General features: G+C 36.0%; 1 protein-coding gene and 1 long non-coding RNA gene across 2 annotated transcripts; one reads left to right on the forward strand and one right to left on the reverse strand.

The window, feature by feature from the left end:
- Window positions 1-31,808: 31,808 nt before the first annotated feature.
- On the forward strand, window positions 31,809-32,672 carry LOC127839702 (sushi, von Willebrand factor type A, EGF and pentraxin domain-containing protein 1-like). Its single transcript, XM_052368085.1, has 3 exons — window positions 31,809-31,941; window positions 32,047-32,292; window positions 32,470-32,672. Exons 1-3 carry the CDS (start codon window positions 31,809-31,811, stop codon window positions 32,670-32,672), a joined length of 582 nt encoding a protein of 193 aa, XP_052224045.1.
- Window positions 32,673-34,514: 1,842 nt separating this feature from the next.
- Window positions 34,515-37,150, reverse strand: LOC127839174 (uncharacterized). Its single transcript, XR_008030197.1, has 3 exons — window positions 37,025-37,150; window positions 36,262-36,349; window positions 34,515-35,234 (listed from the first exon to the last, which is right to left on the reverse strand). It is a non-coding gene; the product is annotated as an uncharacterized LOC127839174 (long non-coding RNA).
- Between the last annotated feature and the right edge of the window lie 34,939 nt (window positions 37,151-72,089).

The following is a 72,089-nucleotide window of genomic DNA, read 5'->3' on the forward strand; positions in this document are numbered from 1 at the left end:
TCCCATTAAGTTAAATTGAATTCCAGTCATTAGTTGCTGAGAAATAGCCCGGACAAAAATTGTGCATGGACGGACAGACGAAGCAGCGACTATATGCTCCCCCCTTAAAAAATTTGGGGAGAGCATAATAAAAAAGTTGTGGCAATTTAAAGGTGGTACGCAAACTTTAAAATAGATTTATCAATTATATGCTTATTCTTAGTGAAAAAAAGGCCATAATTGTTACAAAATGCTTGATACAGTTATCTGCTTTTGTTTATACATTGGGGTCATGTTGGTTAAGAAGCAAAATACATGTATGAAAGCAATATGTCAATGGACATAGGAAATATATTCGAGGTGGTACGCAAACATTCCAATGCGCGCACCTACGTCGGGGTGAGTAGGATAGCTACACTATATATATTTCATATATAATAGTCGAGCTCAAAAGTAAATATACTATAAACAACAAGCTTACCTCAATCACAATTTTAATGCAATGCAGTTAAACAATAAAGTTACAATGATATGCCAGGGATTGAAACTAACTTTTTACTATTGTGTGCAACCATCTTTAGTATTTTGGTTGCCCAGATAAAGAATAACGAGCCCAGAAATATGAACATGTGAATATTATTATATTTTTTCAATAAAATAATAGATAATTATATAAATTTGCTGACAATACACATGTTCAATGCATGATGTATTATTATGAGCCTGAATTGAATCATGTCCTATTCCTATATAATGAATGTTATTTAACTAGTATTGATCCATGGTGATCAATTGTTTTTCAATTTTTATTGCACTGAATTGTTTTAAGATTAAAAAAAAAACAAGTTTACCAACTTTTGAAATTGAGTTGCCCAGGCCAAAATCTACTTGCCCCGGGCTCATGGGAAACCACTTATTTCCATCCCTGTATGCTCTTCATTTTCTGTTCTTCCATCCCATTCTCAAAATTAATTTTAAAGCACAATATTTTTTAATAACATTTGTATGAATTACTAACCATTATCACCCAAAACACAATTTTACAACGCTGTAATCGTGTCGTAGAGATTTAGTTTACTATTATCAGTGTTCTCTTTAAATACCGGCAGCCAGCGATTCTGCCGGTTACATTTACTCTTACATTTACATGACTGCTTCTTTTCCCAAATATATCAAGTAAATGTCATAAATGCTTTTGTTTTGCTGCATAGTTGCCGGCCATATAACTGGTACTCAATTTTCTGGAAAACACTGAATTATGCATGAAAAACACACAATACTTAAAATCTTAGATTCGTTTTTAAAATAAATTGACACTTCCAGCTTGTCGCCATTAAAATCCAAAGATTCAAATAATTTTCCACGAGGTACGTCAACAATTGCGTAATCAAATGAATGGAAAAAAAAAGTAAAGAAAGCCGGATTTTACATAAATTCCAGGTTGATAAACACAACAAGGTAAAGGTACCTTGTAGTCGGTGAGATATAATAATAATACAGTTAGTAAGGCTCGTACCCTGGGTACGGTAAATATACTAAAACGTACCCGGGAATTTTAACACTAAATCGGTTGTTGTCGGGTATTTTGTAAAAATTAATTATGTTTACATTTATGTCAATTTTCTGTTCAATGGCATTTATTTTATCAAAACTCATTGTTAAAATCAATGATGTGATTTAATTTTAAATCTTAAATTGTTTAAAGTCGCGTCATTGTATGACGTCGTCAAGTATAATATTTTCCGCGACATCGCACGCTCACTTTTAACCGTCATAGATTTTTTTTAAAGAAACATTTTTTGGTTTGCAAGGTCCGTTAAATGGGGAACACCATATTCAGTATTTATATTATGTTTTAACAATTAATTCATGCTGTGTAATAAATATTGAATAAGATATTTCGATATTGATTGAAAATGTTTCATATGTTATTTATGAAACCTCTTATTCTAATGAGTGTATGCTATTATATTATACTTTGAAAAGCATATCTGTTGTACTATAATCTTATTATTCAAATTAAATCGTTAATTTAACAATGCTTGTCGTCAGTGTTAGTCGTAAATGCTTGTGATCATTGTCGTCAATGTTAGTCGTCAATCCTTATCGTCATTATACATGAAGGAAATAAAAGCAGAAACAGAGACGTATTCTTGATTACTTGCTTATTCCTACGGCGTCCTCTCAACACTCAAACTAAAAAGCATGTTGATGCAGATTTTTTAAAAGAGAAGGTTGTTTAAGGTTAACAATTTTGTTTTAAGTTATCGGTAGCATGTTTAACGACATCGGATTTTTGGCGGATATACAACTCAGATACAATCTAATATTTGCGGGTATGTTTAAGTTTATTTACCGTACCCAGGGAACATGTAAGTAAAGTTAAGAGTACCCGGGGTACATGTACCGGTAAGTAGTACCCGAGCCGAGAATGACCAATCGAGCCTTCGTAAGTGATTGATGGTGTATGGGATAACATGCACTGAGGGTGTATATTTTTCATGAACAAGTCGATTGAAGGTGTTAGAGATGCATTGATCCATAACATTAAAAAGGGTAATTAACCAAGGGCTTATTAAAATTAAAACGATGATATTACATTGTACCAGCTGTTTATTGTTGAGTACTGTAAGCTTGCAATATTTTAAATAATGTAAACAACTTACCTTGTATTAAGTTGGCACATTGATGTCAGATGTAGAAACTTTTTATACTTATTTCTGTTAAGTTGCACTGGCTGAACCAAAAGAATTATGTAGTCGTTTCTGAATAATCACGAAACAACCTACTAATGCATATATGCTTGCCAGTTACTGAGTTTGTGCATTTCCATTCATTATATTATCGGCCTTGGCAAACAGCGTAGACCCAGAAGGCCAGATGAGACGCCGTGTGATGTCTGCTATTTCGTTACGCTGAAGATTTCCATATCCACGGGTGTTTTTGTGTCAAATGTTATGGTTTTTCAATAGATCGTATACTTATCTACAAAACAGCGAATTAGCGTTCACTTTACATCATCTATGTTATTTTGTTAATACTTTCTCGCGTTCTTTTCGAACTTGTATTGACAGCCATTGGTCGACGCCGTCTGCTATTTCCAACGATGAAGATTTCCATATCCACTGGCGTTTTTTTATGTCAAATGTTAGTGTTTTCCAATTGATCGTATACTTATCTACAAAACGGATAAGTAGCGTTCACTTTACATCGTTTGTGATGATGTTATTTTGTAAATACTTTTAAGCGTTCTTTCTGTCGAAGTCGGCCATTTTGACGTGTGTGAAAAAATACCGACATTCCCGCAATTACCAAAATCCCCAGGAATCCCGAGATCCCACGAAATCCCCATTAATATTGATTATTTATCGAAAAACTGCGTATTTTAATATAGATTGTTGCGAAATACACTGAAATCACTGATGAAACATTGTTTTTATCAAAGTTTGATTTCGGGGATTTCGGTAGGGATTTCGGTATATCCACATACCGCATTTTGTAATTCCGGTTTTGTCAAACTTGCGAAACTTTTTCGTGATTTAATCAAAAACTAGATTTTTCCCAGGTATAACGCCTACGCCAACAGGTAGATCGCATTCTGGTCCATTTACATGTCAAATTTCAGCAAAATTTACCGACCAGTTTTCAAGCGCCCCAAATCGCGACTATATGCGCCAGCTTAACGAAAGTTAGCCCCCTTTATCATTCGTTCGATTGAACGTCATCAATGATGACGTCCAATACATCACTCATTCCATATTTACAAAACCAAAATCATTTTTTCCATGTTGCCATGCAATTGTTTTCACCTTATGGACACAGACTGCCTTTCCGAAAAACTGGAAAAAAATCAGTGTGAATATTGTATTTATTTATGTTTTACAATGAAAATCCTATATTTTTGTTTGTTTGCTACATTGTTTCCATAGTAACAAAAACAAACAATTTTTATGTTTAAATTATTGTTTATTTTGTCAATTTTTCTATATAAGAAATAATTATAAATAATGATTACTTCATTTACTGAAACGTTTAGTATCCAAGTGTACTTTTAACCAACACTTTTCAATGCTGTTTTTTTCCATTCTGTTGTGCTTGAGGTTACATTATGCTTAAATACACATGAAACTGAATAAAAAAGGAAATTGTTCATGGAACACAAAAATTATTGAATGTTATTGTTGAACTAGTTACAAAACAGTGAAATTAATGGTGTGTTTGCCTTTAAACAAACACTTGATTGAAAATACAATTCATATATTTATTAAAGGTGTGATTGTGTGCTCTGGTGATTATTAACATGTAGATCGGTTACCATAGCAACACAAATGGTACATTTTAAATGTCCATAATGCTGTTGTCAGTTTATTGCGCTATAATTATGTATTTGACGAAAGCAAAGATTATTGTTTTAATAAAACAATGTGCTTGTTTTTTTAATGTTTTCGTTGTTTTTTTGTATTGAATGATAACTTTTAGTGACGGTAAAATGTAGGGTTGGTCACTTTAGAAGGTCATAAAATTAGATTTGAATGTGATAAATAAAAAATCTATATCATTTTTGTGAACTACAATGTTTAGAGAATTCAAAATTGCCAACAAGTCAAAATGTGATATTTTGAACACAAGACTGATTTTCCCAGCATTGGTCACATATACAAAATAAGCAAAATTCAATTCAAAATAAACGAACAAGCGAATACGCATAGATTCGGGTGTTCGTTTATTTGGAATTCCCTTTGCATATTTATTTAACGGGTTTCGAAATATGTGATACCTTATGTCATAGAAATTCTAAGAGCAGATATTTGCATGAGGTGAACAAAACAGACAAAAACAAAACTGAACTGAACCTAAAAGAAACGAGTCCAACGTTACGCGAACAACTAACCCAACGAGCATAACTCATTGACCTTTCAATGCGAAACATCCAAAATGTAGAACAAAAGATTCAAATATGAATCCGAATAATAGAACATCATATTTTTAAAAGATAAGTAATTTTCGCTAATATATGGTTTGTTAGTTTAGTTTTGCAATCCAATACTCAAACACTATAATTGCAAACACAAGAGTAATAATTTTAATGCATATTAGCATAAAACGTAATAGATCATCTAATTGCTTATTCATTTGATCGGACATAAATTAGGTAAACGGAATACTCGATGGAATATGATGCTTAAAGGGATCTTTTCACGCTTTGTTCATTGACAAAATTGAAAAAAGTTGTTTCAGATTCGTAAGTTTTCGTTTTAGTTATGATATTTGTGAGGAAACAGTAATACTGAACATTAACCATGCTCTAATATAGCCATTATATGCATCTTTTTGACGATTTTAAAACCTAAAAATTATAAAGCGTTGCAACGCGAAACGATTGAATAATTTGGAGAGTTCTGTTTTTGTCGTTAAATTTTGTGAAACTACGAAGATTGCTTATATAAGGTATAAAATACGACAAGAATGTGCACTCGGCGGAATAGCTCAGTAGGCTAAAGCATTTTTACTTCAGGACTCTGGCAGGACTCCAGGGGTCACTGGTTCGAAACCTGCTCCGGGCAATGTTCTTTTCCTTTTTTAATTTTTTTTCTTGATTTTCTACTGGAGCTTTTATGATCCAATGTTTACATTTATCAATATAAAGCATTTAATGAATAAGTTAAAAAAATGCCAAAATCTGTGAAAAGGCCCCTTTAAAATGTATATAAAAAGGGGTTTCCTTTCTATAATGGTACTTTTAAATGCTGAAATCAATATAGAAAGTTTTTTTACGAAAATTTTGATCCACTTGTGATTCGTTAAAATGTTTTATAAAAAGAATCATATTTTTAATGTTCAAATTTACGATTGCTTGGTTTAATTTCACTCATGAAATAATATGAGAATAATGATTTAGCGATGACTTAAGGGGAAATTGTAGAGAGTAAAAATTACTGGTGTTGAATTTCTGACAAGGTTGGATTCTTCTTTTTTATTACATTCCTTTAAACCCGGTGTTAATTGTATTGTAGACATTGCTTGAGTTTAATGCAAACACTATAATCAATAACTACTGACAATGTACGGAGCGGATCAATGTATGAAGCCTTTAAACAAGTTAAATCGGGCGAAACGGCCATGAAAGGCAGTGGTAAATATTTGCACAGTCGCCATGAAACGAATGTTTATTGACCCACATTAAGTCAATATCTGCTCCAACATGTACAAACCAATTGTACATATCTATACATATTCAAATACCTGCTGAAGATATGATCGATACCGTTTGCTATGTACAAATTTTATAAAGTTTTAAGAAATATTTAGGAACAAAATTGTTTAATAATGTTTCTTCACTAATTCAAATTTAAGGACTCTCATCCATCTTTATGCAAACGTTCATTTTTCCGCATAGCTCGCGGGAACGTACAAACACGGATCTTTAAAATGGACTTGACTCACGGCTCGGGGGCTTTGCAACACCAAATTACTCTGGGTTCCGAGGAAATATTGTTTGGTCTGTTTTAGACCATCAGTTTCGCGCGGTGATTGATCGCAAACTCAGAGATTTAGAAAAAAAAATTGTACCTAAAAATAAGACCCATATTTGATAAATTTCCAAAAATTCCCATGGGTGATACCGCCACCTCACCCGATGAAGAAAATGTGCATTTATTTTACCACGATGGTAATGTGTGCTTATATTAAAACCAATGAACTTGAAAAAAAAATGTCTATTACAAGTGTGTCTAATGCCAAAGTTATTAAACGACATGTAGAACTTCCATAGACATTTTAATATAAAATGCACCCTCCCGTAAGGTTTACTTTTCGTACAAGCAATTGAAGGTCCGAATATGTCGGTTTGAATCGTCATATTCACGACTGATGTAGTCTCGCCTGAGTGTTTGATTAGCGCTTTGTTGAATCGTTCGGTAGATCAATATTGATAAATAACAGCCTATGTTTAAACATGTATATTAAAATGAAACGAATACGTTAATGTAGGCAAACAAAAATTCCAACGTGCGAAGGTATTGATTGTGACGGGCTTTGCTGTGGATACGGGTGGATATGTGTATTAGCAACGCCCTCACCTGGTCTGGTTTATGACAATTAGCGTATTTATAGACTGGTTTACAATGAATTGCGGTATTGGTTTCATTGATCTATCCTTCAATAATTTAACCCGTTAAAGCAGCTTTCTCAATTCTTGTGCATTATTGGTCGACTCTTAAGATTCTAAATTATCAACAATTTTGTGACGCAATATTGTATTGGCAATTTAGCTTATCCGCATAAACTTGACCAAAGACTTGAAATAGTAGCTTTAATATTTTCGTTCGCCTCGAGATTGCCTTTTAATTTTTCATGATGCTAAAACATAATACCGGTAACCATTGGTCGCTAAGTTTAAATTATTATCAACATTACAAAACATGTGCATGATTTGTTTCCTAGATTGGACTGAGGCGAGAAGGCCACATGTGAACCGCGCCATGCAAAAATGGATCTTATGTCATATGCAACTAGCGTTGCTCCAGACCGGCCTGCGCTGACGCACAGTGTGATCAGAGGCTACGCATTCCGCAATATTGTCATGCAAATGAGTATTGTTCTGAGAAAACTGGGCAAAATACATGTGCGTCAAGTGTCGTCCCAGATTAGCATGTGCAGTCCGCACAGGCTAATCAGGGACGACACTTTCCGCATAAATTGGATTTTTGCTAAGGAGAGACTTCATTTAAACGAAAAATGTCATAAAAGCGGAAAGTGTTGTCCCTGATTAGCCTGTGCGGACGACACTTTACGCACATGCAGTATGCCCAGTTTTCTCAGAACGCGACGCATAGTGTCGTGGTCTCGTTAGCGGACAGGGTAGCTATTGACTACCCAGCCACTTGGGCAGGCGGTTAAGAGCTTCGCCGGCCATATATGACATATGGCATTAAACCCATTTTCGCATGACGAGGCTTATATGATAATGCATGTGCACACTTAGACATCTAATTCATTAAGCGATATAAAGCCTTGAAAGACATTCGATTATTGGTAACAGTATATTAAAATCGGTTTTAATGGGCTTTGGGACACTCCTTGTACACGTTCTATTTTTTTTGACGTACACATAGCTTTCTCTTTAGTTTAATAAGTTAACAAAATACTTTCATGGATCATGTCAGTTATTAATTTTATTAAAATAGAACAACATGTATAATATTTAAAATTTTCGATCAGAGACGGCCAAACAACCGTGAATTGATGCTGAAAATTTGCGAAAGATATATCTTTAAAATTCCCCTAATCGGTCAATGTATCAGAACTATTGTTTTTCTACCTCTCTATTGGTATGCCACATGCAAATGTGCATTCCAGTTATGCTATACAAACGATGTCTTATCAAAATATGTTTACCATGATGCACTCTTAAATGCGTTTTATTTAACCGAAATCGTTTTGATATTAGACACGTACTCCGAACAAATCTGTCCTTATCGACCTTTGTCTCTTATTCAGTACCTAATGTGCGCTATTTTAAAATTTAATTGCATGAAATTTCAACGAAATATATTCGTTGCTGATGCTTGTTGGACAACAACGTGCATCATCAGTGCTAAGTATTGCCGCTGTAATAACTACGTGCATCAGAGGTAAGTATGGCAGCGCGATTAGCCAATATGGTCAGACGGCGGTGCGGTATGTGCGGCTGCTGGAACAGCCAGTGTGCGCCACATTACCTTTACGTGGCTGTTGAGGTCATTAGGGTCGCGCTGATCCAAGTTGGCCATCTTGTAGATTTTAAATAGTCCAAGGACTTAAACGCAGTCAAAAAATAAACGACTTGAAGCCGAAATCCGAAATGCCAAATTTATATATTTGATTGAAAGGAAATCTTGATTGGTTTGTTTTGCCTAGGAACAATTGTGTTGTTGTTTTTTTGTTCATTATTCGTAGACTAAAGGGGTCTGCCCAAGTGAAACGGCATTCATTTTAAGAAACAAAGGACACGACAATGTAGTTATATGGTATTTGTAATTAGAACACACATGGTCAGGTAATCACATACATTTAATTGTTGGTGTCAATGATTTTCATTTCGTTTTGTTATTTTCAATTGTAAATATAAATACGAGTTTGGCTAAAACCTGGGTAATAAAAAGAATCAAACAATGTGCCCTCTTTATTTTTAAATAAAGGTAGCGCACCCCTAATGGACACATATCCAAATATAATCTAATTAATTATTTTCTTTATCAGCATCATTTACTGAACTTCATGCAAATTTGTAGGTAGGCTTTCCGTGCTTTTAAAAAAATATACCACCCCCACGCTCGGCTTTTAGCCACTTTATTTTCACCCCTTGTGTATATAAAAGTTCCATAATTCATTCAAATTGCCAAATATGGGCATGCAGTTGGTGTGTACAGATGCAGTTAAGGTGTTTAAAGTTTAAACAAGATGAAATAAGTTTTCTTTTACAGACATTTATTTTTTACCAATGTTTGACGATGCTGGAACAGCATCGTCTAAGGTATGATAACCATAAAAAAATTCTTCACAATGGCGACCTATGTAAAAGACCGAGCCAGTCCGATTGAGATAACTCGATTTTTCAGTTACTTCCCTTGGGCATTCGCCACTGCGTAGGGGATTGCTCGTTGATTTTCATTGATAACATTCTCCTAGCAGAGTTGTCGTTCGTGTTTCAACATTCAACAATTGCCGCCCCCATGAGAGTCTCGATTCAAAACTTTCTTACTGCATAAAATGGCTTGTTTCGCTATTTAGAAGCTGTCATTTATGATATATTAATTATTTATTCACTAAATTTCCGCTAATGACAACAATGGATGGAATTCGAAGGATATATTCGATGTGAATGGATCACTTTCTACAACAATGGCTTCGCCCTTGAGAGACTTGATCACAATCGTGTCAAAATTTCTTACAGCTAAAATCGGCTTGTTTCGCTATTTAGTTATGCAACAATAAATGGAATTCGAAGGATATATTCAATGTGAAATGAAGCACTTTCTGGAACTCGACAGATTGACAAGGCAAAACTGGCATACTGATGATACTGGTTTTTTTAGATATCAATTTAAGTCACATTTTGCTTTATAAATTTTGTTCGAGCATTTTGCGACTTATTGAATGGCTATGATACCCGATATCAACAGCTCATATGTGATTTGCATATCACCAAGCTGTCCTGAAATACAACATTGATTACAAACTCTTTACTCAAATTACTGGTTTGTATGAATCCTTTCTTCTTTCTATTTAAGTAGTTGATATCATAGTCCAAATAATTAGACGAAATTTACGTTTAGTCCATGTATATCGACCTCATATTTATAGGAGTAGATTTTATGTTAAAGGGGCTTTTTCACAGATTTTAACCTGTTTTGAAGTTAGTCATTAAATGCTTTATATTGATAAATGTACACATTGGATCTTAAAAGCTCCAGTTAAAAATCCAAAATAAATTCTTTTAAAAAAAGTAGTCCGCCGCAGGGCTTGAACCAGTGACCCACTTAGTCCTGGGGTACAAACGCATTAGCCTGCTCGACTTTTCTGCCAAGTATAAATGGTTGACGTATTTTATACCTAATATAGGCAATCTTCGTAGTTTCACACAATTAAACAACAACAACATAACTCTCCAAATTATTCAATCGTTTCGCGTTGCAACGCTTTATAATTTTTAATAATTTTATAATGGCTATATTAGACCATGGTAAATGTTCAGTAATACTGTTTCCTAAAAATAACATAACTTGAACGAAAATTTGCAAATCCGATACATTTTGTTTTCAATTTGTGTCTATTTACCAAAACGTGAAAAGATCCCTTTAAAGTTAAATGAACTGTATCCCAGTAAAAGAGACATTAAGGCAATTGTGGCCAGTTAAGTTCCAGTTCAGCTTGCAGTTGCTTGAAAGCTGTTTGCTTAAGAGCGGTTTTCTGACAATGGCAAATAGTTTAATTGGATACTGATTAGACTGCCCTTTTCCTGTGACCTGGCTTATTAAATTCAGAAGCCTGGTCACAGTTTAACGTTAATGTTACCAATGTGTCGGACCAGGGCCTGGATTTTGATTTTGAAATCTAGGACATGCATGGTCAGAAGATTTCATTTAAGATTATACATTTTTTCAAACATATACAAATGCATACAAATATTTATAGTAAAATGCACTCAGTCAGAAGGCATTTGACTTCGGCTGGTGCCTTGGCATACCAGGTGTTTCGGTTGCAATAGTTTGATGGACTCACTACTTGGATGTGTAGTTACATTATTTACAGTATATCAAACAGTATTTAGCATGAACTTATGAATTTTTCAAACATAAATAATTATTGACGTAAAATGCTTGAAGGAATAATATTTAAGGTTTAAGAAGGCATTTTCTTTTTGTTTTAAAGGATATCTTTGAAAATTATATTTTTTATGAATTTTTTGGCAACAAGGGGTAACGCATTTTAAAAAAATGTAATTAATTTTCGACAAACAACTGGAGCCGTATTCACCAATGAACGTAAGTCTCAAATCGTAGACTCAGCTCAAGTTTCTGACTCAGACTCAAACTCAGGTTAACAAAACTTAATTCACGAAACATAACGATAAGTTTTAGACTCAGACTCAGTAATATAAGTCTCAAATGCTAAGTCTACAATGTTTAGACTTACGTAATACAATCGCGACGTAACGTTATACGCACGTAAAAAATCAAAATGGCCGCCGCACGAGGCCACTTGCGTTTTAATAATTATTTGAGAGTTGAAAGTGTTTATCGACCGAACGAATCCCTTGGAAATATTTCAGGACTTTGAATTATATAAACGTTTTCGTTTTACAAGACCGGGTATTCTTTTTATGTGTAATCTGTGTAATGAAGAGCTGATCCGGAGTACAATGCGTAGCCTGCCAGTTCCGGTAGCCCTGGCAGTATGTACCTACCTGAGGTACAGGGCCAGCGGCGGCCTGCAGCTCACCGTCGGTGATAGTACTGGCCTGTCACAGGCAACGGATAGCCATGTCTGTGCACAGGTCAGCGACATTCTGTCAGCGAAAGTCCCGGAATTCGTAAAATTTCCAGCTTTTGAAGACGCCGCCCTCGCAAAACGTGAACTTGGTGCCATCGCTGGTACGTGAGTGCAAATGAGATGTATGCTTTTGCTGTTCTTATGCATTATAGACAACTGTCAAATTCATAATTATCCGCGTTTGTTTGTTGTCATAGTGTAAATAATCTCCAAACTTAATCTACGTGAACATGCACTTATTTTATAGATAATACGTGTTGTTTAAATGTAATAACAATTTTTAAAATATCATTAACTATCATAATGAATTTATTTCTTATTAGTAATACCTATTTTAAATCGTAAACAAGATAATAATCTTGACTTACATTTTATTTCCATTACTATAACCGATCTATTTATAGATGTCCCAATTATTATCAGACTATTATCTTACAATATTTGCACACTTTAACCCAATTGCCATGACGCAGTTGGTAGCGCATTGGTTAAAGAAAATAAATTTTGCATTCTAGTCAGTGGTTCGAAATCACAAATAAGGCACATTTTTTTAAACATTGTAAATATAAAGAATACCGATTATTTGGATTATTGTTTCTAGCTCTTTAATGTAATGGGAAGTCATTAATTATTATGCCCCCCCCCCCTTTGCACAGGTATGTCGGTCGGTCGGTCCGTCCACCAGATGGTTTCCGGATGATAACTCAAGAACGCTTAGGCCTAGTTTTATGAAACTTCATAGGTACATTGTTCATGACTGGCAGATGACTCTCCTACTGATTTTCAGGTCACTAGGTCAAAGGTCAAGGTCACAGTGACTCAAAATAGTAAAATGGTTTCCAGATGATAACTCAAGAATGCTTACGCCTAGGATCATGAAACTTCATAGGTACATTGATCATAACTGGCAGATGACCCCTATTGATTTTCAGGTCACTAAGTCAAAGATCAAGGTCACAGTGATAAAAAAAGTATTCACACAATGGCTGCCACTACAACTGACAGCCCATATGGGGGGCATGAAATGTTTTACAAACAGCCCTTGTTTATAATGTTATTGGATACTTATGAATGCTACACAATTTAATTTAAAAAACAAGGCACTATAAATAATTTATCTTCGGTTATTATACACCCCGTTTATAAGTAAAAGGGGTAAACTGGAATCCATGTGAACCTCTGTCCGTCTATCTGTCTATGAATTAATTGAATTGCCATACATTGTATAAAATATATGTGTGAGGCAAATGCTGTATAATATGCATTTATTGACAGAATGGGCATGGTTTCAATGTGCTGTATTCTAAAAATAATAACAACAATCGACAGCTGTAAACATATTTTATTTTCACGTGACCTTTTTAGTTGCATTATCAATAATGATGATATTAAATCAATTGATAATCAATTTAAAACATGTCAGCATATAACATAACTTCTAACTGACTATTGGTAAAACTTCCATTTCATATAACAGACATACAGTCATAAATCACATAACATTTAAACAAAAATCCATGTATTTATTAATATAAGATAAGATAAGATAAGATAATCTTTTATTATAGTGACATGTGTTTACGTACAGGAGATTAACAGACATATATACAATGCATACAAGAACACCCGGCCTAATAGGCCTATAAGTCACCTTAACAACAGTGTAAAATATAACGTGATCATTATTATACAAATAGACAATGAAATATTTGAGCAACATACTTAGTTCAATGAATAAGTTAGCATCTTCTATATAATATATGTATAAGAACATAGCAAGAGTTCAATGATAATATGATATGTACAATTTTATCATAAGTAAGAAGACATATGCCTGAAAAATGTGTAATTCGTAGTTGATACTTAGAAGCCCATTTACATAGTTATATTATTTTAAAGTTTTAACTGACACAACATCATACAACAGATATTGTTACTTATATAAAATACTGCTTCTGATATAAAAAGCATTTACAACAAATTTCGCACACTTTCTTGGATGACATTTAACCAAGAGAACTAATTTATCTTTATTTGATTGACAGGTAGCATATTCTTCAGAGTTCAAAATGTTCCCAAATATAACTGATCTTGTGTTTTCATAAAGAGCACATTCAACAAGAAAATGAGTTTCATCTTCGACCAGTCCACTGTGACACAGCTTACACCGTCTTTGCTCGGGGGCTTCACCCACATACCTTCCGGTTTCGACCCTAAGTGGGAGAATTTCGGTTCTGAATTGCGCAAATAAGGCGCGTTCATTTCTTTTTAAGTTCAGTGTCAGATATTCTTCACAAACAAATTCAGTTTTGAAGGTTCTATATGTTCTTAACTTTGAAACACGTTCATAGTCTCTAGACCAAATTATTGAATAAAACTGAGTCATGCTTTCTTTAGCTAAATCCATTGGAATGGGGCGTTTACGGTTATAATAATCCGTAAGGTTAAGACTAGACATGACCGTTTTAAATTCACTACACCAGTTATTGTTATTTGATGAACTGTAATCCCTTTCAAATGCTCGTTTGGTTAATCTATATTCGTCAAGTTTTACAAGTCTATTCCAAAACCTAATCACTGCAAGCCATCTACGGTAAATGCTCGGTAACCACCCAATTTCACCTAGTAACGCTAATATAGGCGTAAATCTATGTACACCTAAAAAGTACCGTATTGCCCGGTGGTGAACATTTTCTGCTGATTGAAAGTGTTTAAATCCCCAAATGGATGCACAGTAATCCGATATAGGTATCACACACGAATTGTATAGTTTTTCATAGGTTTTAAAGCCAGCTTGTTTCATATTATGGATTTTATTTATAATAGACCCGAGAGCTCTCCCGGCACTTTTTGCGAGCATTTCACAATGAAAGCTATAATCACGCTTTTCGTGCATAACTACACCCAGATACTTATATTTGTCTACAATTTCCAGCACATTTAATCCAATTTTGAATTCAGTATCTGTTCGTTGTGAGCGCCCCTTTCTAAAATGCACGACTTTAGATTTTTCTGTATTAATGAGTACCCTCCATCGTTTACACCAGTCATGCATTTGGTTAAGCATAATCTGAAGATCGGCCTCCGAGTTGGCGATAAGGACTATATCATCGGCGTATAGTAACATCGATACAGAGCTTTCATCGATCTTGACCCCAAGGTCAAGGTTGTTTATTTCCGCTACTAGGTCATTCACGAAGACAGAGAAGAGCGTCGGCGATAAGTTGTCTCCCTGTTTCACGCCCTTGTCACACTGGAACCACTCTGTTAAACGACCATTAACCCGCACGCACGATACTGTTTGGCTATATATACTTTTTATAGAGTTATAGAGTTTTCCGTCAACTCCGTTTAGCAAAAGTTTGTACAAAAGCATCTCACGGTCGATAAAATCAAAACATTTGCGTAGATCTATAAATGCAGCGAATACAGAGTTATTGTCCCTTACAATACTGTCTAATGTGAAAACGTGATCCTCGCATGCGCGGCCGCTTCTGAATCCGTTTTGCTCTTCGGCAAGAAAGTCGTTATCGTCTAGATAATGTGTGAGCCTCTTGTTAATAAGTGAACTGTATAGTTTACTGACACAGGACAATAAGCTTACACCTCTATAGTTCATTGGTAGACGAGCGTCAGTGGTCGAGTCTTTTAAGATTGGACATATTATAGATTTCCGCCAAATAGTTGGTATAATGTTGGTATCCATGACCAATTGGAATAGTTGCTGTAGCACAACAATAATTTCAGGGAATTTCAGAACATCGTAGGGTATCTGATCGATTCCGCAAGCTGACCTTGACTTTGCCGCCATTACGATGTTTGTTATTTCTTCTAGTGTTATGTTACAGTTTAACTGTTCATTCTGCGTATATAGCGGATCTGCCAGATTTAGCTCCAGCAACTGTTTATGAGCTTTGTTACGATCGAAAAATTCTTCGTCAAATTCACTATTATCGGTGGTTTGGTATAAGTTCTCAAAATCCGACCTCCAGCGCTCGAACACCGAACCTTCATCACGACATACACGCCCGTAACTGTCTATTATTTCAATGGGAATGTCTTTATTTTTCCTTGGTCCAAGTTTATTAATTTTATTCCAAAAGTCTCTTGGGTTGTTTGTTGACATGTCTTCAATGTCGAGGGCGATTGCTTCCCGGTACTGCCGTTCCGCTGTTCTCAGTTCCTTGTCAAAAATATTTCTCGCTGTTATGTACTCCCTTCTCTTCGCAATTTTAACCGAACGAACCCCGTTGCACTTGGTATATAGTTTTTCTTTATCGCATAAATCACTCCATAATGCTGACAGGCGTTCTTCCAAAAAGGCTTTTTGTGTTTAAATCTTTTTCTGACGTGTTTTGAATCACAGAATTTCGGAACAGAGTTATTCATTTCAGTACTGATACATTAGCATAGCTTATCGTAAATAAAATCCACCTGATCTTGAGTTTCTCTGCACCTTTCAATACTTGAGATTATATCTAACAACGCAAGACGAGATAACTCACTCTTCATGAAGTCCACGGGAATCCGTTGCAGATTATAACGGGAACCGTTAATCCGTTCATGTTTGTTGTTAGTTTGACCTACATTTTCACCACTCAGTATGTTAAATTCCGTTATAAGTATGTTATGGTCTGGTAACCTTGACCTTTCGCCCAGTAATCCGTGAAGTCCGTGCGCGTCAACAATAGACTGTACCGTTACTGCTTCAAAGGTCTCAAAGAGGTGAAAGTTGTCTTGCGGAATGCACAAATAATCCACCACAGCTCGTCCCTTGCGAGACACTGATGTATAATTGTCCTTGCTCGTATCAAATCTTCCATTGAGGACACAGAACCTTGTATCATTTAAGAATTCAATAAATGCATGCCCATGTTGATTTATAGTTTTGTCAAGCACATTTCTTTGAGGGATCAAATCGGTCTCACTTAATATATCCGATAATGACCCAATTCTCGAATTAAAATCGGCCGCAATGATAATTGTGTCACTTTCACTGTTAATATAGATTTGGGCCAGCAAATGGGAAAAGAAACCTTGGGCGTCGCGACCACGAGTCGAGTTTTCTGGAGGCAGGTAACATGAAAACACTGTGAAATCATAGTTGTTTTGTTTATGTATAAGTTGCACGACTAATATTCCATCGTAAGATTTATCCACAACGTTTATATCGTATTCCGTTATAATCCAGTTTTTAACCAAAAGGCCAACGCCCCCTGACGGTTTCGGTGCGTTTCTATGAATGTTTACCCTGTTGAAACCAAACCACGTATATCCTTTTATATATATCCCATTTTGTTCTCCTAAATGAGTTTCTGACAGCGAGATAATATCCGAATCAAGTGCGATAATAATATTTTCTCTGAGTGCACAGTTTTCACGTGTCCATCCACAAATATTCAAATGAGACACTTTAATTGACCTGTAAGACCGGGGCGCTTCCTAATCTGTGCTATGTGCTGTTTCCATGTTATCCTGGTGTCGTGCACGCTGAATGATACGGCCGCTCGCATTAACTCGGAGCTCTTTCCCTTGCGGAAGCTGGCGAAGCACTGCTCTCGCGTTCATTTCTACGAGTCTTTCAACGCGAGACATGCAGCTTTTCAAGTAAATGTTAGTATACGCCTCGAGATCTTTCAGTACCATTTTGTTTCGCAAGACTAAGATTTTTTCATCTAAGTTCTGAAAGGCGATCTTTACTAGAGCGGGACGATTCGTGAATCTAGTTGGTAGTCTTGTAGCTCCTGTGACCAATACATTATTGGAAACACCAGCGCCCATTGCGTTTATAAGTTCTTCTGCTATTGCTAACAGATTTTCACCTTCATTGTACGGTATCCCACTGGCTGTAATCGTTAGATCCGGGTCATTTAATGTATTGATATTTCTCCGTTGACCGTGACCGATATCATGTGACGTGGATGTACCGTTACGTTGATCCGCCGTGTTCTCAAGTGTATCCATGCGTAATTGTAAAGACTGAATAGTTGTCACGACCTGATCAAGGCGGGAACTATCCCGCGCCATGTCTACCGATAATTCGTCTCTCAAGGCCCGTATTCGTGTATCAATTGCCTCTTTCATTTCTGAGCGTAGTTTATCGAACTTTGAGTCAAACGATTTCCTCATAGAATCTTGGTTCTTTTTATGTCAACGACAGTGTCCATAATAATTTTCAGTTTATCACTATCAGAAACATTCCACATATCGGTATTACTCTCAGCGCCCGATGCATGAGTGGTGGTCGATGATTCATGTGACGCCATTGTTTGACCAGTTTTTGTTGACTTCTTATTTCCTTTCATATCGGGAATTGCGATATTTTCTACAATGCACGTGTCAATACAGGTTTCAATACAGTTTTCACCCGAGTCACTCTCATATAATACTGCAAAAGAATTGCCAACTAGGTCACTTACATCATGTAAATCCGAGGTTACCGCCCCTGACGGGCCTCCTGTCTTTGTCTGCTTTTTGGGGTTCAAATTCAAATCCGATTCACTCCCACTACTGCCTCTACAATTACTATGATTCCTTTTCATGATGTTTATTCCATAATGTTACACATTTCTGCACTTTGTATCCAGTTTTTATGTCAATTTTAATCCAATAAACACACGTTTTATCAATATTTATCAGAGCTTAAAATTTGAACGTAAATTAATATTTAAATTTCTCCCAAAATATCTTAATTTTAAATGATTAACTTTCAGGTTTCCCAAGACTTTGGGATGTATTGATTGCACACACGTGCACATAAAAAAGCCTTATGATCACGTTGAAGACTTCATAGAGCGAAAAAGGTATACCCACAATCAATTTACAGGTATGGCTTAACAAATAATTTTGTGTAATGCTGAAACTTGATTAAATTGTTTTTATATGATACACGTTTATTGTTAACAAAAATAATTTATTAAACAACTACATGTTAATTTTAGCCGGTTGTCATTCGTAAACTAAGAAACATGTCAGCAGTTGTATATCAACTTAAATAGAAAAAAAATATAAAATATTTACATGTATTATTTAGTTAATTTATATAATGTGTTGAAACAATGTTATGCACGTTTCATATTCACAGGCTGTCTGTGATGCACACTACAAAATAACAAGTTTCAATGCCAACTGGCCAGGGCGGACACATGATGCCAGAATCTGGAGAAACTGCGAACTAAAAGATCAGTTTGAAAATGGTAGGTTGCCTAACATTCTACAAATACTAGTGAACACAATTTGTATTTTACAATGTATAAAAATTGTATGTGCATCAATGTATTTAAGCATATATTCAGCCATTGCTCATGCATAGACAAGCAGAAATAATTTTTACATTAACTTTATGATGATCAATAAATACATTTAAATATTCAAATCAAATTCACTACAATAAAATATATGATCTTTGTTTAATAAATTTCTTAAAGGTCAACACGCTGGAATAGTGATCTGCGACAGTGGATATGGCTGCTCAAGGCATCTTATGATCCCATATCTGCGACCAGTCAATGCAGCACAGGAACGGTTTAATCGTTCACTTTGTGGATGCTGAAAAAAGACTTAAAAGTGTAATTTTGATAAATGGACGTATTCTCATGTTATGACATTCAAATGTATATATCAATGCATATCGAATAATCTATTCATTAGCACTTAACTTTGGCATATATAATGCTAGTAATATTTCAAAGTATGCATGATAGTTTTGCATTCTAAATAGTAACATATAAGTTATACAGTGCTTGCTCTCTCAGATGCATAGGTATTGTCATCCCAGTTTTTAGAACTGGTATTCAATCAATGCAAGTTTCATACCTTTAAAGTGTCTTGTTAATACCTGTTATATTAGACAATCTATGCTTTTGAAAAAATAAGAATAAACATTCTGTGATTTTTGCAGTGCATTTACCTCCAATTACAGCTACCATAATATTAAGTTTCAAATTGACAACCTTTTTAGTGGTTAGGATTTGCTACTTACAAATTGAAATACATATTTAAACATATCCAAAACTTACACTCTTTTTGCTTTATGCCTCTACTTGACAGTACATGTGAAATCTGAAAAAACAACGAAAAATTATATTGTCACTTTAAAAATAAAAAAAAAATTAAATCAAGTGATGTTTTCAATGCAATACAATGGTCAACTAATGTTTATATACTATATTTAAGTTAATTTATAATAATCCCAGCGTTAATTTTCAAACAAAATGTTTCATGTAAATTTATTGCATGTTTTTTCCTTTGTTTTGTTTTATATAAGGGTAAAACTCTTTTATTTTGTATATTGTGTTCAATGTGATGTATACCTATGGTTTGCGTGTTCACTGTGATGTTAACATATGGTGTGCATATACATATATATTATAATCTATTTATTTACCATTGTGTTCTTCACTGCTGGCTGTTGTAGCACTCTCATTTCTTTGTTATGCATATGAAGAAGCTGCAAAAACAAAAAAGCAACAATTTATTCAAACAGTTAGCTTTGTAAAACACTTATGCACATACACCTATGCTCATTAATACTATTTTAACACATTACAATTACAAGTTTTGATGAATCTGTAACAACAGTTAATTCAAAGTTTTTTTAAAATGGAAAAATAAGTAATGTTATCAGGGCTTCCCTTGGCTCAAGTCAACAATTATTTTAGCCAAATTCGCCTTTCTATGGCAAAATTCTTTTATGTTTGGCTACTTTATTAGTTTTTATGAAGAAAAAGTTGTAGCCAGATAGAATTTTCTTTAGCCAAATAGGTAAATTTGTAGCCATTGGCTAATTTGGCGAATGGCAGAGTGAGCCCTGTGTTATCATTTGTCGATGAATATAACATTTATTGTAGCATTGTGTGTTATTTGCTGTTTATAAATAAGAACAAGAGGAATGTTTGTATTTAATCGCTGTTGTTGTGTTTTAAACTTGATTTAAAGTACCAACAATTTATAATACAAACAATTTTATTTAAGTGTGTGTATATTATTTAATGCACACATTTATATGCAATAAATGTTATGTATATTTATTGTTAGGTATATGGTGATTTGTTAATGTACCTTTCTGTTCCTGATTGCTCGTTGTTGTTTTTGCCCAAATCGACATCTGTGATGCAACAACTAAAAAAACATATATATGATCAATAAAACAATGTAATCATTTGATAATTATGTTCATTTGTGTTGTTACTTTATGTGTGGCATTTAATGACAATGTACTTTGTTGCAAAAATGTGGATTAATTATTTCAAAGGGTCTTTTACAGTTCAGTGAACATGTAACATAATACGGACTTCATATCACAAACTCAGAAGATATAAAGTGCTGCATACATGTAATAAATGATAAATTATGATAGCCAATGATACATCATTTCAATACAGTCATACACACAGTTATTGTAATACTAGTATATACAATATAAAAAATCTACTTGTTAAAGGCTTTGTAAATAAAATAAAAATAATAATTTTATATTAACAGACACAAAGACTCTCCTGTTCTTATGACCCCTCATTCACAGTCGGAAATTTTAATATTAAAAAAAAATGGTATGTCATGTGTATGAGTGTATAGCAAATTTAAAAGAAGTATTTATTAAACACATTGCATTTTATGTTTACGGTATTACCACCATGGCTGTTGATTAGTTAAATCTAAACGACAAATAGGGTAATAGTTATCGATGTAAACGTGTAGTAAATGTAGAGTTCATTTAGAAATGTGAAGATGGTTTACGGATACGAATAAAAAAAATGGTAACGAATCTAACAGGGTACGAAATGAGAACTTAAATATACCTTCAAAAATGGTACAGTTAACCGTTATAGCACAGAGTTTCTATTGTAATACTTCAATAACAATTCACGTGTGCACATTTTGGACACAGAGGACGTGCAACTGTACTATAAATCATAACATTTGAAACTAAAACAGATTCCCAAATAGCATCCAAAAACCGAAAGTAGCTATAATTTGTTGAGTGGTTATGCCCTTTATTTACATTATGCGGCGTTAGTAAAAAATGACATCGGTAGCAAATCCAATCGAATGCATTAAATCAAATATTAAAAATATAAGGCAGATACTAAAATAGCATACAACTTACAATGATATTCTGCTCGCCACCTCGTCCCATTAACTCAAGAACGCTTAGGCCTAGTATCATGAAGCTTCATAGGTACATTGATCATGACTCGCAGATGAAAATTAATAATGATGAAACTTGACCAGGATGTTTGTCTGGACAATATCTAGGTCAAGTTTGACATTTGGTATCTTTTGTTAAATAAATCAAAGCGGCGCAGTCGGTGGCATTGACAAACACATTGTGGTGAAAGGTCAAGGTCATCCTTTACGGTCTATGGTAAAAAATACAGATTAAATGGAAGTAATAAGCTTTAAAAAGGGAGAAAATTATTCAATATTGAACATAGCCACTTTATATATTTGGCATGCATGTGTATCTCATGGAGCTGCACATTTTGAGTGGTGAATCTACAGTCACAATAGTGGCTTTTAATTATTTGCTACTAAAAATAAAGATTTGTTACAGACAATTATTTTCAAGGGAAGTAATTTATATATATAATTATTAATCTCCTATTATATATATATATATATATATATATATATATATATATATATATATATATATATATATATATATATATATATATATATATATATACAGAGAGAGAGAGAGAGAGAGAGAGAGAGAGAGAGAGAGAGAGATTTATTATTTTGATTATTTATATTATAACCCAAATGATTGATTTGTCAAAGGTTTTTGTTAAAATGATATAATTATAATTTCTTTGATGTTCATTACATACCTGTGGACTTATGAAAAAGAAAAAAAACACTGGTTATGATTTTTTTTATGAAAAAGAAAAAAAAATTCTGGTTATGATCTCTTTTAAACCACAGGCCTTGGTTTCCAGTGATGTCTGACATGGTCATAATTGAGAGACCCTCCCCCTACCCCCCCCCCCGGTTGGATTGACAAAATTCAAGGGAAGTAATAACCTTTAAAGGGAGATGATTTCTATACCTGCCATATGATAAAAAAAAGTTTATTTCAATGCGGCGCAGTAGGGGGCATTGTGTTTCTGACAAACACATCTCTTGTTGGGTCACTAGGTCAAAGGTCAAGGTCACTGTGGCATCTAAAAAAAAAATCTGACAAGCTTTCGCAGCCGAGCGTGGCACCCGTTATACAGTGCTCTTGTCATGAAATTTGGTCAGAACATGTGTTTCCTTGATATGAGAGTTGAGTTCAAAAATTGTTCCGGTCAGTTGAATAACATGGCTGCCGGGAAGGGGGCAGTTTTCTTATATTTATACATAGTAAAAACAGTTTGTGAACACTCTAAAAGTCCTATTTTTGCCCAATCATCATGAAACTTGGTGAAAAGATTGGTTTTATATATATCACATAATTAATGCCATGATTATTGCCCTAAGATTGTCCAAATTTTCATTATATTATACAAAATCCTTGTAAACACTCTAGAGGTCACAATTTTGTTTCAGATTTATGAATCGTGGTCATAATATTTATTTTTTGTAAGCAAAGTTTGATGTTTCGTAAGGAAGGTCAACTCACAATATAAGTCACCAGGTCGATTCTTACAAGAACAAAAACACTACGCCAGAGTTTTGGTTCAATAATGATGAAACTTGACCAGGATGTTCGTCGGGACAATATCTAGGTCAAGTTTGACGTTTGGTAAAGATGGAATGAACCGACTCCTCTCAGGTGAGCGAACTAGGGCCATCTTGGCCCTTTTGTTCTAATTGATATTTTAACTAGTTCCTACATTCAATACAGTCAAATATATGTTAAGTAGTATCTGTACACATTGGTAGATTAAATTTGTACATCAAATATTATTTTTAATTGTTTTTAAAAGATATAGTTCAAATGTTCAAACTAGATTAATTTAGAACCTTAGTCATGTCACGGAGATCTAGAGTCCGTGGTCATGTGGTAATTAAACATTTTTAAATATAACCACTTTTATATGGAGTCCTGACCTGATCTCAAATGCATATCACTTTTCTCTGTCACCCTGGTTATCTCCTATCAAAATGGCAAATTATATGCAGAAAAGATCTTTATACACAATGGTTGAATGAAAAAATGACATCCTTTTCACATGGAAATTTTACTTTGACAGTCATGGAAAAAGAGCCTGCACAACACAGATCAAAAATACTTTTTATTTGTGGATTATTCCATATCTTGAAACTCTATGTGCATAAATACATCAAGTCTTCATGAAATCAGGACAACAAAAATGTTTTTAAAGTCCTTAATTGACCTGGCTATAGTAATCAGATTATTATAAGCTCAATTAGTCTATTTATGTCATATGCTTTGTGTATTGTAAACATACACACAATATTGCAGGTACATGATAGCAATAAATAATTACAAAGCCATCCATACTATAAAGGTCAATGGCAAAGCTTATGAGAAAAAATTGAGTGTAATCACCAATTCCAATCTTTATAAAATTTGGCCACAATATACGTCTCAATGATATCTTGGATCAGTTCGAAAATGGTAACAATTAGTTGAAAAACATGGCTGCCAGGGGGTGGGGCATTTTTCCTTATATTGCTATAGTAAAACATTGTTAACACTCGAGAGGTCACAATTATTGTCCGATCTTAATGAATTTTGGTCACAATATATGTCCCAATAATATCTTGTTATCTCAGGTGAACGAGTTTGGGCCTTCTAGGCACTCTTGTTTGTTTATCTTACCATTTGAAGAAAAGATATCATTGCACAGATGTCTTTTACTTTAAGAATGTGTTATGCTGCATTTCTTATGTGGCTTTTTTGGGGTATATTGTTTAGCACATGTCGGTCAGTCCGTCAGTCAGTCCGTCCACCAGATGGTTTCCGGATAATAACTCAAGAACGCTTAGGCCTAGGATCATGAAACTTCATAGGTAAAATGATCATGACTGGCAGATCAACCCTATTGATTTTCAGGTCACTAGATAAAAGGGTAAGGTCACAGTGACTAGAATGCTTAGGCCTAGGATCATGAAACTACATAGGTACAATGCATTGATCATGACTGGCATATGACCCCTATTGATGTTCATGTCATTAGGTCAAAGGTCAAGGTCACAGTGAGTCAAAACAGTTTAATGATTTCCGGATGATAACTCAATAATGCTTACGTCTAGGATCATGAAACTTCATAGGTACATTGATCATGACTTGCAGATCACCCCTATTGATGTTAAGGTCACTAGGTCAAAGGTCAAGGTCAAAATGACTAAAAACAGTAAAATAGTATCCGGATGATAACTCAAAAATGCTTACGCCTAGGGCCATTAAACTTCATAGGTAAATTGATCATGACTGGTATATAACCCTTATTGATTTTTAGGTCACCTGGTCAAAGGTCAAGGTCACAGTGACTCATAACAGTAAAAAGGTTTCCTGATGATAACTTAAGAATAGTAAGGCCTAGGATTATGAAACTTCATAGGTAAATTGATCATGACTGGCAGATGATCCATATTGATTTTCAGGTCACTAGGTCAAAGGTCAAGGTCACAGTGACAAACAAATGTATTCACACAATGGCTACCACTGGAACTGACAGCCCATATGGGGGCATGCATGTTTTACAAACAGCCCTTGTTTGTTTTATGTTGGTAAATGTTCATTTGGTCAATTCTAGGTTAAATTTGAAAGTAGGTCATATGCGGTCCAAACTAGGTCAACAAACCAAATCACAGAAAAGGTTAGTGAACACTCTAGAGGTCACATTTTCTTCCAGATCTTCATGAAAATTGGACAGAATGTTATCTCGATGAAATAAAGTTTCAGTTTGAAAGTTGGTGGTTTGTCAAAAACTAGGTCATTAAGTCAAAATATAGAAAACTTCCTTTACCTTTCTACAGGTCACATTATCTTCCTGATTTTCATGAAAATTGCTTACAATGTCCATCTTAATCAAACAAAAGCTGAATTTGCAAGTTGGTCATGTGCAGGCTAAAGCTAGGTTACAACTTAGTCAAATCATACACAAGTTTTTGACACTATAGAAGGAGTTTTGGGTGAGTGATACAGGGCTATCTTGTTTTATAACAGCCTGTAGTAAGAAAGGGAAGGTATTTTATTTGTTTCAAAAGTAACATTTTATTGTTATTGGAAGTTACTGAGCAATTATATGATGTCATAGTTTTGGTTATTTTGCTCACTTGTTATGATGTGACAAGGTGAGCTTTTGTTATCACTCTTTGTCTGTTGTATTTTATCCAAAGTTTATTGTGAACACATAAGATATAATTTTACAATGTTTAAATTTGGGTGTCACCTCTTTGCCAGATTCTTATGAAATTAGTCACCTCTATGTCATATTGGGTTTCATTTTCTATCAAAAATTAGGGCACTAGGTCAAATATAAGAAAAGGTCTGTTAATACTTTAGTGGTCACATTATCTCTTTGATCCACTTGGAAATTGGTTAAAACATTATTTTAAATGATTTCAAAGTCAAGCTTGGAAGTAGCATATTCAACATTTAGGTCACAGGGTCTAGTCTCAGTGATTAACAGGTCACGTTCCAAATTGGGTGATGTACTTCCAAGCATTTGATCAATAACTAAAATCATTAAAATTTATGTTAACACTTAAATGTTTTACCTGATCTTCATGGCAGTTGATCAGAATGTTCAAATAAATAAAAGTAGGAACTCGGTAACAAGGCTCAACTAGATCGGATAGACGCAAATAGTTTGTTCATACTCACAATGCCTTTTTTCTAGATCTTCATGAAAAATTAAATAACACCACTAGGTAACAATCAGTTTAATGTGAGCCACATTGTGCTGTTTATGCTATATATGTATAGTATAGATTGTTACAAAACCTTGTTTATCAATAAAAATTAATGAAAAAAAATGGCTTTCTAAAAGTTGTAGTCGTGGATGATATATTCCTCAACGTATAATCTACGACAATCTTTTGAGAATAAAAACAAAATTTGACTATTATTATACCCCAACATACTGTGATTGGGGGCTAGCACAGGAATTCTCAATTATGTTCCTCGAAAAATAATGGGTTAGCATATTGTTGCTGTTTTATCCAGTTGTCTCGACCATTACTCCCAAAAGAATTGTAAGTTCAAATATGAGATATTTAGGTAAATAAATCTCATTGAAGGGAGTGCAGTGTCCAAGAACGAAAATGATTGCACCACAACCATTAACTATTTAACCTGCGGATATATGACAAGCAATAAAAATAACACAATTGGGTGATGTAGATTAACTTAAATGGATGCTTATTTATTTTATGCTTTCCGGTGATTTATACAGATATATCAGTGAAATAAACTGGTATTTCACTGTTTTAAATATTGATATTTTTCGCTGTTTTTCTGCGAAAATCAATATTCCACCCTATCTAACAAATATCCTCTATATATCCATCCTCTTCAAAAGCATCGTCAAACCAGTACTTTCAGTACTTTGATTTTATATGGAAGAGCGCAATGAAATGTAAGTGATTTCAGCCAAGTAAAAATTGGGTCGGTTAAAAACAAAGTGTCATATAATTCAAAAAAGTATCATTTAAGTTATATTTTATATTTATTTTTTATAGGAACACTTTATACAGCAAAAGTACCAAGAAAAAGACAGATTTACCGTTTGTTTGTGAAATAAAAATAAAAATGCAACATGCATCATTCGTATTTTCAGCAGTAAATGACACAATTTAGCCATAACGTTGTTTTAATTTTAAATTGAAAGATGTGCATAAAGATTTCAACATATTTTTTTTTCAACAATAAACATAGCTTATATGCTATATTAAATCAAATTACGTTATAAAGAAATAAACGCGTCGCAAAAAGTATGTGACGCCGGCAGGATTCGAACCTACGCGGGAAGATCCCAAAAGACTTCAAATCCATCGCCTTAACCACTCGGCCACGACAACTTCGCTACAGTGTAAGCTTAAATTAGATACCCATAAGTAAATAGGTAAAAAGGCTCTTCTATCTATGAAGAAATCACGAAATCGTATTTTTCAGATGATATTTGGATCAAAGTCAATATTTATTGTGAAAATAATGTATTTTAAACGAATTACGTAAACATTTCTCAAAAATCGAAGTTTGAAAAAAATGCATCTCTCGGAAATAACCGATTATTGAAGATCGGCAATAATCGTCAAATAAATCGCGAAAATTATTAGGGGTGCGCTACCTTAAGTAAAAAAATGTAATAATTTATACTAGTGTTTGTCTAATGCAATATTTATGTTACTGGTATGTTAAAGCGGGTATATACGATTTTTTATATGTGTTTAATTGTAATATATTGATAAAATATGTTACAATAACACAAAATAGGCAAGAAAAATTATACATTAAAGCCGAATTTCATTAAATGCAGCAAAGACAAATTAGCGCCCCGAGCCGATAATGACGTACATATTTTCCTACAATAACCGAAGCATTCGTCTTTGTATTAGGATCGGAGATAGTGTTCGTGTATCGTATGAATAGATATCGTTGCAGGAATTCAAATAAACCGTTAAACTAAGTTTAGATGCACATCGTACATGTAGGATATACATGCTGGCGAATTCGGCTGTACAGCCGTTTTCAATTTCAGAATTAAATATCTGGCTTATTTCGCATTTTTCGACACATGTTCTTCTTAACTTTTATTTTAATTTATATTGAAATATATATATAATAAGTTTTTTACACAGTGTATATAAATTCATAAATATTTGACAAAATCGTATATACCCGCTTTAATTAAACGTGTAATTACTATTAATCGCTATAAGTGGCATCATAATCATAATTGTTATGGAAATATATTTCCTCACATTAATTTATGCCGGTGGACTGCGGTTGTGTATTCAAACCCAAGAAAGAATCGACGATTGCTGAAGGATTTTTCATTTCAAGATGGTAAGAATAATTAATTGAAGATTTCACCAAGCGCATATTATATCTAGTTATTCGGGTTTTCAATGGACAGCAATAGCTCTGGCTGCCATTATGTTTATCGGTTGCAATTGAATTCAAACACCCGATTGATTGACGATGTTGACCTAATTCTTGATTATTTGCTTTATTCCAGTTGGTTTACGGAGGTTTCGTAACACTGCAGTTTTGTAACACTGAATTTACTGTAGAAAACGGGTAGAGTGTTCATCACAATGGTAATATAAAGGTGTTAATAATACCGGAAAACTTTAGCGCCTTTGATTGACACCTTTCTTCCATGTTAAAACAAAAGTTTTTTGTGCTGTTCTGTTGATGAATTAAATACATTTAAACTCAATAAACGGTATTATAATATTATACTCATATATTTACATTTTACAACAAATTCATTTATTTGCAAACAATATTACACCAAACATAAATATTTACATATAACACATAAAGACATAATCAAATACAACACAATCCCACAATACATTAAAATACATCTGGGCTAGATTGCACTTTACCGGTACACAGTTGTGTACCACTATCGATAAAGCGGTGGTTTTGAGGCAGTAGCCCCCGATACTAATAAAATATATAGGATAAAAAGGATAATTATGTGTTGCGTTATGTGTTTGGTATTAGGTGTTGCGTACCGGTAAAGTGCAATTGCCCCGACAACACTACTCAATAACACTACATACACAGAAATCATTATATATATATATATATATATATATATATATATATATATATATATATATTATGTACACAACAAACAGTACAGTCAGACCTCTGTCTGCTATATGTCTATGTTCCTTTTCAGATGTCTTCGTCGTGGATTGGGTCGTGTGTTGAGTGGGGCCAAAGCCCTGCGATGTGTCTGCATCTCCTCAGTAGTTGTGTGGTGAGGATTTCATCGTCCTCATATTTGTCCCATGTGTCGAATAGTTTTCAGTGGATTTCCTTGAATTTCCTTCTATGCCCACGGGCAAGCGCGTGCTCAGACACTAGTTGGATCCTCAAGACCACTGTCACCGCCTTACCTCGCAGAAAGGGGATGAGCATGTAGAAGCCTAGTTCGACACGCACTGCTTGCGTATTGATTCTTCGATGCCACCCTGAAATCTTTTTGGTCTGTTTTCCCATTTCGTAATTATCATAAATTAATTCTATAATAAAAAAACTTACCATTTTCATATCTGCCATGTTTGTCAAAAAGTTTTGAACATGCATTATTTACATAACTCCCATGTTTATGTAACTTGTTGACATGTTTTACCTATGAAGATTGTTATCAAAATATCTCTTGCATATATGTTTTTATATGTTATCCCGCCTTTATATTGTGTACATATATTTGATATGATAAATTTGAAAGTCCATGTGTTCCTTTATATTACATTTGTTATGCCCACAGGTGGCATATAGCAGTTGAACTGTCCGTCAGTCAGTCCGTCCGTCCGAAAACTTTAACATTGGCCATAAGTTTTGCAATATTGAAGATAGCAACTTCATATTTTGGCACGCATGTGTATCTAAAGAAGCTGCACATTTGAGTGGTGAAAGGTCAAGGTCATCCTTCAAGGTCAAAATTAAAAAAATACAATCCAAGGAAAGTAATGAGCTTTAAAAGGGAGATAATTTATAAACCTGCCAAATGATGTATTAAACTTTTACTTCAAAACGGCGCAATAGGGGGCATTATCTTTCTGACAAACACATCTCTTGTTTTTTATATGCTTGCAATGCTTATTTTGATTTTGCATGTGTTTTTCATTTAAACATTGCAAATGTGTTGTCCTTCTCATTTCCACCATGACTTACTTGTATTTCATCTATTATTAAAGTCGGATGGTCCAACATTATGCAAATAAATCTTTACAATTTCCTTCAGTAAATACTTAAGTTTAATGTGACTGTACAGTTTCTTTACACTGTTTTGTTTATATTTCATTTACATCAGTTTCGTGTTGCCTGCTTTCTAAAAAGCTGATTACACCATCACTTTACATGTACATGTTTATTGTGCCTTTTTCCTCTAATGCAATAAACACTACATTGATGTCTTTTGCAACATCCATAATCCTTACATAACATAATGTTTATTTTAATTTAATACCCTTGTGTACTTCTCTCAAACTATTATATAGAACATATTTACTTCCTAAATGCTAACTAGGATTATTAGCTTAATATTTAAAGTCCTGCACTATAAATCTCTGGATTGCACTTTTGATTCCCTGTCCAGCCCAAAAAATGTGTGAATATGTACAGGAATATTCATTTATTTTCATTCATGTTACATTTGGCAACATTGTTGTTCGAATTCCGCGATTTTTCACTTGTTTCTATCCTAATCTGTCTTTAATGTATACTTATTCATTGGTTTATTGGTGTAAATATGTTTATTTGTAGTTTGTTTTGTTCATTTTGTTATTGTTTATTCTGTGTTTCTGCAAAAAAATCATATCACTATAATGCTTGCAATATTGAGTCTTTTATGTTTACATTCTACTGACATTATAATACATTATCTTTTATTTCATTCCAACATTATGTTCATAGTAGTTCTCATTATCTCCTGCATAGACACCAAGTACTGGTTCTTCCCAGAAAACGGACTCAAGGCGGCATCAGGCAGTAAAGATCGTGTGTGCCAGAGCAATGGCGCCTGGAGTGGCGAACCTCTAGTCTGCAAATGTGAGAAAGAACTTTTGTAGAACTTAATTATTGTTTCAGGAGTTTTATTGTTGTTTTTCTTGTATATTTGTTTCAGCTTCGCATACGTAAAATTAAGTTGATGTCTCATGTTTTCACAGATGCTGAAAGTTGCCAAAGTTCTCCGTGCATCAACCAGGGAACGTGCACAAATCTTATCGCAGACTTTCACTTCGCTTGCGTACACGGATTGTCGGGGAAAACATATGAGAAAGGTATCGCATGTTATGAATATCGAATATAATATTGCATAACTTTCTTGCGGAAAGTATGTTTGTAAATTAGCATAGGTATAACTCACGATACTGTTACTGGTTTAGATGTTCACCCACCTGTTGTTAACAAGTGCCCATCTGATATTCGAGTGAACGCAACAGAAAAGACGCATCTTGTTTCGTGGACCAAGCCTATCTTTAGCGACCCCAAGGGAACAGAATTGCTGCTGTTATCCAACTATGAGACTCCCAGCTACACATTTCCTTGGGGCGACTTCACAATCAAGTACTCTGCCACGAAGCTCAAGAACGGACTGCAAAACATGTGTGTCTTCAACATCTCAGTAAAACGTAAGGATACATCACACAAACAACGGCTTACTACGACTGCTGACAGTCTTTTTAAATCAATCATATATTTTGAACACCATTTTTATACGTTATATATGGTCAGTGAGAGATGAATGCATATTTACCCTACGATAATTATAATTTGTAAACAGTGCATATTCTTGAATCTATTTGCAGCAACACCGTGTGATCCACTTCCAGTACCTAAACACGGGGCAATTCTCTGTAACGATTGGAGCACTGACTACGGTCAAGTTTGCTTGCTTGTCTGCATGCGGACGTATTCGCCAAGTCCCCCGGGAAAACTGGGCTCTTGGAAGATCTGCGGGGACGATGGAAGATGGTCTCAAACGCCGTCTGACTGCGGACGTAATTTATAACGCTCCTCAACGTTAGAAAAATATCAATATGAATTTCAGTGTTTGCACAACTAAAAAATGATAGATTTGTTCGATGTGTTTAATAAGGAGTACATCATAATAGTATTTTCATCAAAACATACAAAATAAAATATTTCCTGACGAAATGTGTATCCATCTTCGTTTATTTTAGTGCACATGGCAAACGCATCGAATCTACTGGTTTACCACGCTAACTATGAGAGATTTGTCTACGAAAGCTGCACGGACTACCTGCGTTTCAGAGACATATTTCTGTCTGATATGCACAAACACCCCGATGTGTCAGAATTCTTTCAACTTTACCCGGGTTGTGAGAAAACCTCATACGTACGAGTGTACTGCGAAGAATAAATGGCGCCTCATTCGCATTGATTCGAAGGCCAAATATACACCACGGATAACTTAAACGTCTGAAGTATGCAGATCCTCGGCCTGTTTATTTAAGTAAAACGTGAACAATATACCTACACATGTAAACAAAAAGTGTATTCAAAGGTGTTTGTTTTGAAATGAGAGATATATTGATGTTATTTGTGTTAACAAAACCGGATGTAAGGCATTTCTACTTATTTTATATATTCAGTTTATTAGTAGACTCTGTCAATACCGGACTCTCCGAATACCGGAAATCTCCCTTATTTTCCCCTTCTATTTCGTTGCTAATAAATGTTGAATAAACCGAACTCTCTCAAAACCGGAAACCGAACGGATATCTCCTTGAATGTCGTCAATTTCAACGTAAAAAACATTGAGTACACCGGACGGTCCAAATTCTTAAGATGTCCGAGGCGTGAAAATTACAATACCTAGTCAGCACGGCGAGTGCGGTGTCACACATTCCGCTCGCGCAATTATCGACAATCGGGTTAAACATACCATAAAGGTGTCAAGTCGTTACAGCGCTATTGAAGTCCGATTAAATAATATAAAACAAACTGTGAATGTCTATTATAGACGTGCGGTAACAACAAAAAGCGATTGACGCGATCGCTTTATTAAGCTTATGATAATCAATTTAATTACACAACTAATGCATGCCGTTGCGACGATCACTTTCTTGTGATCTTCTCGGGTAGTTTAAAAGATATTATAGCCATGTTTTAAACGCTTAAATGGTTGTTTGTTTGTTTGTTTGTCAGCGCTTCTTATTTGTAACAAATAAAACTTAATTAATTCAGAGCTATTTATACAGAGGGGGTAATCACGTGATAGTCAAGGTGGCGGCGTTCATAACGAGACAGTTATTTTTCGCCATTTTATACCCTTTATTACTTCTGTTTATTTTTTAAATGACGCTCACTGTTCAGCAATATCAGTAAAAAGGTGATTAGCGTTTATTTAGTCTTTAGATTCGCTTTATATATGCACTTAACTCCCCGCAAATTTTCTGAGTGGAGCCCTAATTAGGTAATCCCGCTAAGAAATTTCGCACCGAGTAAAGTCGAGATATAGAGCGAATATTACTATGAAATAAAAGCCAGTTACGTTTTTCCTAATATGGCTGGAAAGTGAGTGGAATAAAAAAATAATAATACAAGTAATAAAGGGTATAAAACGACGAAAAATACCTGCCTCGGCATGGACGTCGCCATCTTGTTTGTCACGTGATTACCGCATCTGTTATAGCGAACGCAAACACGACTCATTCGTCTATATTACAAATGTCACGTACGCGTGTACATGTACGTACATGTACGTACATGTATAAAGCATCACGCTCACTTTGGGATTAATCAAAACGAGACGGTATGGAATGTTTTTTGCTTTTAATCGACACATTTTGTTAAGAATACTTTAAACGTAAACAATATATGAGTACAGTTATAACATGGTACATGTAACAGTACAGAGAGTCTGTAAATAGATAGAAATAAATACCTTTGACAAACAGGTGAATAAAGTGTCGAGAAGAATATCATAATTACGATATCAACGGGCACAAGCTACTAGCATTAATTGCACATATCCTTTTAGAGACCTCAGAAGATACGAATTAAGTCACATAATCCAATAAATCTTGCTCGACAACAAACTCGTCGACAGCCGCAATGAACGGAAGTCCTATGCTTTTTCCAATCGAATACCATCCCAAGTTTTTCCATTTTTCATCATTGTTTCAAAAAAGCTGCCTTTAAGTTTTACTAAACATAACCACACATCAAATAAAAACATGTTTCTTAATGTAAAACATTTAATGAAAGTAACAACAATGTTTCGATGGATGATGTCGTGTTATCATTTTTATTTTCAAAAATTGGAATTCAATTTTATTTTCAAACTTAGCAATTTTATAGCATACGTGCTTACATTTATCTTTGTTCTACTCGAATCAAATAAGGCTGTAAGACAAAACTCAAACGGATTGATTAGTTAACTAAGCTTTTGATGAAACTGCGTTTGTGTTCGACGCATCGTTAACGGTTCGTTCCACTGCCCTTCTCTGCCACTGTGCATGTGTCAAGCATGTCGTAATTTGATTTGCTTTTTAACATCTCCGTTGTTGTGCAATAGTTTGTATCTATCGGATTCTCTGTTTGCTTTCTAACGTTTATGAAAAACAAAATAAGATAACATTTACATTTAAAACCAACAGGTTTCGTATGCGATAAAACTTATTTAACATAAAGATATAATTCCAAAAAAACGAAATAATGACATCGAAGAGATGTCTTTAGGACTCTATACTGAGTACTAAGTTGAAGTATGCGTGTATGTAGACCTTACTATTGCTTCCAGATCTCGATAATGTCATTACACGAACAATCACCCAGCAATTCGTGCTCGCTTACATGCTAGTTTGCATACATTTCAAGCACGTTTGTGTGATATGGTGTGCGTTGGGGCCAAATTTCGTGGTAAGATGCTGAACCATTTTGTTCGTGCTCAGCTTTATTCACTAACATTGATAAGCAGTCCGTGAAAACGCGAAGTAACGCTACATGCACGCACACTTAACTTACGGAAAAAAACAAGGCAAATGCGCTGGTCAAAAGCTACTTATTAGCAATCTATAATACGTAGTTAGTAACTCTATATCAACTCATTCGAAAGACATGCGCATTGGCAAATTTTTAGCGTAACGCCAAATTCTTTTCTATAAGCAAAGAAAAAATCACATCATTATTTTTATTTTGTTTATTTATAGGTATATTCGTATTTTCTTATATGTTTACCAAATAAAATCAATCAATCAATCAAATGGTTTACCAGATAATTTGCATTCAAGGTGAAGTATATAGTTCAACAAAACCTTAAACGTTCGAATACTGTGTATTGCAAGTTAATCATATACGTTATTTTAACGTTTATATTAATTTCCGTCATGTTTTCAATGCTTCTCGACATAAATAGAAACTTAACATATTCTTGGTTTAACAAACAAGACATTATTAATAACATAGTGATTATATTTTTAAAAACCACAATTACAAATAATTGCACAATGTTGTTAAATATGATTGTTTTATTTTATAGAGTTTCAATGAGTAAGATTTTAAACTTTAAAGACATATGAAGTATGTGTTAAATAGTACCTTGGAAGGTTTGCGAAAATGTATTGATATCATACCTTTTAAGTTTACAGCAATGAACAGCTAGAGCCATTACTACACCGAGTAACACCACCGAAGGTACCACTGAGGCGATCATTATTGTTGCTGAAATACACACAATTAGTGTTGGAGAAGTGCCCGCGACGCTTAAATCTGGTGCCTGTAATTGTTTTTAGTTAGCTAACAAGAAATCGCGTGTATTATATCAACTGTGGTCACAGCCTTAAGCAGCATTGATTGATACACATATAATAAGGAAAAAGTGAACAATTGCATGTTATATGTCAGCTATATTTACAAAAATAAAACAGACCATAAAAGATGGATGAACTTTTTATTTTGTAAACAAATGTAACATCTGTCCATTCATATTAGGTTATTTAACTGCGCTGTGTACTATACTGATATATATATATTTGGACTTGTACACAGCTGACATACCATATTGAACGAGCAGCTAGGCGAGTCCAAATAAGTCCAAATTGAGTACAGAAGTTGTGTATGAGGTTAATTATATATGTTTTTTATTGTATTGGAAATATTTGCAATTGAAACGTTCAAAATATATTACAAAGCCAATGCGTGAAGGTCGCGAGCGTTCAGTCAGTGACTTTTTTGTTATGTAAGCCGTAAATATCGTTGCTCTCGAGCAAAAGCGTCATCAGAGAATATTATGAAAGAAATTTAAAGCATATTTAAATATGGTATAAGTTAAGCATGTTTTCGCAGTTCTGCAGTATGTCAAGTTTCAAAGTCATGGAAATCCTTTGGGAATGATACCTTGTTTATTTGACATGTGCTGGTTTTCTCCATCGCAATTTGGAAGCATTGGATCCCAAAGCGAATCTTTGCACTTAGCGTCATAACTTCGTATCCCTTTCGATGCGACGCATTCTACGTGAATCTAGGAAAGGATAAAATAACACACGAAATACCTTGGCATTTAGTTTACTTGCCAATGTTTTGGTATCAACGCAAGGTCAATACACAACTTAATCGGTATATAAATTTTTACAAATGTGTTATTTGTTCATGGGAAATTATTTCGGCTTTTAATACGTTTTGATAGTTGATTAATTAGATTAATAATTAATCAAAATAATTGACCATAAAGACCATTCAAAAATAGGCTCTCCAAAGGAATGTGTGCTGTACTGATTTTGCAACAAGAGATCTTTTCTACTTCACGGTTAGTAGCGTCCGACATGTGTTATTAGCCAAACTATGTCTGTCCAATTCTACCACGATTCTAAGAATTATATTTATAAAATTACACACTGGAAATGTTCTTTGAAATGATACTTGATTTTTGTTCGTTTTACTTATGGATTGATACCATAAAGTATGTATTCTAGATTAAATATCCTTTCCGTGCAATTCCATTAGAACTATACATGTCGCCACAAGACAATGATACATCCACATTGCAATATTGTCTCGAAATATCACTTATGTCGTGGGAAAATATCGTTGACTGATCTTCCCTGATCGCTACGGGTTTTGTCATTTATGAAGTCAATCTTGTCGAACGTATTCATCGCGGAAATTTCAACTGTTTAAAAAAGGAATAAAACGATCAACTGCAAGCATTTGTTAATCGGGGTCATCGTATCATCGCGCGACAAATGTTTTCTAATCGTTTTGGTGATCGCAGTCGATCTCGTGCAAAACGAAACGTAAGGTTCTGCTTTGATCTTTTGCGATCTTAGATTACATGAAACGGACAATATATCATGTTATGATTATATAATTATATTCCAGTCCTGGCTCTTATCGTTAATACAATATATTTAAAGACAAATATATCGCACTCATAATCGAATCGTATCGTAAGGGAGCAAATCGATTCTTGATAAACGTAAGGCAACGTATCATCAAATCGGGGCACAATTCTGGAATAATTCGAAACACGACCACCGAACCGTCTTAAATAGTATCTGAACTGGACAACATACTTTATCAGATCGTGGCATCTGTAATTGTTCAATCATTAACAAATTTCAAAGCAGTGTAGCATAACGTCATATCATATTTAAGTCTTTAATATCAGAGAAATATATTAGTTAAATGTGGCCAATCTCGTTTCGAAACACAGAATAGTGCGAACTAATTTAAACTAAATTTCGTTTGTCAAGTCTCATCCCTGAAGAAGCAATAACGTTTAGTTACGCACGTCATAAATTACAAACATGCCAAAAGGGTGTTTAGTTCAAACGTCCCAACCAAATTATAGAGGTGCCCAAGTCCACATATTGATTTATATGTTTGCAAAATTTCATCACTCTCGTAGCATACAAGCATATAAGTCAAAACATGTATTTTATTTTGTAAAAAAAGGACCATTACTGCGGTTTTGTATCAAGCAAATATGACAGTGCGTGATTTTACATGCTGGTCAATATATTCTTATAGTGTCATACTTTTAGCAGCAATACGCTGTAAGTTAGGGGCGACGCAAAACAAATTCCTTACAAAATGACCTTACTTCAATATTTAGAAACATTCGGCATAAAAATGAAGCATGATCATTAATATATACAAATATGTTTTGCACAGTTCCATTTTTCTACCAGAAATACTTTTAAAGTGTGGCACACAAAAATCGAACGGACGGAAGAATGTACGATTGGACAAGAGAAAATATGTTGTGGTGCACGTGGCATTCACGTGAAGTCGTCATAAGGGCAGTTGAATATATTCATACATAAAAGTCAGCGCCAAATAGTTGTTGTCAATCTAAATACTATGCAAAAGTCAACTCTTAATAGTTAATAATCCACGAAATTACAAAATAGTTAAGTATTATCTCTTCAGAATTATGATATTAAGAAAATGCTTAACATGAACGTTAAGTAGACCGTAGCGCTTACGAATGTTCCAGAGTTTACGTATTCCGTGGTTCGGCCAAATCCGTCCGCAGTAATGTTCGGTGTGAAGACATATCGGGTCCTGTCGTACACACACCGATCTAGATCAAACCAGAAGGTGTTTGTTGATGCAGATATTAAGGCGTTAAGTCGAAAAGACTTGACCAAAGGTACGTATGCCTTCAGTGGAGTTCCGGAGACAAAATTATGTAAGTAGTACTTATGGCATTTCAAGTGTGTATGAGGTACTAATGATGCATTTGCTTTATTATAAATATACCAATATCGGTCATCGTATAAAGTAGTATTATACCGTTATAAATAATATTACAACCTAGTTAGTACCTGGATTGCAGTTAGCATTAGCGACCCATTGGCCTTCATGGCAGGTATAGCTTCCGGTTCCACGATAGGAGCACCGGGGGTCCACCACAGTGAGGACAGTTCCATCCGGATGCCGGGTACCAGAAAGATCATCCATCTTTGTCTTGTTGTTGAACACCCAATGGATGGAAAAGTCAATATCCGGGTTTTCACAGAACACTGATGGTATTCCTAAGAGAGAACACGACACACATATAACACGTGTACGCGATAACAAGATTTGTCCGATTAATGGCTTAATACGTGTTTCACAGAAACAATATGCAAGTTTGAATACCAGGTGTATTCATAAGAACGATTTAAAATGGCTCGGGGACTTGGTCGTTATGTGGTTTCATGGAAGTTTGATCTATCTTGTTATATTTAACATGGATGCTTCGATATGTGTGTGTGTGTGTGTGTGTTTGTGCGGGTGTGTTTGCGTGTGTGCGCGCGCGTGTGTGTGCGCGTGCGTGTATGTGCGTGCGTGCATGCGTGTGTGAATGTATTAACTGCTTTATAAATTATGTTTTGGTTCTGAATACAGGTTAAATATTGCATCAAGGGTCGCCCTAGTGTAATGGATAGTGTGTCCGCCTAGCTACCGGGAGGTCATGGGTTCGATCCCCACCGTGGGAGCGTTCTTTAGATCTCTCCCAAAGACACCAAGTACTGGTTCGAAGCCCAGGAAACGAACTTGAGAGCGTTTATATAAGCCTCAGGCTTTCGATGCAATCGAGCTATAATAAATGGGTTTAAACTCAATATTGCATTCGAACAAACAAACTAATGCATTTAAATTACAAGCTATATTATATGTGCAAAACACCTGTTGCTAATTGTTTAAGGGTGATGTACCATTTTCTTTATGAATTCACTTAAGATTGATTCGGCTTAATTGCAGTGCAGTATTGCTTAAATATGATTATAATAAATAAACGAAATAAAAAAAGACCATTTGTTTTCTAAATTAATTAACTTATCAGTTGTTTAAAAACTCCGATGATGTATATGTTTATATGATTTTTTTTCTAGACATACAACACTTTGTCAAAATTTAAAGTTCACAAAATTCGTGTTGACTTTAAACTTATTTTATGACTAGATCACTTTGATCTATATTGTTATACAACTTACTCACCGTTTTGAGTACTTGTTTCAATAGTCTCTTTTATCTCTGTCGTCATCGTTGTCCTATCAACGCAAATGACGTCGGCTGACGTCCATTCGCCGTCTACGCACTTTACGTACGATGCCGTTCCACGCTTATCGAAGCCTGCGTTACATTTGTAGGTTACAACAGTCTGGTGGGGAAAGGTTATGTAGGGATTGATTCTTTCGGACGCTGTGGCATTCTCAACCCTAGGGGGCGCTCTGCATCGTTTATATTCTAAAATTGAAACATGCTCTTTGAAAACGAGTCTTCATGAATGTACGTACAGTGTGGTCGCAGATTAGCCTGTGCAGTCATCACGGGCCAATTAGGGACGACTCTTTCCGCTTAAAGGAAGTATTTTATTTACAAAAATCGTCTTTACGCGGACATTGTCGCTTATGGTACTTCACTTAACGTACATGCATTAAAGCCCCATTACTACTCAAAATCAACAAACATTTCGTACAATATTTTGTAAAATAAAGTTAAACAATTAAAAATCAGTGTTCCTTATGGCAATTGCCGAAATTTCAACGCCAGACGTGGTCTGGTAAAATTGATGTTTGTAGATACAAAATGCTCGTTTTTATTATTGTTTTGCATATTTAATTCCATTTCAATTTCCCGCAACGATATCTATTCATACGACACATGATCACCAACATGGTACCATTTTAGTGTTCATGTGTCGTATGAATAGATATATTCGCGGGAAATTAAAATGGAATTGTGTCACAAATATATATAAAAAAGAGCATTTTGTATCAACAAAAATCTATTTAATCATATCACATCTAGCGTTGAAATTGTGGCTATTGCTATAAGGAACACTGATTGTTTAGGCGTTAACTTTATTTAACGAAATACTTTCGTTGATTTTGAGCGTTATAGATGCATTAAACCCATTTTCCCAAGAGTGAGGCTTAATTGTAAAGGTCTATGATGTTTGAATCAACTCATATATTTACTAACCGTTTGGTGAAAACTAAGTGCTACAGACATCCTTATTATACTGTCTAATACCATTAAAACTTCAGGAAAGCATTTTATTGAAGGTTTTGTGGATATGCTGTATGCCATGCAACTGGGTTATTAAGATCCATTTATACCAGCTTAACAAAACAGAGATATAATTGATATAACATTCAAACACAAAGATGATTAAATAATGCTTTGCAAAACACATTATTCCAAGATCCCCATACCTTGGCAAACCGGAAGTGGTTGATTCCAATTTCCGGCGCTGCATACATGATTGCTGACCTTTAAAAGAGCATCTCCTTGACGGTCCTTGTTACATACTACCCGGATCCACGTGTCGACAACAAGCCGCTCTCCGGCGTTGTAGAAGGTCTTTCGCCCGACGTGATACGGACGGTAAGTAGCCCTGCTGAACTGCGAACCAGATGGGATCACACAGTCTGATGAAAAATAAGGAAAGATCCTCGCTCTGGGAAAATGGGATTTAATGCACGTGCGTAAAGTGTCGTTTCTAAGTAGCCTGTTCAGTCTTTACAGACTTATTCAGGACGACAGTGTCGGCCCAAACTGGAGATTTGCTGGGAAAAGACTACCTTCAAATGAACGGTACCATAAAGCGGATAGTGTCATCCCTCATTACCCTGTGGTAAGATAAGTATGAGACGGGCTCTGGGAAATCAGTGTTCAATGCATGTGTGCAGAGTGACCTCCCAGATTAGCCGGTGCAGTCCGCAACGAAAACGAAAACTACCGTAATAGCGGAAAGTATCGTCCCTGATTAGACTGTGCGGACTGAAAAAGGTAATCCAGTACGACACACCACACATGCATTTAACCCCGTTTTCCCAGAGCGAAGCTCGAATATAAGCAAAAATAACAATATATATGCGTTAAATCTTGATGAAGCAGACTCGGAGTAAATATGAGCCTATTTCAAGGAATTGTGGGGTTAATGTGTGTGCGTTAAATGTCATCGAAGAATAAGAAAAGTTTTCGTTGAATCAAAGTGCCTTCTCAAAGAAACTCCCATTTAGGCGGAAAGTGTAGTCCCAATTATCCTGTGCGGATAGACTAATTTGGAACGACACTTATGTACATGCCGTAAGCCCAGTTTTACCAGAACGAGGATCATTTGTACTGCGATCAACACTTAACATAACATTCTCTTTTTAACCTACTTATGCTTAGGGTCTAGAAAAAAGGCCTTGGCAAACAGCGTAGACCCAGATGAGACGCCGCATGATGCGGCGTCTCATCAGGGTCTGCGCTGTTTGCTTAAAGGGAATATACAATACATTCCTAATTTTGGAAATAAATTGATCCAATTTGGAAGGATGGGAGAGTCCACTAGGCATAAATGGGTTAAGTGTTAAAGCGTCTTGCTTATCAAGATTGCACTGAAAATCCGTGATTTAACGTGTTTTCGGAGAATGCTGTACATTAAAACGTTTTTTCATGGCTACCAAGAATCATCGCTTTCCCTGAATTTTTCGAGAAGCCACTTCCTAAGTTTGATCAATAAGCTTTCCATCCATACATTGTGTTCGGGATATCATTAAGTGTATTCACGTGTATTAATTATGACGGGAGTATGCGATTGTTTCGTAGAAATGTTATACTTACTCTTCAATTTCCTAAAAAAAGGACTTTAGAAACGTTCCTAGAATCTTATTATAATCGAGAATACAGTCGAGATATACAATTACATTTTGTTTGTAAAAAATTGTGATCCGTTGTATTGTTTGCCCGTCCGATGTTTTATTTAGACGGACTCAATGACCTTGACAATAGGAAGGATCCGAAGGGTTAAGAACCATACTTTTTGCAAATAATAAGGGCCGTGCTCTGTGAAAATGGGGTTTAATGCAAGTGCGTTAAGTGTCATCCCAGATAAGCTTGTGCAGTCCGCTTGTGCACAGGCTAATTTGGGACGACACTTTACGCCCATGCATTAAACCCCCTTTTCATAGAGCACGGCTCATATGTGTTTACATCTGTAAAAATATGTTGTCATTGTCACACGTATACACAAAACAAAGATATTAAATACATTTGTATTACAATCTGTTAATTCATTAGCATAACTATATTTTGTTGCGCAATGAAAACAGTATGGTTCTCATGCAAATCCAATTTAATGTCAAACACAAAGAGAGCTAGACTCTTCTATTCACTGGAGTGTGAGAAATAGTATAAGTATAATACTTGTTAAACAAATATAAGTAAAACAAGTACTTGTTGAATGGGTGTGAAGAAAATTATTACATGTGTCAGTAAAAATTGCTAAATGAAGTTTTAAAGATCAACTTAGTGTCAACTTCATAGTAGTATCCGCTTTTATTTGTATTAGTCTTTCTAAAGTCACGCGTGTTGAAGTAGTTATATTGTTGCGTTCTCGAGTACAAGTATGTACCGTGGTACTTCATACGTAGTGTGGTAAGCAAGCGAAACCATGCATCAATGACATTCGACGCACATGTTTGTGAGTAACAATTATGCTGCATGCTGTACTAAATTACGGGCTGCCTGTTTGAACTGATGATGCAGCATGTTGTCAATTACCAGAAATATGGGCAAATATGTAAGCGCCCAAAAATAAAACACGACAATTCTACATCATCTATAAAACAAAATTTTTCTTTGACGTCAAGTCCTCTTTTTGAAACGAGATAATATGTACATGTAAAACCGACACAAGACTTGCATACAAATGATATAAAACCACACAACCATCACAATAATATTATGCAAGATGCTAAAGCGTGTTTTTTCATATAAACGGAATGTTTTATGTATACATGTACACAAAAGTATTATCGGATGTGAAAAAACATCGCCACGATCCCACAGCGGCCCACCGCAATCCCATAGTGGCCCACCGCAATCCTCAAGTGGCCCACCGAAGTCCTATGGCGGACCAACGCAATAGTGGCCCACTGAAATCCCATAGTAACCCACCTCAATCCTATAGTGCCCCTCCACAATCCCATAGAGGCCCACCGCAATCCAATAGTGTTCCACAACAATCCCATAGTATCCCACCGCAATCCCAAGGTGGCGCACCGCAAACCCATATTGGCCCACCGCAATCCCATAGTGTCCAACTGCAATCCCATAGTAGCCCACCAAAATCCCATAGTGGTCCACTGCAATACATTTAAGTCCACCACAATCCCATAGTGGCCCACCACAATCCCATACTTGCTCACCGCAATCTCATAGTGGCCCACCGCTATCCCATTGTGGACCACCGCAATCCCATAGTGGCCCACCGCAGTTCCATAGTAGCCCACCGCAATCCAATAGTGGCCCACCACAATCCCATAGTGGCCCACCGCAATCTCAAAGTGGCCCGACGCAGTTCCATAGTAGCCCACCGCAATCCCATAGTGTCCCACCACAATTCCATAGTGGCCCACCACAATTCCATTGTGACCCACCGCAATCCCATAGAGGCCCTTCGCAATCCAATATTGTCCCACCGCAATCCCATAGCGGTACAACACAATCAAATGGTGTCGCATCGCAATCCTATAGTTGCCCACCGTCATCCAATAATGGCCCACCGAAATCCCATAGTATCCCACCGCAATCACATAGTGGCCTACCGCAGTCCAATAGTGTTCCACCGCAATCCCATGATAGCCCACCGCAATCCCATAGTGGTCAACCACAATCCCATAGTAGCTTACCGCAATCCAATAGTGGCCAACCGCAATCCCCTAGTAGCTTACCGCAATTCCATAGTGGCCCACTGCAATCCTAAAGTGGCCCACCGCAATCCCATAGTGGTCAACCACAATCCCATAGTAGCTTACCGCAATCCAATACTGGCCAACCGCAATCCCCTAGTAGCTTACCGCAATCCAATAGTGTCCAACCGCAATCCAATAGTAGCTTACCGCAATACAATAGTGGTCCACCGCAATCCCATAGTGGCCCACCGCAATCCCATAGTGGCCCACCGAAATCCCATAGTATCCCACCGCAATCACATAGTGGCCTACCGCAGTCCAATAGTGTTCCACCGCAATCCCATGATAGCCCACCGCAATCCCATAGTGGTCAACCACAATCCCATAGTAGCTTACCGCAATCCAATAGTGGCCAACCGCAATCCCCTAGTAGCTTACCGCAATTCCATAGTGGCCCACTGCAATCCTAAAGTGGCCCACCGCAATCCCATAGTGGTCAACCACAATCCCATAGTAGCTTACCCCAATCCAATACTGGCCAACCGCAATCCCCTAGTAGCTTACCGCAATCCAATAGTGTCCAACCGCAATCCAATAGTAGCTTACCGCAATACAATAGTGGTCCACCGCAATCCCATAGTGGCCCACCGCAATCCCATAGTGGCCCATCGCAATCCCATAGTGATCCACCGCAGTCCAATAGTGTTCCACCGCAATCCCATAGTGGTCAACCACAATCACATAATAGCTTACCGCAATCCAATAGTGGCCAACCGCAATCCCCGAGTAACTTACCGCAATCCTATAGTAACCCACCGCAATCCTATAGTGGCCTACCGCAATCCCATCGTGGTCAACCACAATCCCATAGTAGCTTACCGCAATCCAATAGTGGCCAACCGCAATCCCCGAGTAGCTTGTCGCAATCCAATAGTGTCCAACCGCATTCCCATAGAAACTTACCGCAATCCAATAGTGGTCCACCGCAATCCCATAGTGGCCCTTCGCAATCCCATAGTGGCCCACCGCAATCCCATAGTGATCCACCGCAGTCCAATAGTGTTCCACCGCAATCCAATGATTGCCCACCGCAATCCCGTAGTGGTCCACCGCTATCCAATAGTGATCCACCGCAATCCCATAGTGGCCAACCGCAATCCCCTAGAAGCTTACCGCACTCCCATAGTGTCCAACCGCAATCCCATAGTGGCCCACCGCAATCCCATAGTGATCCACCGCAGTCCAATAGTGTTCCACCGATATCCAATGATAGCCCATCGCAATCCCATAGTGGTCCACCGCTATCCCATAGTGATCCACCCCAATCCCATAGTGGCCAACCGCAATTCCATAGTAGCTTACCGCAATCCTATAGTGGCCCACCACAATCCCATAGTGGCCAACCACTATCCCATAGTGATCCACCACAATCCCATAGTGGCCCACTGCAATCCCATAGTAGCCTACCGCATTCCAGTAGTAGCCCACCAAAATCCTAAAGTTGCCCACCGCAATTCCCTAGAAGCTTACTGCAATCCTATAGTGGCCCACCGCAATCCTATAATGGCCCACCGCAATCCCATAGTAGCTTACCGCAATCCTATAGTAGCCCACCGCAATCAAATAGTAGCCCACCAAAATCCTATAGTGGCCCACCGCTATCCCATAGTAGCTTACTACAATCCTATCGTGGCCCACCGCAATCCCATAGTAGCTTACCGCAATCCTATAGTAGCCCACCGCAATCCAATAGTAGTCAAACGCAATCCTATAGTGGCCAACCGCATACCAATAGTCTTCCACCGAAATCCCATAGTAGCCCACCGCAATCCCATAGCGGTCCACCGCAATCCCAAAGCGGCCTATCGATATCTCACAGCACCCCACCGCAATCCCACAGTAGCCCACTGCATTCAGACAGCGGCCCGCCCAAATCCCACAGCGGCACCCCGCTATCCCACAGCGACTCGCCAGGATTCTACAGCGGTTCGCCAGGATTTTTATAGCGGCTCGCCAAGACTCCACAGCGGCTCGCCAAGATTCCACAGCGGCTTGCCAGGATTCCACAGCGGTTCGTCAGGACTCCACAGCGGCTCGTCAGGATTCCACAGCGGCTTGCCAGGATGCCACAGGGGCTCGCCAGAATTCCACAGCGGCTCGCCAGGATTCCACAGCGGCTCGTCAGGATTCCTCTGCGGCTCGCCAGGATTCAACAGCGGCTCACCGAAATCCCATAGCTGCGCGAAGCGACCCCACACGGCCAGCCGAAATGCCACAGCGGCCCGCGGTGATTTCATACAGCAACGTATTTTAAGCGTCGTCAAAATCAAAGCGATAAAACCGCGATACTTCCTGTGTACTACGAGCTTTATATTACTGTACGTGATATTGTGCATACAAACGTCACACATTTCAGAAGACTCTTAAGTCATATTTTAATGCAAATTTGACTTAAAAAGCACACACAGAAAATAAGCGTGTGCTTCCTAACTTTTACTTTTGTAGTCTGCATACCGCACTGCTATAATAAGTCGTGTGCACGGCAATCCATACTTTAGACTTGTAATAATTTGTATTTGAATTTTAGTTTTGCATTTGTCAGACATTACAGTGCGTTTTTGTTGAAATACAAACCAGTGCTAAATACATGCATGGACTTCCTACCGTTATCTCATTGTGATAGAACACACAACTATTATGTATGTAAATCCAGTGTTTGTATGTTTGAAAAGCCAGTGTTTTTATGCATGACACGTCCGTGTTGCAATGTCTGACAAGTCAGTGTGGTTATGTATAACAAGTCAGTGTGGTTATGTATGACAAGTCAGTCTGGTTATGTATGACTAGTCAGTGTGGTTATGTATGACTAGTAGGTGTTGTTATTTATGACAACTTAGTTTTGTATTGTATGACAAGGCAGTCTTGTTATGTATGACAAGTCAGTGTTGTTATATTTGACAAGTCAGTATTGTAATGTATGACAATTAAGTGTTATTATGTATGACAAGTAAGTGTTGTTATGTATGACAAGTAAGTGCTGTAATGTTTGACAAGACTGTGCTGTTATGAATGAAAAGTCAGTATTGTTATGTATTACATGTCGGTGTTGTTATGTACGACAAGTCAGTGTTGTTATGTATGAAAAATAAATGTTGTTATGTATGCCAAGTTAGTGTTGTAATGCATGACAAGCCAGTGCTGTCATGTATGACGACTCGGTGTTGTTATGTATGACAAGTCAGTGTTGTTATGTATGACCATATGATACTTGTTTACTTCAATGTGATATCATATTTTGTAACATGATTTAAATATATTGCTTTGCAAAGAGCCCGTGCAGATCTATTAATTTCATTTAAACCCGATGTAAGTAATTTGTCTGTCCCGAAATTTCATCCGATCTTCACCAATATACGTACCCATCATTGGTAGACTGTTATATGAAGACAACCTACTCAATTTAAGTCCCTGCGCTCTTATGTTACTAAAATATGGAAGGGTAAACCACCAGATAGAAGCCCACTGCCCAGGCCTCTGCCATCTTTGTTGACACTTAAAACGTTATAATCAAACAAATACATCGCGTTCACCCGGAAGTTATCTTACCATCCTCTATAGATAACTGCATTATCTTGTTTTGCCCTATGAACGTATGGCAGAGGCTTTAGTGGCATTGTTCCAGAAAAAAAAACATTTGTTGACATGTATTTACACTTGAGAACAAATAAAACATATGCACATCGAAGACGACGTTCGTGCAATCAAGATTAAGCACGTAAGCATTTATAAACTGTTATATTGATTTTAATCGACCTTCGCGTGTACAGTATTACCGAACTCATTTGAGAACCTGAGAAAACGAGTCTTAATGCATGTCCGTTAAGTGTCGTCCCAAATAATCCTGTGCAGTCAGCAAATGCTAATCAGGAACGACACTTCCCTCTTTAATATAATTTTCATTTAAACGAAGTCTCTTCTAAACGAAAGTCCAGTTTTGGCGTTAGGTGTAATCCCTGATAAAGCTCTGCGGACTTAATCGGCAAATCTGGAACGACACATTACACACATGCAGTAAGACCAGTTTTCCCAGAACTCGTCTGATTAAGTATAGTGAAATACAAAAACGTTCTCACCTTGTGCTGAAATCTTCGACGCACAGGCTAGAGCGATTATCAATTGTCCCCACATGCTGTTCAAATGTTTTAGGTTAAATGACTGACACGGTTGCGCCCTCGTTTTGATACCGACAGAATGAATCATTCCAAAGTGATTGTCGTTTAGATAAGTGTTCATTATAATATAATAATTATGCGTTTTATCTTGATGAAGCCGAATCGCAGTCAATATTTGTACTTCAATCAACAATACACACTTGACATAGTCCTTTCTTGAAGTGTTAAAGCGTCTTGCTCATCCTCAGTGCACTGGAAATCCGCTATTTAGGTTGTTATCAGACTTTATTGTAACATGTCTTTCAAATTCACATGCCTCGAGGAAGTTGAATGGCTGAGTTCTTGAGTACAATTATGTACAGTGGTACTTCATACGTAGTGAGCTTAGCAAAGAAAACAAACACATCAACGTCATTTAACGCAAATGTTCGTGAGTAATGATTGTAATGGCATGCTGTCCTAAATGCTGGTATGCGCCACGTCTAAAATCATAAATCAAAGTGCTGTTGTGTTTGAAAGATGGTGCTGCTATGTGTGGCAAGTCAGTGTTGTCCAGCATAACAAGTCTCTTTTGTGATGTATGACAAGTGTTGTTATATATAAAAGTCAGTATTGTCATGTATGACAAGTCAGTGTTGGTATGTATAAATTCAGTATTGTCATATATGACAAGTCAGTGTTGTTATATATAAAAGTCAGTATTGTCATGTATGAAATGTCAGTGTTGTTATGTATAAAAGTCAGTATTGTCATGTATGACAAATCAGTGTTGTTATGTATAACAAGTCAGTATTGTCATGTATGACAAGTCAGTGTTGTTATGTAAGTGTTATCGTGTGTAAAAAGTCAGTGTTTTTATGTTTAACAATTTAGTGTTGTTATGTATGACAAGTCAGTGTTGTTATATATAACAAGTCAGTATTGTCATGTATGACAAGTCAGTGTTGTTATGTATAAAAGTCAGTACTGTCATATATGACTAGTCAGTGTTGTTATATTTAAAAGTCAGTATAATCCTGAGTAAAAGGTCAGTGTTGTTATGTATATAAGTCAGTATTGTCATGTAAGACAAATCAATGTTGTTTTGTATAACACGTCAGTATTGTCATGTATGACAAGTCAGTGTTGTGATGTAAGTGTTATCGTGTGTAAAAAGTCAGTGTTTTCATGTTTAACAATTAAGTGTTGTTATGTATGACAAGTCAGTTTTGTTATGGATGACAAGTCAGTGTTTTCATGTTTGACAAGTCTGTGTTGTTATGTATGTGTTGTTATGTATGACAAACTTGAGATTTTATGTATGAAAAGTAACTGGTGTTATGTATGACAAGTCGGTGTTGTTATATATTAAAACCAGTTTTGTCATGTATGACAAGTCAGTGTTGTTATGTATAAAAGTCAGTATTGTCATATATGACAGTCAGTGTTGTTAAATATAAAGTCAGTATTGTCATGAATTACAAGTCGTTGTGGTTATGTATAAAGAATCAGTGTTTTCGTGTGTAAAAAGTCAGTGTTTTCATGTTTAACAATAAAGTGTTGTTATGTATGACAAGTCAGTGCTGTTATGTATGACAAGTCAGTGTTGTTATGTATGACAAGTCAGTGTTGCAATGTATGACAAGTCTGTGTTGTTATGTATGACAAGCTTGAGGTGTTACGTATGAAAAGTCAGTTGTGTTATGTATGACACGTCAGTGTTGTTATGTATGACAAGTCAGTGCTGATATGGATGACAATCTAGAATTGTTATGTATGAAAAGTCAGTGTTGTTATGTATTACATGTCCGTGTTGTTATGTTTTACAAGTCAGTATAGTTTTGTATGACAAGTCAGTGTTGTTATGTATGACAGGCTAGAGTTGTTATGTATTAAAAGTCATTGTTGTTATGTATAACAAGTCAGTGTTGCTAAGTATGACTAGTCAGGGTTGTTATGTTTGACAAGTCAGTTTTGTAATGTATGACAAGCTAAGTTTGTTATGTATGCCAAGTCATAGTCGTTTTGTATGAAAATTTAGTGTTGTTATGTATAACAAGGTAAGTTTGTTATCTATGAAAAGTTAGTGTTATTATGTATGACAAGTCACTGTTGTTTTCTATGAAAAGTTAGTGTTGATATGTATGGCAAGTGAGTGTTGTTATGCATGACAAGTCAGTGTTGCTATGCATGAAAAGTGAGTGTTTTATATATGACAATGCAGTGTTGTTATGTATGACAAGTCAGTGTTGTTATGTATGACAAGCCAATGTTGTTATGTATGAAAAGTCAGTGTTTATGTAGGACAATTCAATGTCGTCATGTTTGATAAGTTAGTGTTTTTTAATGTATGACAAGTCAGTGCTGAAGGTTTGTTTACACACATGCACATTCAATACGTTTGAAATTCTCTCTGAGCTCATATTTTATTACATCTTAATTAATATCTTCCACAGTTAATTGACATTAAATATGAGATTAATGATTAATGAAATTCTAGTGTTCACACTTATGAGTTCTTAGAGTTTTACAAGTTCGTTTACTTTCAATAATTACACACTTTAAATAACTTCCTAATTTCCCGCTGTGAAATTGACCAGTCGCCAACTCCGCCCACATTTTGTCGACCAGCCAATCAGATATCGATTTTTCACACACCCCTCAGCAACGCTTATCTGGCCGCCATTTTGTCCGACAAACAAAGCGTGTTGTACATATGGAATGGACGTAATTTTTAAGAGTTTACACAGATTTTATATCAAATGCATGATCATTACTGTTCGATCATTATTCAAAATTGTAGGTGCTATACATACTTTATAAAAGGTTATTATTGTATCTTCATTTCTTGAACATATGAACGAGTAATGAGAAAACAAACACAATAAATAGTTTAACCACACCAGGTGTGTGTTCTATAAAACGTGTTATACCGTTTGATGCACAATATTATTAAGCAGTTTGGGCAACATAATAATTGCCACACGTGCTTATTAATCTCAGCGTTATTGTCGATGATTAATAAATAACAGTATGTTGCGTGGATCTCAGAATGAAGGAACATTAAGGCATTGTTAGGTACTGTACACAAGAAAAGAAAACTATTTAATTACTTAAATGATTTCCAATTATATATTTATTTTCTGTGGATCATAAACAAGGGAAATCATTATAAATTGTTAACTTAAATATTGTTTTAACTAAAGTATGAACAACACAAAGGTGATTTCAACGCGGCTTAGCCAGCTTAGAGCGACTTCAAGTGTAAAATGTACGGCTTATAATACAACAATAACATTTCTAATACAACATATATTGATACGGGGAGAAATGTGAAAATTGCAATTAACATATAAGGGCCATCTTGTTATAAATAAGCAAATGCATAATATGCTAAATGTATTCAATTCGAATGTTCGTGAACAGCACCGTAATACCAACACTTCATTTTTTGATAGTGAAATGTAACTGGTTCGCATTAAACATAAATGAAATAAAATGCATATTAGACTATCTGTTAATGAAACAACGAAATTAGGCCTGTATTAAATTATGGTTACAATCAAAATTTAATTTATATCCTCATAAAACAATTCGGTGTCTTTTTAAAAATAACACAATAAAACAAAGATATAAACATTTTTAATTAACAAAAAAAACATCATGATATGGATATGTCATTTGCATTTAATAAAAATATTTTCAAAATTATATATGAATAGCCACCGGGTTCAGTGTCAGACGGTTGAATACAAGTTCAAAATCAATATGAAATAAATGCTCATTTTTACAACGGATTTTTCATCACCTCCCTATATAATATGTTTAAGAAACGTTTCTGATAGTCAGTCTGCCGTTAACTCATTTATTTTGATTACGCCATTTCTCTCTAAAGTTTTTATGATTGTATTAACGTTTTACAAAGCAGTTTAGGTTAGTGTGCGGCTTTAATAATTAATTTTATAGAAAAGAGCATAATGATCATTACAAATATAAAATTTCCCTCACGTAATCCGCTATAATTGCGATCTGCTTGTCGGGGTTTTCTAACAACTAGACCACGTGACTATGTGGGCGGAGCGATCGATAATTTGGCGACTGGTCAATTAAGAATGGTTATTGATAAGAAATGAAGTGACATCCTTGATTAATCTAGTGCTCGTTTGTGCTGGCTAAATGTTCTAGGAATACCTTAAAAGGCGGTAAGCGGCTCAATAGATAGTGTGTGTAAGTAGTTCCTGTTCATTATACCGAAAGCTTTCAACAACGAAAATACAAAACTACGAAATCCGAAAGTCATGCACGTCAAGAATTAAAATTTTTCGTAGATCGCATGCTTAAATAATTTTTACTTTATATATAGTTTTGTTAATGGGGATCAGATATGATACAATATTACAAAAACAACAACAAACTGTGTGAATGAATTTGTGTTTGTTACTGCAGCGAATCGTTTTTGTTAATCGGGAAATTTTAATAACAAAACCTGAATGAAATAGTTAATTAAATTCATTGTTTCAATGTTTCAAGTACCGGATTTGACATTTTATGACACAATTTTAAATGATGGACATTTGTCTCTGCGTTCTTATGTTTATAAATATGGACATATTCCGGGCAGTGTTTCGTGTAAACCACCAGAAAGATGCAGCCGCTTCAAGAAATATGGTCAAACGTGTAACATGGTTACTTAGCCCACTCACCATGCCTCTACCCTCTATTTTCTCATCTTTAATACGTTATTATAAATAGAATAAAAGAACAATGAAATATACGAACAGACACATATATATAAATGCAATTAATTCATCGCGTTCACTTGAACTTATCTTTACTTTCTCAAGAGATAACTGCAATATCTGTTTTACCTTTTTACTCATGGCAGATGCTTAAATGATATAAGTACCCGAAAAACGTTGTTGCTCACAGGCCGTTTTTTCCAGAGTCCGTATTAGTTAGTTATATATTTCTAGATGTGTTGTTTTCAAGCGTTTTCGGTTATGTAAACATTCGTTAAATCTTGAAAATAGGTAATACATATTCACATTGTGGACGATGTTCGTTCCAGAAAGATTGAGTAAAACAGCAAGATATATTCTTATCAACCTCCGCGTTTACAGCTGTATCACCTAATTCGTTTGAGATTCGCTCTGACGTAACGCAGCTAAATGTATGGGCGTAAAGTGTCGTCCCATATTCGCTTGGCATTCAGCCCATGCTTGTCAGGGACGACAATTTCCGCTTGTATGGTATTTTCTGTTGAATGAAGTCTCTTATTAGCGAAAATCGCGGGCTGAAAATTCGGCTGAAATTTTCGTCCCTGATAAGCCTGTTTGACCTGCACATACTCATTCTGGACGACACTTTATGCACATTCATAAAGCCCCGTTTTCCCAGTGCACGGCTAATTTTTTTTCAGTGAAATACTTAACGTTTTCACCTTGAGCTTAAATCGTCGAAGCACAGGCTAGAGCGATTATCAATTGTCCCAACATATTGTTCCAACGTTTGAGGTTAAATGACTGACATAGTTGCGCTCTGGTTTTTATTCCGACCGAATGAATCATTCCAAAGTGATTGCCGTTTGGTGAAGTGTTACGTGCTCTTGAACATAATTATGCATTGTATCTCGATGAAGCAGATTCGTAGTATATATGAGCTTCGTTCTTAGACAACTGGGCGTTATGCATTCGCGTTAAGTGTCTAATCAGGGATGCATTGTCGTTAAGTGTCACCGCAGAATAACCTATGCAGTCCACACAAGCTAATCAGGGACGATAATTTCCGCCTTTAATTGATTTTCGTTATGAAGAGACTTCCTTGAAACGAATACTTCCGTAAAAGCGGAATGGGTTGTACCGATTAACATCTTTAAAACAGTCTATTTGATAACAATGTTTAAAGCTCTTATAAATGTGTAACTGACCATGCAGTTGTGCTTTCTTGCGTCTGCTTACCTTATGACCATCTTCAACCCCGCGTTTGAATATTTGAAACTTTTTTTTCTCCTGAGGAATGAAATAGGCAAATTTAATGATAGGCATGTTTGTGAATTTTTCTGATAATAGCTGATAGTGCTTTATTTAAACTACATGTATATTCCAATCCAGGCTTTAAGATGTGTTACTGTTTTATTAAACGTATACGAAACGCTCGTGAATCTTTTATTATGTTTGTTAATATTTGTTTTAATTTACTGTGGGTTTGTGTTGTGTTGGTACTAGTCAGTATGTGAATTAGATTGAATTTCCTTTCTTGCCTACAATGCCATCTAACATAATTGCCTACAATGCCATCTAACATAATTGCCTACAATGCCATCTAACATAATTGCCGAAACTCTTGAGCCACTTATGTGTTTATCTTCCACGTATGTCATCATTTAAACATAAACACTGTATGTATCATTGAGTGAGGCAAGAACTCCTGAGATATTTTACATGTTTATAACATCTTCTTTCCTAAAGGTGTGTGAGTGTGTGTGAAGGTCTCCAAAAACTAGGTTATTAGGTAGAATATTAGGTGAACCTAAGCTGTACATTACAATTGTTTATATTTATAATATCTAGACACACGTTTGAAAATGGATCATGTGTGTCCAAAACTAGGTAACCAGGTCAAATGTTCGAAACTGTGTGTAACCACTTTCGAAGGTAAATTAATGACTCGATGTTGGTGAAAAGTGGTCAGAACGTTAATCTTGATAGTATTAACCTTAATAAGGTGTGTCCGAAATCTAGGTTAACAGATCAAACATAAATTAAACCGTGTTCCCACTACATAATCCACATTTTCGACTCACAAACTGATGATAAGCAGGTTTATCGTGACCATTTCAATGTTAAGTTCGCATACAGGGCAAATATATTCAAAAGCTAGGTCACCAGATAACATCTTTATAAAAAGTTTGTACAATTTTGGAAGACTTATTTATGTCTCGATTTGAATTGATATTGGTCAGACTGTTTACTTTGACAATACCTAAGTCATTTTATGTGTTACAAAAGTGTCACCGGGTGCTATTTTGTATGCCTCATCCTTCATGTACTTTGTCAGAATGTTTATCTTTACACTATCAAAGCCATCTATGAGTCTGGATCAAGTGGGGTCAAAACCTAGGTAACCATGGAAAGTCTTCCACCATTAATGTATTTTAAGTGCGCGGTTCATGGTCATCTGGGCCCTCTTGTTATTAATAGCAGATAGGATCTGTGTCCTTACAAACCACCTCATGAAATATGAAAATGGAAAGGCAATAGTTACAATCACTATTTTTATAATGAACCAGAAATGTTTTTATCGTTCAATGATGTCCGCGCTAAATGCCGCAAGACTCATACATTAGAATTGGGTTGCCTGTCGTGATATGAATGTTATATCTAAATAATACACACAATAACGTAGGGCAAACACTTTAACACTTTAAAATGATATAGTAAGAGTTATGCATCTTGTGATTCTACAAATCCTTTAAATATGATCTACCTTAATATTACTTTTCAAGCTGATACCTCTTTTACTTTTCAAGGCATGCTACGCGCACAATTTAAATAATAAATAACAAAAGGTGATAACTCTACGGAACAGCTACACGGAGGAAATAGTTATCTTTCTTGTGAACTACAAATTCCCATTATGAGGCCATACCAATCTTTTTAGATTCTAATTGATACCTCTTGGTCTTCAGAATATGTTTCTGACACAATTTAAGAACACACAATTAAATTTGTCAAACAGTCTACAAATAGGGATGATGAGTAATGTTTCTAGTAGACTGCACATTATTCAAGCGAGATTTACCAAAATGTTAGGTTTCAAATTGAAACGTACGTCAGTTTCCGAGTAATTTACCCGAAATTAATTATGTATTAACATAAACAGAAGTCAATTACTCTAAGAAAGAGGGGAAAATATTAATGTTTCTTGTAAACACATTCCGAAATTGAAATATACCTACATACACAAATTTAATTGCTACCTCTTTTAAATGTTCAGATATGCTCTGTACAAAACAAATCGAAGGACAATCAATCGAGGGTGATTCCAAAGTCCTCGGTGTATTTTGCTGGTTATTATACTTGGCTTTCATGGTATGCTTATATATCAGAACCTTTTGTGACGATCACATCAAACGAGTGTTTGTGACGAACACTGGTTCATTTAAAGAGCGGACACTAAAACATGCGGACTGACTGTGGGAGAAAAGCGTGGAAACTGTATGTATCCATTCGTGGGCCAAAAGAGGGGAATACATTCTCAGATTAAATATCTTAAAGAAGATTATATATGTCTTCTTTGTTGTGTACTTTTCTTTTTTATTAGTCTCGAAGTTGTTATAATAGTGACTAGTTTCTGTAACCATATAATTAATACCGGATTGTTTACCAAGCACGACAGGAACATGATTAAACTAGTCTCGAATGCGATGTCTTCGGAATACGCAAAATGCGTGAGGTCGATCCCTGCATTTAGTTTCGATTTTTTCTACGTTTTGTTCTTTGATGATGATGATGATGATGATGATGATGATGATGATGATGATGATGATGATGATGATGATGATGATGATGATGATGATGATGATGATGATGATGATGATTTACCTGGAATATCACATTTTAAAGACTATAACAGACTTCTAGACATGGTGAATTAATAAGTTTTCTGTTTCGAGTTGATTTTCGTCGAACGGCTTTTTATTGACTTTGGTACAAAACAATAATGTAGTTTTGCAAATTTCGAACGAAAAACAACGTTAATACGATGTACGCAACACATTCTATGTGTTTATTAAAAAGTATTACGGTCTTCAATATTTGTATCAAAATTTGCAAACGGAATTTGTTCATCGCGAAATAAAACACTGGCCACATGATCGATTGAAGATTATTCTTAACAAATCGAGATTTATGTATACAATTTTTGAAATTCACGAGTTTTCATTCATGTATTAAGATGGTTTACATGCATCATACACTATTTGCGAGAAAGCGGAAGAAGTTTTTATTGTAGCACATTTGAATTATATAACTTACAATAACAGCATTAAATGTATTTAAAAATTTAATGTATTTAATGCTGTTATTGTTAGTTATAAATACATTAGAAACAAACCAAAAAATAAAATATATACTGAAACATATAACGCAAGTATCTCGAAAATATCTCAAATTAATGATTGGCTATACCAGAAATAGTGATTTATTTATAGGAGTAACTGTATTAAAATATTCGTTTTTCTTGTTTTAGGCAAAATCTCAAACTGCGTATTTAATTTTAATGTGCACTACGTAAAATTAATAGTTATAATTGCGTGTATGTAACTCAACGCTGACATGTACATGAATGTGTGTACTACTCAAAATACACATTTATATAAATATTATATTTAATGATTGACATTTGTGACAATTTATTTCAAAATCCATCATCATATGTTATTGGTTTTGCTGTGACAGGAAAGCACAGTGATAGACGGACAGAACACAGGCGGACAGTGCAGCTGCAATATTTCGTTTTGATTGAAATGGAGGTGCGAAATTAAAAAAACAACAGTGAAACGTCATTATTGGAAAAACATTGCAAAGTACCAATATCCTCGATAAAATACCAACAGTGTGTCCTCATGATACTACATGGCATTTGGTTGTCTGGAAACTAATCCATGTGACATGTTTCGTTTATCATTTCATTAACTATATGTTTGTTGATAAATTTATCGATATGGATTTAATCGTGATATTCTTCATATATGTAGTAATGGGTAAGTGTTCGGAATATATTTTCTCCATCTCCAGAGATAAATTCAGCTTCGTTCTTGGAAAACTGGCCTAAATACATGTGCGCCAAGTCTCGGATTAGCCGGTGCAGTTCGCATACATTTCTATGAGACGAAAATTTTGACCAACACTTTATTTTCGTCAAAACAGACGAAAAATACCATATAAACGGAAACTGTTACCCCTGAGAAGTATGTATGGACTTCACAGGCTAATCTTGGACGATACTTCACCCACATGCATTCAACCCAGTTTGACCAGAACGAGATTCAATTGACTCGAATCGCTTAATCAACACAATTGCCACAGCACAGAGGCATTCAACTTCACCTTTCAGGTCTTCCAGACAAAACAACGGCAGTAAAGGAACAATTATAAAGAGATAAGCCATTGCAATTAATAGTAAGGCACCGATTAATCATTTTAATGTTTTCTATTATTCTGCTTTATGTTAATGGTTATATACAATATAAGCCTTGTAATTGTGTAACGATTTTGTTATTATTTATCCCAAGCATTCATTTATGACACAAAATACCAACCATGAAAAAGTGTGTAGCAATGTGCGGGAAATTTCTTTGAAATAATCTTCATTTTATCACACAATATTTATGTGATAAAACTGTCTAAATAAAGATAACTAAAACATGTTTTGTATGACATAAATGATTAAAGCGAATACCTGATGAAAACGTTTCCAATACCTAATGACACATTTTTTGTTTGACATAATACATAACTTTTCATACCTGGTGAACACATTTTTTGTTTGTCATAATACATAACGTTTCATACCTGGTGAACACATTTTTTGTATGACATACTAGATAATACATAAATTCCAATGCCTGGTGAACACACTTTCGTATTACATACTTCATAATACATAAATTCAATACCTGATGAAGACTTATTTTGTTGTGGCATACTACATAACGCATAAATTCCAATACCAAGTCAATACCTTTTTTATGACATACCGTACTACATAATACATAAATATAATATCTGATGAACACAGTTTTTGTATGACACATTACATCTATTCCAATACCTGGTCAATATAATGAAGTAAAACTCCAGCTGCTGGAGCAGTATTGAATTCTCATTATATACAATTAGTTGGTCCTTTATTTAAGGCAAGTGACCAATTGTCAAAACAGTACAAAACAGCACAATACAAAAAAACAGACATAACACATAAAAAATAAAGCTGGGGTCACCGCCTTGGAACGGTCATGGCAAAGCATTGGGTTTTGAACCGGTTTTAGAGCGCGCAACCTCACACTTGGCCCAGCAATATCCATGATACATTTAAGTGTAAATAAAACTTAACCTCATAGCATTGCTACTCAAATTAAACAATAATAAAAGGGAATTAAAACGCATTCAATTTAATTACTCAATAGTAGGAAAGTGACTAGAGCAAAAGAGCTACAACTTTTTGAGTAACGATGGAATGAAACTAAGAACAAGTGTCAACTAAATTCCTTCTTTTTAGAAAAAGATTTAGGAATATAGCATCATAAAGTTAATATTTCAGATCATCATCGCGCAAATACAGGAAGAAGCAGCAATAATGGGTGTAAAAGTTCCATATTACATAGCGTGGTTGTTTATGTGACCGCTAAAATATCAATCAAACAAATAACGTCTTTCAGATAGAAAATAAATTAAAAATTGAACGCTATAAACCCAATGACCTATGCATGTAGATTTAACACATTTTTGTATGACATGTCTGATTTTGACCGAATTTTAAAGGAAGAGTATGCTAATAGGTTTATATGTGATACCACAACGATCAAGATATTCGAAATGTAAATATTTCGTTTTTCACATCTGTTAAAAAGCTTGCACATGTTTAGTTTCTGTTTTTTCTCGCAGCGCTCGAGGCTGCGGCAGACACAATTACCATACCGGAAGGAGGAACCCTTCGACTCCCGTGTATACTTCCGCCAACAGCTGACGAGAATATCACGGTACGGAAAGGTCATGGTCTCGGTTTATCCTAATGTAACAACTGACTTAAGTTTGATTTAACTTTTACGAAATAAGCATTTAAAAAATACTTTTAGCATTTTAACAATCTTAATACAATTTAAATAGAATTTAGGGAAACGTTTGCATTTATCGATATTAGACGTTTTTTTTTAATTAAGCCGTTATTTTCTATATTGTACACCAGTACCGAACCGTTTGTTTTGTCTTGTTTTGTTTCTGTCGTTTGGTTGTTGTTGTTTGTTATGGGGAGGGGCGAGTAATTCAGAGCTAAATTAATGTATTTCAATCTCAGTCAGTCAAAATCAGTTGAACAGTACCCTGAGAGAACATCGCATAGACATAAGCAAGACAAATAATTGTAGTAATGTCGTACTAATACCCGCATATCAACAGTCTCCAGGTATCGATAAGTTTGTTTACCATAGGAACGAGGCTATCTTGATGACGTCACATGCATGCTCTCCCAGTATTTTGTTTCACTATGCTTGACAATTAATACAATCACAATCAAAATGAGAAAAAAACACCTTTAATTTCAATTCAAAATTTTACTTTAACTGAAATTATAAAAATGTATCGCATATTCCATTCATGTATTTTTCGTCCTCTTTATTAAACTTCCACATAAATCGCAAAGTGAAGCAGACGACTGTGCTAGTGTTAACACAACACTTACATGTATTTGATTAATTTTCAAGAAAATACTTTAACTTTTTCTCGATTCTAAGAAAAAGTCTTTCATAAAAAGTATTAACATACATCGCGAAAATAGGCGACGTAACGATATACATGTACATATGTTAAGTGGGAATACCCCGTCCCGATTGGATACTAATTTCATCAAATCATTTAGTAGATGCATACATGCCGAAATACATTTGAACAAACTGCGAACGTTTGTGTCTATGTAATTCTTCAAGTGACCCTTTGACGTTTTGGTTAATTGACAAAATTGAAAAATTTGCACCCAACATTTTTTTACGAGTAAAAAATCTATTGTACTATAAGTTGCACCCAACTTTATTCGACGCAAAAAACGGTTATTTATCTTTTCCCGGAATCCAGTTAGTCCTCGTATTTTAGCGTTACAATAATGTTAAATTCAATAGGCTACTGACAGGTCACCATATACTTAATTTCTCGATGAAGTCATTTCCAAGATAGCGCGTGATTTTTATTTACAATTGTATTTGAAATATGATTCCATAAATCGTTTAGAAAAAGATAACTAATTTGATAAAAATAGTTGAAAAAAATAAAAGTAACCAGTTATACATTTATGATTTCTGTTTAGTACAATTAGAGCAGATTAGAGAAGATCCAGTTTTGTTAATCAGTTTTGGTTGTACAATGACTATTAGCACGTTTAGAGCAATGCTAGGCCTGTGGTACTATCCACAGTAGCAGACAAACAACTGTTTTGAAAAAAGTAGAATATTTCCTTTTGTTTGATTTATGAATGGTAGAATTTTGGAATGGTAAAATACACCAATGTGTTCAAGATTCCAAGATTCCAATAAATAATGATATTTTAAACCGTTCTCATTGTTGATTTTACATTCTATAAATTTGTTGTTGCATATGTAAACAAAATGTGTGCGCGCATACAAGTGTCGGGTTAAACACCGTATAAAATCATGTATTTCCGTGACTGATTGCAAAAGGTGGTTATTGAAAAACGTTAGTGGGGAATACATGTATGTTATATCATATTCATGTCGATCAGTCATTGAGTATGGTCAAGGAATGTGAAATTTCATATAAAAATGCTCTATAATTTCAGTCTCTAAATACAGATAAAATGTCGCTAAAATGCAGGACTTAACGTTTCATTTTCAAAATTTTCTAGGGTGAGGACACTCCCTCCCGCACCTACCCTCTTCGCCACTTTGTTGTTAATTAACAATCGTTGATGGGAAAATTCGCACCCCCTTTTTCAAAACCCTGGCTGCGGGTCTGCACCAATCACTGTTTAGACAGGGATGGCTGAGTGGTTTATGTGATAACGGAAACTCGTTCGGAAACTTGGCGGATACCGAACTATCGTTCGGACAGCTTCCGGAAATTTCGTACAATAAGCGGAAGTGCTGATCGATATCGTCTACATGCGTTTTATATTTAGCTCGTTTGTGACGAAACACCGGCAGTACGTAGACGTTATTATCCCCGTAATCGTCCTCATGACACACTCAATAGACGTATTTCAGAATAGTCTTCTTCTCGATTGTATCTTCATTTCAGCACCTCATTTTAAACAGTATTATAGAAAATAATTACAACAAAATTGGGGACACAATGAAATGTATTAGTTCCTTTTTTCTGGATAAATGCTTGAGCTTAAATATAGTTTTTTACGTAGTAACCAGTCAGAAAAAAGTAAGATAAAGTTTTCCGGTTTATTCTTAATGATGTCACACATGATGCCATCGGATTTGACGGCGTATATTTAAGCGTTAAAGCGTTAACGGGACCATTCGTCGAATCGGACATGAGACAAGTATTTAGCTGTTTAAATACTGCACACTGACGATTTCACTATGTATGTTATTCAGGTGAGGTGGCTCTACAACTCCTTGGTGGTGTCGGAGGATGACAACGTTACCATGGAGATGGTCGATGCCGACAGGGCGCGCTTCACCATCCAGCGGCCATACGCCAGTGATTGGTAACCGGCGTGTTGTAATTATGTTGAAAGTAATGTACACATGTGCACTCCAAGTCAGTAAAGCAAATATCGCCCCACTTGTTTCAATATTCAAAGTTTCTGCATTGAAATATATTAACACTTAATACATTTGTGAACTCATTTGAATACCTATGATCATGGTTCAATTTTAATTTTTATTGCCCTGATCATTACATATTGAGGATGTTTATAACTTGAATGTATAATCGGAAGATGAATATTATTACTTACACCATTATTATGAACATACTGAAATACAAGGGAATTCACAACCTGTGTCGTATACAAACACTTTACTGCCGCGGTCTAAGGTGGGATATTGTTGGTTAATTGATTCGAGTTCATCTTTTGTTTCTGTACCCAGGTTCCTGGTGATCAAACCCGCACAGAGAAAGGATGCTGGCTCGTACGCATGCGTGGCGAATGCATCCACCGTCATATCCGCCCGAGTGGTCATAGAGTGTAAGTAAACTGTTGTTATTGTCACGGTCTTTAATGCTACACAACTAAAATGGATGAGCGATTAAATAATCCGTCGGTTACTGAAAAGATACGCATGCTTATACAGAGTTTTTACAACCAAATAGTCAGATGTTGAGCAACTGTACTTTGCACACATATATGTATACGACTCTTTTAGACGCCCCGAAGATCGTTGGTTATCCATCACGTGACATCCACATGCAGGTGTGCGAGCGGACACCATGTGTCGTCATGTGGTGCAACGTAACCGGTCAGCCCTCTCCCGCCGTCAAGTGGTTCTACCGGAAGTACGAGAACTCGCCTCTGACTTGTGAGCAAATCCATCCTTGTTCGTATGTGATATTGTCCCTGAGTTATTTTCTTTTTTACAAAGAAATAGTTTTTTTCGTTTCAATGGAATTTGTCAACAGTGTTTTCAGCCATATTAAGGCGATGTGTTAACAAACATTATTCCGGTTTAACTGTACTAAGTGCACATACTTATACCATTAACTGACATTCGCCCTACATAAATCAGAGGTATTGAAGGAATGGTAATAGAAAAGATTTCACGACTAATCCCAATCTAAACGCAGAGTTGTCGTTCCATGCTTTAGTTTAAGTATTATATAATGAAAAGTACTATCGTTTTCTTTTATGTTTTTAAATAGTGTATAAATTTATGTTTACAATAAAACATAAATTACCTTAATTAAAAATAGTATTAAAAAAAAAACATTAGAAACTTATTGTACCACATGTATCACCACGTGGTTGGTTATGAAGGCAGTGATTTGATCCAGCTATGCTAGTTCCAGTTAAATCTCTGCACGTAGCTTGGACTTATCCCACATGAGCTAAATGAGGCGGTTTACATTGCAGATATCGGCCTCTATAATCACATGATTTTTATACCGGACGTGGATCACTCTAACCAAGGTCAATATCGATGTGAGGTATGCAACGCGCACGGAAATGACGTCATTGTATTCCACGTTCACGTCATAGGTAAAAGGAATCATATTAGAATTGCTGGCAAACGTGTTAATACCCGTGATGTATCTGTATTATTTTTTTCACAAAGAATATTGTACATAATGTTATATTGTATATAATAGTCCAACTATAACTATGAGCTTATTCTTCACAGTTAAAGTATAAAAAATGTGCAAAATCATAACAGGTCATGATGGGCATAGAGACGAATTACACATCAAACTTTGAATGCATTTGCAAACTTCACAGACAGTGTGGACAGACTATGATGAATAAAGAGTTTACTAGTTTTCACTTTCAGTTGAAAGTGTCAAGGACGTGATTAACAGGATTTTGTTTAAAAAAAATAGTTCCCCTTTTCTCATGACTACGTTTAAATGGCTGTAAATCATTAACTAACGCATTTGTGTTCCATTTCAGATCGGATTCTAACACTGGATCTAAAAAACCCAAGCAGGCCGGGAATCATGATACACACCGGAAATGCCGCCGAAGCTTCTTCTAACGGGGGCCACTATAACATCAATGACAACAACAACAACAACGCGTTAACACTAATGCTGGCGGGTCTTGTTTTATTGAATGTGCTTGAATGACAATTAACACTTAAATTGTACATATAAAATCACAGAGAAACGACATATCAATTAAATACTTAAGTTAAACCAGAAAAACAAAACATCTAAACGTGTGTTCGACTGTTGTTAACACGTCATAAATGAAAACTTATGAAGTTAGCAAAACATAACACATCCATTTTATGATATAAATTGGCTGTGCATAATTTCGAAGGCGTATATCCACGGAAATTACATAAACGTTTGCAGAAATACTTAATAAACGATCAGTTAATTGTTTTAATGCTGAAAAATGTGAACAAGTATCGCACTATTGGTTAGAATCGAATAGTTTGATTTCTGTAGTATGGAGGTCTGTTCAAATCCTATTTGAAAGGTGTCAATACAAACTAATGATTCCATTTAAAATACAATTATGTATTAAGACATCGGAAGCCCATTAATCAATCATAATTGCACTTATTTTTTTCTGATATGTAATTTCGATGTCATAACATTTTTATAAGTAAATATAAAAAAGCTGGCATTCCGCGAAGAAACATATCTCCGAAGGCATTAAGAAATGGAGGAAACATCGATCAACGCAGTAAATGATTACGTCCATATCTTGGGCCCAGTGCGACCCGTCATCATCTTCGATGGATTGGGTTCTGAAATATGAATGGACAAAGCATAATGTGTGTGTATTTAGAAGTTTAAGAGGTGCTTACGTGTCTGAGGCTGCTTTATGAGCGGACCCGGAGTGTGTCCCAGAACTACTACCAAATTAACTGGCTTGACTCCCAAGAGTTGAGACGAATTTTAATTACATGCTTATGAATTAGCTGCAATTGTCATCTTTTTCTTTGTTGCTGAGTTTCAATGTGTGTGTGTTTTTGAGCCGGGGTCGAGTAAGTGATCACCAATCAAACCACACCTGCCAGGTATAGTGATCACCAGCCAAACCACACCTGTCAGGTATAGTGATCACCAACCAAACCACACCTGTCAGGTATAGTGATCACCAGCCAAACCACACCTGTCAGGTATAGTGATCACCAACCAAACCACACCTGTCAGGTATAGTGATCACCAGCCAAACCACACCTGTCAGGTATAGTGATCACCAGCCAAACCACACCTGTCAGGTATAGTGATCACCAACCAAACCACACCTGTCAGGTATAGTGATCACCAGCCAAACCACACCTGTCAGGTATAGTGATCACCAACCAAACCACACCTGTCAGGTATAGTGATCACCAGCCAAACCACACCTGTCAGGTATAGTGATCACCAACCAAACCACACCTGTCAGGTATAGTGATCACCAGCCAAACCACACCTGTCAGGTATGGTGATCACCAGCCAAACCACACCTGTCAGGTATAGTGATCACCAGCCAAACCACACCTGTCAGGTATAGTGATCACCAGCCAAACCACACCTGTCAGGTATGGTGATCACCAGCCAAACCACACCTGTCAGGTATAGTGATCACCAGCCAAACCACACCTGTCAGGTAAAGTGATCACCAACCAAACCACACCTGTCAGGTATGGTGATCACCAGCCAAACCACACCTGTCAGGTATAGTGATCACCAGCCAAACCACACCTGTCAGGTATAGTGATCACCAGCCAAACGCACATGCTTCCGGGAATGGGGATTGAGCCAGGGTCGAGTAAGGAAACCAACCACTGCGCTAATTGGAAGCATAATACTTTTGCAATACTTTTAATAAAGGTGTGAATTCAGTGCGTTCGTCTGATCTCTAGTCAATAAATTCATAATATAATCATGTAATTGTGATTTACTAATCGAAGGCATGTGTAAAGTGATCATTTAGTATAAGTATATATTGTTAATTAATTTAACGGAACATGCCCATGTACGCCCCTTGATGCGCTTAATAAAACATGTTAGTTGAGAATCGGTGGAACACATCGAGGATACTAGTAAAAGAAACAAAAGTACACATAATTTGAACTATTCATTCACAAATTCCGTCATCAAGCACATGCTATTTTTATATAGACGAGGTTTTAGAACCAATCTTAAGAATAAACACAATATATAGCTCTGATCACGAATTAATTTGACTTAACTTAATTCATTTGCCATCCTCTGCGAAAACGGAGTTTAATGGATGTATGTTAAGTGTTGTGCAAGATAAGCCTGTGCAATCAGGGACGGCACTCTCCGTCCGAACTGGATTTTGGCTAAGAAGAGTTTGTCTTAAGGCGGAAAGTACCATACAAGCGGAAATTGACGTCACTGATTAGCCTGTGAGGACTCCACATGCTAATCAGGAGTTACACTTTGAGCACATGCATTAAATCCCGTTTTCCCAGATCGAGGACCGTTTACAAACAGTTTCTGCACGTACTCAGCGGTGGCTTGGGCTCCTTGAAGTCGAGCACGGGGTATGACTTCCGGACGGTGGGACCCGTCTGGGGTTGCCGCTTGTCCCACATCATGGGGGGCGCCGGGGACTGCACCTGGGTTGGTTCCAGCTCCCCGAGGGTGATGCGAGCCACTTCTTCGTCGCCTTCCTCAATGCCGGCCTCGGCGCGCAAGATAGCGCGGTAGTACCGGCGCTTCTCCCTAGGCAAGCGAAGATTTGTTTGCTTATTTGTGTGTGTGCTTATATGTTTGTTTGAATTTTTCGATGTTTTCAACAGTATTTCAATTATATCATGGCCGCCATTTAACATACTCACGCAGTTCGCTGGTTTAGGATATTCATGTAGGCAAGTGAGAATTAAGGGGAAAAAATGAAACTTTCTTCGTGAATTTTCGCTTTTAATTAAACGTGTCGTCTTTCTTGTGTTTGTACATTCCTCATTTGATTTTAATCGATAATATTGTATATGTGTTGTTGTTCTTATGTTTTTTTCGAGTTTTACGTTAGTTTAAACATCTATAATGGTGGCCTACTTGCCATATTCCTTTGAAAGTTTTGGCCAACGAAGTGGTATACCAGTATTGTGCACACATAATTCTGACAATAGCGTGTGGATATATGCGGTAAATATTGTATTATCTTACCCCGTAAATGAACACCGTCATGGATTCCGTCGACGTGTGGCGCGTTCCAGTATGGTCTGCCACGTTCTCGGCGAGCACCACGAGATCGTACGAGACTCCGCGAACAGAGGTTTCTTACACGACTCGTTAACGTAAATATTTCCTGTGTGCAGACACAAGTAATTATGTAGTAACGGTTTATCTGTCCATGGTAATGATGCCTTAAAGATGGTTAATTTTTGCCTAAATGAGGAGAAACTCATAATAATGCAGACGATTGTAATTTTAAAGCAATTAAAGCAGTCCAGTGTATACAGCTCCTTTATGTAGATTGATATAATGTATCAAATACTTTCACCTCAACAGTTGTCGTAACAAAATTATAATTCTTCTTTCCTTTACGAACATTTGAAAGTATATTCGTCTCCAAAAAGAGGAATAAATAAATAAAGTCCTGGTAAAAAGAAAACAATGTATTGCATTTAAAGTTCATGGCATTGTATCTGATGAACGAAATGTGCGAATGTCGATGGAAGCAATTTCGTTTATAAAAAGCATTTTAACATGTTCATGATCGAAAATATTCGGCTATAATGTAATTTGAACAGACAATTGACGCTTGGCACGAGAATGTAATACAGACTATTGACGCTTGGCACGAGAACGGAATACAGTCTATTGACGCTTGGGGAGATTGTAGAATGGAATACAGACTATTGACGCTTTGCACGTAGGTAGAATGGAATACAGACTATGGACGCTTGTCACGAATGCAGAATGGAATACAGACTATTGGAGCTTGTCACGAATGTAGAATGGAATACAGACTATTGACGCAAGGCACGTAGGTAGAATCGAATAAATACTATTGACGCTTGGCACGAGAACGGAAAACAAACTACTGACGCTTAGCACGAGAATGAAAAACATACTATTGACGATTGGCACGAGAGAGGAATGCAGACTATTGACGCTTGGCACGAGAACGGAATACAGACTATTGACGCTAGGCATGATGACAGAACGCATACTATTGACGCTTGGCACGAGAACGGAATGCAGACTATTGACGCTTGGCACAAGAACGCAATACAGACTAATGACGCTAGGCACGAGAACGGAATACAGACTACTGACGCTTGGCACGAGAATTTAATACAGACTATTTTGACGCTTGGCACGAGGACGTAATACAGACTATTGACGCTTGGGGAGATTTTAGAATGGAATGCTACCTATTGACGCTTGGCCCGTAGGTAGAATGGAATACAGAATATGGACGCTTGTCACGAATGCAGAATGGAATACAGACTATTGACGCTTGTCACGAATGTAGAATGGAATGCAACCTTTTGACGCTTGGCACGAAGGTAGACTGGAATACAGACTATTGACACGTGCAACAAATGTAGAATGAAATACAGACTATTGACGCTTGGCCCGAATGCAGAAAGGAATACAGACTATTTACGCTTGTCGAGAATGTAGGATGGAATACAGACTATTTACGCTTGTCACGAATGTAGAATGGAATACAGACTATTGACGCTTGTCACGAATATAGAATTGAATACAGACTATTGACGCTTGGCACGAATGTAGAATGGAAAACAGACTATTGAAGCTTGATACGAATGTAGAATGGAAAACAGACTATTTACGTTTGGCACATAGGTAGAATGGAATACAGACTATTGGCGCTTGGCACGAATGTAGACAAGAATACAGACTATTGACGCCTGGCACGAACGTAGCACGAAGTTGTACATACTTAAACAGCTTTTGCGTCAATACAACTGTGCAATACGTATTTAGTATATCGGTATTTTTTTGCCGATTGTCATTCGTTTGTCATTCAAGCCAAGCCTGCGCACTTGCGCAGTCTGGTCATGGGCTACGCTTTATTCTATAAAAACACGCAAGGGTTCGTGGTTTATCCTGATCTCCTGAGTATCCTCTTCATTATGCATACCCTGACAAGACTGCGGGGTTGCGAAAGTATGTATCAGAACATTTGCGCATGACGCGGGTCTTTATAAATCTTATTGCGTCTTGTAAATGGAATATCAAACCACTCCGATTTAATATTCAAGTCTCACACTGTGATGTTTATAGCAATCTGGCAAATGTTGGTAGCGTATAAGTCACACATTTGTGGCTAGATAATTAAACGATTTGCCTTCATTTATGGACACTATACCATTTCGGTTATGTCACAAGACAAATGACATTTACCGACGGGATTTCATTCATTTCTTCCTCTGAAATGTTTGTTATTTGATATCATAAGGCTTTTATTGACAGTTCATTCCGCCTTCCCTGACGATTTACTGACCCAGCACTGACATTGAAAGTTTTGGGGTTGTAATTAACCGATAGAGCGTAATTGTAACTGGGCGAAAATGTGTATGTTTAGTATGACATGCAGGGAGTAGTCGTCATACTACCACTGAACAGTGTTACGTCTTACAATACAAAGACGGAAGATTAGGCTCAAATCCGCCAATCGAATGAATGGAGTGTTTTCATTCGGGTCTGCTGGCGTTATTTAAAGGTCATCTAAGGTGAAAAGCTTAGGTAAAACAGCCACGGCGAAAACTGCGTACCGAAATCGTTAATAACCAGGAAGCCTTTTGAGAATGGGTTTACAAGGAAGCTGTAGTAGATGTTTCTGTATTGGGTGGAACTGTCGCTGTCAGCAGCAGTCACCTGACCGACAAACTGGCCGGCCGCCAGATCCGGCATCTGAAAAATGTAGTAGTCGGTCGTCTGTGCAAACACCGTCGCGTTGTCATTTTCGTCCTGCGGAAATAAAATATTTGTTTTATTAATTGGTTGTAGTTGGATTTGTTTCACCTAACATTTTTATATACAGTTTAAATCCTTCATATTCATAGGAAATCCAATTACGTGGTTCATTAAACACGCGGATTTCTGATTTTGGAAAACAATAATTAATTGTAAGTCATTTTCCGGTGTGTGTGTGTGTTTAAAATACAAATTCAACGAAAACTAATGTCCCGGAATAATTTGCACCATTTTAAGGCTTCACAACAGAATATTTTCTTTTGAATTATTTAACTCTATTTGCATAAACGACACGATTGAATTCTTTCCT

The sequence above is a fragment of the Dreissena polymorpha genome, chromosome 7 (genome assembly GCF_020536995.1).
Source record: "Dreissena polymorpha isolate Duluth1 chromosome 7, UMN_Dpol_1.0, whole genome shotgun sequence".
NCBI classification, from domain to species: domain Eukaryota; kingdom Metazoa; phylum Mollusca; class Bivalvia; order Myida; family Dreissenidae; genus Dreissena; species Dreissena polymorpha.

What these genes read in the sequence shown, in the direction of transcription:
- LOC127839702 (XM_052368085.1), top strand. Translation starts at nt 31,809, where the DNA reads ATGTCTCATGTTTTCACAGATGCTGAAAGTTGCCAAAGTTCTCCGTGC. An exon ending in GGGGAAAACATATGAGAAAG is followed by an intron (nt 31,942 to 32,046) that starts GTATCGCATGTT and finishes TTACTGGTTTAG; the next exon opens with ATGTTCACCCACCTGTTGTT. An exon ending in CTTCAACATCTCAGTAAAAC is followed by an intron (nt 32,293 to 32,469) that starts GTAAGGATACAT and finishes ATCTATTTGCAG; the next exon opens with CAACACCGTGTGATCCACTT.